Source organism: Carassius carassius, chromosome 24 (assembly GCF_963082965.1).
Source record: "Carassius carassius chromosome 24, fCarCar2.1, whole genome shotgun sequence".
Classification (NCBI taxonomy): Eukaryota; Metazoa; Chordata; class Actinopteri; order Cypriniformes; family Cyprinidae; genus Carassius; species Carassius carassius.
In genome coordinates, this window is record NC_081778.1 from 25,140,131 (window position 1) to 25,212,219 (window position 72,089).

Sequence of the window (72,089 nt, forward strand, 5' to 3'; positions counted from 1 at the left end):
TGGTTGCTGTTGATCTCTTCTTATGGTGACACTTCTGGCAAAAGCAGCACTCCAAAGTAAACACAAAGCATGTGCTACCTTTTTCCTCACTTCCTGTTGACCCAACTATAAATTAATCTGATGCCCGTAAAGAGCTTGTAAGACCTGTGAACATGAGGTGTCTTTTAAAGGAACTGGTCTGACACACAGGTCAGCAGTGGGCCCTTAAAGTTGGAATAAAATGGAAATTCAACCAATCTATTTTCTAAACATATGTTGTTCATCTTATTGTGAACAATTATGTTTGTCTTTTTTTTTTACCTTCATAAAATGTCATAACTGGATTTTCTTGCGACTTCTTCAATCATTCTCCAATCACCCTTCCTACAATCAACTGCAAGCCTAAAGATCAACCAACAAGGGACTGAACCCTACATTTCTTATTTATGATAATGTTTCACTTGATTGTATGCTATAATTTGGTAGAAATATTTTTTTCTATGTATTACAATGTGACTTTAACACACTGCCCTGACAGACAGAGATGTTTTTGTTAACTAAAAACAATGAGAGGTTATGAAAGTCAAACTTGAAAACCTGGCAAATGTATACTAAATATGACAAAAACACCCCCAATTAATATTCAGGGAATCGGACCAGTGAATCATTTTTGTAAATCTGTTCAATGAATCGTCTGAAATAATTGAATAAGTATTAACTTACCTCTTTTGAACAGTAGTGTAAGTTTAGTAGCATTGCCTTTGACTTTATCCTTTAGGAAGCAAGCCTTTGTTACAATGTGTCATGTACAAGTAGACATAAATAGGAATGCCATCATGTTTAGGTTGAGCTACTGTAAACAAGCATGTGCTGAGTCCACTTGGTGAGACACAGCAGAGCAAATCATACGCTGAGCCAGATCCACAGAGACCAACTGATCACACACACACACACACACACACACACACACACACACACACACACACACACACACACAGAGAGAGAGAGAGACATCATATAAAACCACAATGAACTTTTGAAATGCTACAAAGACTTTCTATGGTAACAAAACAGACTAAACCTTATGAATTTGATATACTTGACCCTAAAGATCTTTTATAAATCCACATTATTTAGCTCATAAAATTGAAAACATTAATGATACATTATTGAATTTGTATAATTATTATTTATTTATTATTATTAGATAGCTTTTCAAATTATTAATAATTAAATACTTTTAAATTATTTCATTGCCACTGATCTTTGACTTACATTAGTGATTCCCCCAATATTTGGAGTTTTATGTATTGATTGATTTATTTTTATTAAATATATTCTCAAAATGTTTGAAAACATGGTTGCAGAAAAAAACATTAGATACATGGTTAAAAAATTACTTAAATGCACATTTTTATAAATGAAATTTCAATTTTGTGGTATTGTTAAAAAAAATGTCTTGGATTTTGCCTTTGCCCTTTACCCCTTCTCATTCTCACAGCGTTAACTGAGACGTCACTGTCATCCACCAATCAGCTCACAAGGGGCGGGACTAGGAAAACATGTCGTCTGTATCGGAGCTCTACGATGTCACTTGGGAAGGTAAATTACTTTGTTTTTGTTAACAGCGGTTATTAAGATATTCAGTATCCATATATAGCAATCAAATCGTTACTCTTGTTATTCATATTGTACAGGTTTACGAACTAAGTGCCTTAATCGTCGTGTTTTGTCATTATCAATAACATGCTATCTAGGTAACGTTAGCCAGTTAGCTTATGAAGGCATAACGTTAGCTTAGTAGCAAGACTTGTATTGTAGAAAATATAATTTTATGTAAATTTCATATAAGATGTTGCGCTGAAGATGTTTAGCGTGTATTTAGCAATTATTTTATGCTTAATTTAAAGGATAAAGTTGAAAGGTAGGCGGATCATTAATGCAATTTTTTTTTATGTCTGCCTGGTCTGTTTATGATGAATCCCTTGTGGATTTGGGGATCTGCAAGGATCTGATGTGATATTCATGCTCTTGATGATTCCGTTCACTTGAGATGATCATCATTTGTTTTTATGATGACATTCTTTTATCGCCATAAAGCTGATATCTTAATTCAATGCAATGATCTACAAATTCGGATTAAACGACACTGCTTAACGTTAATTCAGATAAATTCATCACTTATATGATGTATGATTTACTTCACTTATATTTATTATGATTTCAAATACTAAAACTTTATGAGTTTACTTTTTATTTCATTTTTTCCCTCGTAAAAAAATAAATAAATTAATAACTATGTATTAGTGGTCTGGTCTCAGATCTTTGTACCGCTCTGTATGTGCTTTTGTTTAAATATTTACAAATATATAATTGATATTTCGGGGTATTTTATCTGTTTTACAGCATTTTTAGAAAATACTGTCATTATCAGGGTGTTGTACTTTTTCATCTAACCTAGACTGTCCTAAAAAGATTTGATTTGATTAAGTATATAGTCAGGAAGCATGTCAGTCTAATGGAGAACTTAATGTATTAATAACCAAGTAAGAAGATGAATATAGGAAGTTATGTTATATTCAAAATAAATAATTGGTTATCAAAATAAGTTGGTGGTAAAGTTTCAGGACTGATGTGTCTATTTGTTGCATTTCAGAGATGCGTGACAAACTCCGTAAGTGGAGAGAAGAGAATTACAGGAACAGTGAGCAGATTGTGGATGTCGGTGAAGAGCTGATTAATGAGCACGCGTCTAAACTGGGAGATGACAGTAAGTACATTTACAGTACACAAAAGCAAAGTTATAAGTTATAAAACACAAATAACCTTTAGCTTCTGTAACATTAGAGTTAGGTATAAACTTAATGGGTTTTATAATTAGATCTGGTTTAGGGTGATGTCTGCCTGACAACAATCAGACACATCCTTTCAATAGAAGAAGTGACAGATATTTAACAAATAAATAGTCTGAATAACTATAATGTTTTTTTGCATGGAACCATCATAGAACATTGAGGTTATATTCCCATTAGATAAATAATAGGAACATTTCCCACAGCAAGAGATCTGAAGTTTCACAGTAATTGTCTTGAAATATATTAAGGCATCGAGTTTGTTACAAAAGCACTGCTTTGATGGCTGCAGTGGTTGTGATTTAAAGAGGAATTAATTTAAAGTGCAACTTCTCGGAAAGGCTTTACTATTAAAATGTGAGAGGAAAAGTTGTCTCTAAATTCACTTTGTAAACTACTGCCACTAAAAACTTACATTTTTATAAAAATATAAATAAACCTCACTAAATGAGTAGTTAACGCAGTCTTGGCAATAATATTTCAGTGGTGCAAGCCACTAACCTTTATTTTCCTTAAGGCAGTGCATTTCAAAATAATACGTTTTTGGCAAATATTAACATTAAATGCCATTAATTTTATTAAATTTTTTTGGCTGCAGTGTTTGGATCCACTAATGTTCCACTAACTTGTTTCAAAAGCAAATATTTAGTTTTAGATTTGGATCCCAAAACCAGACAAATAAAATAAAATAGAAAAAACATCTATGCGTGTATGCTGACCACTTTTTATTTTTCTCTCTAACAAAAGTATTGTCTGTCGAGTGTATGACCGCTTGTATATTTCTATTGCAGGAAGGGGAAAAGAGCACCGATTCTTTTTTCTTTCCTTAGTGATTTTCTTGATTTGTCCTTAAATATTTGATAGCAAAAAGACTTTTCAGCTTTTCTCTTGACATTGAAATGAGGTTATAGTAGAAACATCTGAAACGCTTCAGATGGCTTAATATTTATTTACTTTGGTTAGTTATAGGTTTTTAAGCCAGACAAGCAGATGAAGTCCTGCAATCGTGTTGTCAAACATAGCTACTAAAGCCAAAACTCTCTTCCGCTAAAATCATTATCTCAGAGGTGATCCAATCCTTAATGCTGGCTCTAAAACATCTATTTTACATTTATTTTCTATTTAACGACAATTTTGGTTTACCAGTTGAAGAAACTGGGCTGTTTTGCAACACAAATCAAATATAGGCCTTTTTCGTCATTCATATTGTTATTTTAAAACCCACATGTAATCTCAAATAACTATTATTAAATGTTTTTTGGCTGTTTCGTCAAAGAACAACACCACTTTTTGAGGAATCTTAGCAAACAACAATGACAGAGCCAAGCTGTAAGTTGACAAACAGCCCTCAATAAGGCATTTATTGCAATACATGTGCTCATACAACCAAACAAAACAATTACGATGTATTTTATGGGTATAGGAGGCTTTTCAAATTTCTACATAGGCCTGTTATCTAATTAAGGAAAAAACGAAGAAAAGATCAGTGAAAGTCTTAGCCATTGTTCTAGTACTTCTCACTTGCCATGTAATGAGTTGTATTTTATTGGTGCATGATTTAGTCTTTTTACAGAAACTTAAAAAAATTTGTTGTTGTGATTATGATTTATACTGTCCTTAAAGACCCTCTGTGAGTGGTAAATACTTTACACAGCTTGTTTTTATTGAAACTAGCTCTTAAATTGGCTGTGAAACTAAATGGTTATTATCAAAGCAAGACTTAGAATCATAAAAACTCAGAAAACTCTAGGCATTTGTTTTGGATTTTTTTTTCTTGTTCAGTGGGATTTTATTGTTCTTTCTCAATTAACACTTTTGTAATCATTCAGCCAATAGACTCGGACATGCTTGTCAAAACACACTTCCCTGTCTGTCATGGAGCATTAAATTCATTAATTGGATCCATTAGCCAAGCCCCCTAATCCGTTTTCTTTATTGTAAATAGAGCAGCTAAAGCCACTAGCTTTGTTATGGTTGCCAGTTGAACATTAAATGTTGCCGTCTTGGAAATTACTTAAACATTTAATTGTAGGAATCTTAAATTCCTGTAATCTGTCAAAGTAACGACCCACTTTTTGGGCCAAGATGACGATAGCTGCGCAGTTTCAGCACATAACGCATGTCATGACGAATAGAGGGTGAAATTCGCTCACCCTTTGTGGTGTTTGACTGAACTGATACATAAAACTGATCGTTTCCATGAAACGTGCCAGCGCGCCCACACCCGGAGATTACGAAGACAAACTATGCCGCTGATGGATGCTAAAGATTGTCTTTTCTAATGATACAGAGAAGAAATGTCACAGTTTGCTCGAGTTCACATGGGCTCGATGTTCATTTGTCATTTCTGCTACCATGGTGAAAAATGGACTTCCTAATATGGTGTCATTTTCTGTTTGTCTCTTGTGTTCAGTTTGGATAATTTACGAGCAGGTGATGATTGCAGCACTGGACTGCAGTCGTGACGATCTTGCCTGGGTGAGTTTCCTTTGAGTAACTTTTGCACTCTCTCATCTGTAGACCTTCAGGTTAGACGCCATATTGAACATAGATGAAAGCAAGGCTGTGAGGGATAGATTTACAGACTTTACCACGGCGCCCACTGCATAAAGGTCCTAGATCATTTAATTTTCAATGGAGTTTGTGTCTAATGAAAGTTTTTTTTTTTTTTAAATGCTTCGTCACCTTAACAATAGGTTTGTTGTTAAACATCAGTACAATCCATTTATCGCAGTGTAATGTTTTCATTCCTAAAATGTAATTAAATAAAAAATAAATGACTATGGTCTCTTCAGCTTGTCGCTCTACTCGTTAAGCTTTAAATTATTTTTGCCCACTGAAAATGCAATGTTTCACTTCTTTCTTTTGAAAAAACTAATGGTTTGAGATTCAAATCAGGGATGTTCCAGATCCTTCTTGTTGACTTGAGACACTTACAGTAGTCAGTTTCTGAGGTTCTTACCAGTGGCTAGGAAAACAGCGGGAATAACCGTCTGTGAGCTTGATGGGTCAGCCGGGCTAAGCCACAGAGCAAACTTTCCATCCTAACCAGGAAAACATTGGATTTGACAGTAACCATTCCTCACCAAGTCATGAGTGTGTGAAAAAAAAAAAAACGGGTAAAAGTAGCATCCTGCTTCTGCTTTTTATAGTAGCCAGTGTGGAATTGTGGGTTCCCGCTGTGCAGTGCTCTGAATTCTCACCCACGTCACTTGCAATTTTTCCTCACTGCTGTATAGCCGACCTGTTTATCATGGGACCCACGGACAGGAAAGTTACGGTTTCATTTTATGGTCAGCAGAAACCTTTGCTGTAATTTTGTCTTGTCAAACTAGTCACATCACACTTTTTAGAGTAGATCTATAAAGTTTTAAATGCTTTGGGCTAAAAATATGCACGAAGCCCACATTTCATCACCCCTGAGAGTTGTTGTATAATTTTCAAGTCCTCTGTAATTCAGCAGGCTTTGCATGATCACTCAAACTGTGGTTCAAAAAATACATGAATTCTTTCTTTGTGAAAAATAATCATGCCTGATGTTTAATTCGTCAGCATTTTTTGATGTTAACTCTGTAACGCCTGACATGAAATCACAAAACAAACTTTTTTTAAAAATTTTAATTATCTATTGATTCTTTAAACAAAATATTACACTTTTTGTATTTTTTTTATGTATCAAGTTTTATATTTCAATATTAATGAATAGTTCACAACACTTGAAAACTGAATCTTTGTAGTATTTCCGTTGATTTTTGTTTATATAAGAACCATTTAATTTCTCTTTCTTCTAGTAAAAAAATTTCAAATGAAACCAGTTTCTATATAAATAATGAACATTACCATTAAAAAACAAACCATTAAATGCTGTTCTTTTGAACTTTCTATTTATCAAATAATTCTGAAAAAAGTTTTCTCAAAAATATTAATCAGCACAACAATGTTTAACATTGATATTAATAAGAAATGTTTATTTAGCATCAAATCAGCATATGAAAATTATTTCTGAAGTGTCAAGCTGGAGTAATGGCTGTTGAAAATTCATCTTTGCCTTCACAGGAATAAAGTCTTTTTAAAATACCTTAAAAAAGTTAATTGTAATAATATTTCACAATATTATTGTTTACTTCAAAGAAATTGTGAGCCTTGTGAGCATAAGTGGCTTATTCCAAAAACATTTTAAAAATCTTACAGACCCCAAGCTTTGAACTGGTGTAAAAAGTATATTAATATTTTGTGTCAATTAAAAAGAAAAAGGAAGCCATTTTTTTGGTCGATTCTCAAATTTTAACCAGTAGTGAAAATTTACAGTGACAGGCCAATGGCACATGTCTGGAAAATGTTAGGAAAACTGTTTATGGAGACTGTCTGGAAAAGTTGCATGTTTGCATGATCAACCCCAACATTGTTGTTGTGTTTTGCGTAGAGTTGCCTACAGGAGCTGAAGAGGCAATTCCCAGACAGTCACCGAGTGAAGCGATTAGCAGGGATGCGGCTGGAGGCTCTGGAGAGGTAAGACACACCGCAGCAACATCTTAACACCATGGCTTGGATAAGCTACAAGGGAGGGTGTGGGGGGATGGGGGGTTCTGGAACGTAAGTGGCAGGATGCGTGGGAAGGGAGGCTGTTTATTTTGCAAGCCACCATTCCTTCTGCTAAGTGGAAAAGCGAGAGAACGGTTTAGCCTTTGGTAATCCAGTGGCTCTTTTGCCCGAATGAGGAATTCAGAAGACGGAAGTGGTCTTTGCCGCTATTACTCTGGGGGTCCCTCTGTGACCTCCCCCCGCCCTGTCTCTATGTTTGAGCAAACAATTAAGAAGGCCATAAATTGATGTCAATGTATAGAATTTCAGCAGGATTTCAGATCTGTTTCAGTCTGCTCACCATATCTTCAACATGTTTATCAGTTATGCCAGAGGTTGTTCCGTAATTGTGAATGATTGTCCCTGCACAGTCAGATTAAATAAACTACAAATTTGGATCTAATTGCCATCAGACGCTTGACTTAAGTGAAACTCTCTGCCTCCACTCCCACATGGTTGAATCCTACATAAATGGAGCAAGTCAGAGCGGCTGGTGCCATGTGAGATGTGCCAGAGAGTGATTGATCTCTAATGTGGATGTGAGAAGAGGAGTGGCGTTGGAGCTCAGTGATAATAAGAACCAGAGCTGCTTCTGTTGTTGGTTGCAGACTGAAACAGGTTTAGCTTTTGATCATAAAAACGGCTGCTTTGGCTGCACCAGGGTTAGCTTTGCAGGTTGTCCCTTGTAAAAAAAAAAAAAAAAAAAAAACACTATTTCATCGTACATTCGACATGACAAGCTTATTGCATTGTCCTCCTATTCTTCAGAAAACAGTGTATGGGATCAGCATTGTACTTCATAATGTATTTTCAAACACTCTGTGCTCTCCAACCCTCAGCTCAGGTTGAAGGGCCCGTCGAGTGTATTTATTTCATTTTCTTTGCATCTGTAACTCATATACGTCTCTTCTCGGAATGCCTGTTAAGCAAAATGCCCTTCAAAACGATGCCTGATTTGTGGTGGAAGTGCAGGCTGATTTGTTTAGAGGTAAATCAAAGTGCAGGCAATCACGTTTGTGGATTACGCTCTTTGTGGAGCTAGTAAACCTCACACAACACTGGCTATTTGAGGAGGTACAATAATGACTGTTTATTTCTGCCGCTTGGATACGTAGTCTCAGTCATTATAGAAACAAGCCACTGTGTATACAAAAAGTTGGTTACTGGGAACTTTTTTTGATAGCCCTACTACTTCATTTCACATGACCCGTGTTCCTGTTGATTATCCTTCAATATGATCTTTCTGTTAAAGGTATGAGGATGCCAATAAGCTGTATGACTCAATACTTCAAGATGACCCGACTAATACGGTAAGAAAAAAAAGAGTTTGAAAGTCGTTTTGCTGTCTAAAAAGTTTTTTTTTGTGAGATTTCAGCCGTATAAGTTATATGCTTTCTCCCTGCAGTGACCTCAGCCGCTAAAATCACACACACGCAAACACAGTACTACAAGTGTGTGATGGTAACAAAGACCATTGATTTATGGACTTCCGTTGCATTAAACACAGCCGTGACAAACTCAGCAAAAATAAATTCCTTGTCTTTTGAAGATGGGGATTTATTGCTTTTCCTGAGACTCCACAGAGAGGTCCCAGGGGTGCTGATTTTTCCCCTTTTGTTTTTTTTTACATTTAACCTTTAGTTAACCTAGAGGAATAGTTCACCCACAATTTTTAATTCATTTTTCATTTAATCACCTGTATGTCATTACAACTGCATTAGGGTTTATTTCCTCACAAAACAAATAGTTTTTAGAGTTTAAGTGAATCGGTTGGTCTGGTTCACAAGATCAGTCTTGAGGATTCTTCCACAGAATTGTTGTTGAGTTCAATCCAGTGAGGTGAGGATCAGTGAATAACAAGTAAAATTTTGATTTTTGATTTTTAAGCTACACTACCATTCAAAACATATCAATGCAAAAAATATATATTTATATAAACACTAATACTGTGAAATATTATTGCAGTTTTAATATTATTATATATTTCAAAATGTAATTTATTCTTGGCAAACTATTTTCAAATTTTAAAAGCATGCTGTAGTCTTCAGTGTCACATGATCCTTAAGAAATAATTCTAATAGGCTGATTTTGTGCTTAAGAAACAAACATGTTATCAATGTTGAAAACAGTTTTGCTGCTTAATATTTTTGTGAAATGTTTTAAGAATTCTTTCAATAGAAAGTTCAAAATAACGGCATTAAGTTTGAATTCAATTCAATTGGGACACAATTTGTCATTGAGATGACTGGGGAAAAATGGCCCAGTTATCTTGAATGAAATCTAATTTGAAATAGAAATCTGCTGCAACATTACTGTCACTTTTGATCAATTTAATGCATCTTTTGTGCATAGATGCATTAATTTCTTAAAAAAAAAAAAACATAAAAAAACGTAACTACTCCAACCCTCTACGGACATGTTGGCAATTGAATCGCCATTGGCTAGTAAATATTTTAGTTTACTCGCCAGACTGATCAGTACACTTTTAACATCAGTCAGTCAAGCTTTATAATAATCAAGTATTGTTTAATATAAGTTAAGTAATAAGAAGTAAATTTGATAACCATGTTTGAATGCATATTAGTCATTTTAACTAACATTTTAACTTGAGAGGTGGTTGTTTTTTCTGTCATTCAATGTTTCTGACAAAAAAAAATACTAGGATAATAATGATACGAATTCTAATAATAAGAACTATAAAACACACTAAGCATTACTAAGGATTGAGCTGCTGGATTCATGAATATTAATCAGGTTTTGTGCGTTCACTTGAACTGATTTGCTGAAATCAAAACAGGGACGATAATAGGTGAGCGCCAGCCAATGAGATTGCCGTTTTCGCATTAACTCTACTCACTACCGGAAAACCCGGCTGTGCTTAAAAGCTGAAGACTTCCATAGGAACGCTGTTATATTGACAGGAAAATACAACAAAGAATATTGTTTAAATGTTGCACATCAATTCTCTCTCTCTGTCTCCTCTCTCTCTCTCTCTCTCTGTCTCTCTCTCTCTCTCTCTCTCTCTCTCTCTCTCTCTCTCTCTCTCTCTCTCTCTCTCTCTCTCTTTCTCTTTCCCTCTCTCTCTCTCTCTCTCTCTCTTTCTCTCTCTTTCCCTCTCTCTCTCTCTCTCTCTGTGTGTGTGTGTGAGAGAAAGCGACGGCGATTTGTGCACCTTCACACTAGAGTTTATGGTACATCAAATACAGGTGCGCTCCGTATCCATTGCGATGAACTGAGAAATATCACAGATCGCTTGACGGACAGTGAAACTCTGAAGCCCTCAGACAGAGAGTGTTCGCGAGTGAAAATATAGCTGTGCTAAACTTATATTTAGCCTCCAACTAACACACTGGCGAGTAAAATCTGAGAATTTATTAGTCATTGGCTAATATCAGACATCTAGACGCCAGAATGAAGATATAGTGGCATATGCGAGTGATTTACTCGCAATGTAGATGGTTGTACTCCAAACTATTGAATGGTAGTGTATTTTATTTTTGGGTGAACTTGTTACTTGGTTCAGTGCTAAATTTTATTATTATTTATAGGTCACTTAGGTATTCAAAGCCCATATGTACCATTAGCTGTTGATTTTTTTTTTCTTGTCTTGGCATAACACGTGAAGCCTGTTTTTTATTCAGTTAATATTTATTGACTTTCAGTGGAGTGGTTTACAATATCCAAGTATCCTCCATGTTTTTCTAGTATCTTTCCACCATCACCTTAAAACATATTTTGTACCTGCCCTTCATTCTTACATAAGGGGTGTGCAGCCATGCAAAAATAAATGCTTTAAAGTGTTTTCATAATCTTATTTGTTTTGGCCCTTCCCTGTAGACGCAAAACACATTTTTTTGCGCTGACTTTACACATGGACTTGCTTAAATGTTTTAAACATTTTCTCTCAGCTGGTAAAATGCGTGTGAATAAGCGGATACTTTTGTTCTTTGGATATCATGCACGGATTCCACACTTCACCGTCCGTCTGATTTGAACACATGGAGGCTTTACTGGCAAAGTCAATAAACCCTCATGTGCGCTCCGGCAGGACCCCCTTCCCCCTGGTGATCTACAACCCGAATTCCGGAAAAGTTGGGACGTTTTTTAAATTTTAATAAAATGAAAACTAAAGGAATTTCAAATCACATGAGCCAATATTTTATTCACAATAGAACATAGATAACGTAGCAAATGTTTAAACGGAGAAATTTTACACTTTTATCCACTTAATTAGCTCATTTAAAATTTAATGCCTGCTACAGGTCTCAAAAAAGTTGGCACGGGGGCAACAAATGGCTAAAAAAGCAAGGAGTTTTGAAAAGATTCAGCTGGGAGAACATCTAGTGATTAAGTTAATTGATATCAGGTCTGTAACATGATTAGCTATAAAAGCTTTGTCTTAGAGAAGCAGAGTCTCTCAGAAGTAAAGATGGGCAGAGGCTCTCCAATCTGTGAAAGACTGCGTAAAAAAATTGTGGAAAACTTTAAAAACAATGTTCCTCAACGTCAAATTGCAAAGGCTTTGCAAATCTCATCATCTACAGTGCATAACATCATCAAAAGATTCAGAGAAACTGGAGAAATCTCTGTGTGTAAGGGACAAGGCCGGAGACCTTTATTGGATGCCCGTGGTCTTCGGGCTCTCAGACGACACTGCATCACTCATCGGCATGATTGTGTCAATGACATTATTAAATGGGCCCAGGAATACTTTCAGAAACCACTGTCGGTAAACACAATCCGCCGTGCCATCAGCAGATGCCAACTAAAGCTCTATCATGCAAAAAGGAAGCCAAATGTGAACATGGTCCAGAAGCACCATCGTGTCCTGTAGGCCAAGGCTCATTTAAAATGGACTATTTCAAAGTGGAATAGTGTTTTATGGTCAGACGAGTCCAAATTTGACATTCTTGTTGGAAATCACGGATGCCGTGTCCTCCGGGCTAAAGAGGAGGGAGACCTTCCAGCATGTTATCAGCGTTCAGTTCAAAAGCCAGCATCTCTGATGGTATGGGGGTGCATAAGTGCATACGGTATGGGCAGCTTGCATGTTTTGGAAGGCTCTGTGAATGCTGAAAGGTATATAAAGGTTTTAGAGCAACATATGCTTCCCTCCAAACAACGTCTATTTCAGGGAAGGCCTTGTTTATTTCAGCAGGACAATGCAAAACCACATACTGCAGCTATAACAACAGCATGGCTTCGTCGTAGAAGAGTCCGGGTGCTAACCTGGCCTGCCTGCAGTCCAGATCTTTCACCTATAGAGAACATTTGGCGCATCATTAAACGAAAAATACGTCAAAGACGACCACGAACTCTTCAGCAGCTGGAAATCTATATAAGGCAAGAATGGGACCAAATTCCAACAGCATATATTACAGCAAATATTGGCTCATGTGATTTGAAAGTCTTTTAGTTTTCATTTTATTAAAATTTAAAAAACGTCCCAACTTTTCTGGAATTCGGGTTGTATCTCTCTCTGCCTGTTTTCTGCCTTAAAGGGATAGTTCACCCATAATTAAGAATCTGTCATCATTTGCTCTCCCTCATATTGAACCAAACCTTAATGATTTTTTTTCTTCCATGATCATTTTTTTATAATGTCACTCTTTTGCATGCAATTATGGGAGCTTTTAAGTTTAAAACAGTAACAGTAAAAATATCATAAAAATAATCCATTTGATTTGTACACTATCTTTTTTAATCTTCTGGAGTCATAATCTTTGAAGTGTTTTTCAGTGATAATCTCCTTCATTGGAATGTTAACCGTTTTGACTAGATAATTGAAAAAGGAAGTTGAATTCAAGAACCAAATCAGTCAGTCAAATTATTAATTGAACAGATCTGACTAGAAAAATAATTCTTTCACACATCAGACATTGCTACTTCTCTCATTAACTTAACCTGTCAAGGTTAAGTTATTTTATGCACTTTTTTTTTTTTTTTTGTCTTTTAAGGTCACTTTTTTTTTTATCATTTGGAAGCATGACAGTCCCAGTCCTTATTCTGTTTTGTTTTGTTGAAAATTGTCCAGGATATATATATATATATATATATATATATATATATAAATAAAAATAACTTATTGTGTTTCACTGAAGAAAGCCAAGCGGGTTTGGAACAAGTGAACAAATAATGACCGAATTTTCATTTTGGGGTTTTCATTTTAAACTATTGCTTTAAGCTATCACCGTCCTCATCTTGTGGGCACAAAAAAAGAAAATCCGCCTGTCCTCCGTCCTTTCGTCCCTGCATTTGTTCTATCATTAACATTGATATTTATTTATCTGTTACCGTTGGACCGAACTGCTTCTATCCGTCTTTCTCCCTCTGAAAACGAGAGGCCTGCTCTGTTTGTTTTTTGTGCATTTCAACCGAGGCACTCTCCCTATTCCCATGATCAAGGTTAAATTGCAAGCACATTTAACGGTGTGTAAATGGGAAGTTGAGATGATCGGTGTAAAATGGATATCATCAAATCAGTGCGGTTACATTATTTTTCACAATCTAGTAATCATATCGCTTTGCCCCTCTGTTAACATCCAAAAGATATCTAACAAATTTCCCCTTGGGGAAAAATGTTTCCCAGTGTCCGAGTGTTATCCAAGCCAAACATGCCTTGGGAAAGAATGCGGCAATACCATGATTTTTGCAAATGTCCCCATCAAAGTCTTGCTATTTACATGAACTTTGTCTTCTGTAGTAATAAAAACCATGAGGAGAATGATATTCGATTACTGAACACCTGCAGGTAGAAATATAATATTTAAACACATACCTTTTGTGAAATCTGGGTAAACTAAAAAAAAAAAAAAAGGTTAAACATGGCTTTTTATTTATGAATTCCACATTTTAACCCAAATTTGAATCGTTGTCATCAGTATAATGAAATGGTCCTTTTACACACAGTTCAGCAGAAAAATCTCTGGAAAATACTGTCCAACCATGTCTCATTACTTCATCAGTCTCTCGCAGAAACCGGCTGCAACCATCATCTCCTAAAACGAAATGTGCATTTGTGAATGATCACTCAGACAGCTGTCATTTTTTTGAACCAGGAAGTCTGGGAAATTAAGTGAAATGGGCTGACAGATTCTTAAAGCTTTGCTTGATCGCTCTGTGAAATGTCATGAAGTAGGACTTTACTCTTTCAGGATTTATAGAGTTGATTCGGTGGCTCTCTAAGTCAATAGACCAAAACAGGCCATCAGTTAAGCTATCAGGGGCACGTTTTCACTGTGAAAAGCTTAAAAATCTCTTGTCTTATCATCACACTGAATGCACATTGACAGGACATGGTAGGCTAGGCTTGGTAGGATTCACCCACTTCTGGAAATGGTGTTGGCGAGAACCATGTGAACCACCCTGACACAATTAGGTTTAACCCTGATTTTTTTCTGATGGCCCTGAAAGAGATGTGCCTGTTTTCTGATACTTCCCAACAAGTCACCTCCCGTCAAATGCTGTGCGTTTTTAGGACAGGAATGGAAGAAAACCATGGAGTCTTTGTGCAGTGGCAACTACATTTACATTTACATTTAGCTGACGCTTTTATCCAAAGCGACTTACAATTGCTATATATGTCAGAGGTCGCACGCCTCTGGAGCAACTAGGGGTTAAGTGTCTTGCTCAGGGACACATTGGTGTCTCACAGTGGATTCGAACCCGGGTCTCTCACGCCAATGGCATGTGTCTTATCCACTGCGCCAACACCACCCAACTAGACTGTACTTTCCCACCATTCAATCTCAGGCAGGGTGACAAGAGGTTGTGGTATGGGAGGGATGACATCATCTAGGTCACCTGTCTGTAAATGCAAGGCTTATCTAAATGCGGTGTTGTTCAGTGGAATGGGATGAGGGCATGATCCAAGAAAATGGCGGAAAATTGGCGACTACTGTGAGGACTTGTGAGGCATCCCAGCATGCAGAGCTGAGATTGGAAACCGAACTGTTGTAATTATAGGCTGTGGAATAGATGTGGTACCCATTAACCAAAATTGTTGAATCAACAAAAATTGCCAAAGATTTCTCTGCCATGGCGGTGTCCAAAAAATGTTCGAACTCCTAGCCCTTCCATCGCTCATTATTGTCCAATACCTACAGCAATGATTTGGAGAAGTTCTTCCTTGCTTCTACCAATCTGTCTACCAATCTCTTTATCTATCTCACTGTCTGTCTATCTATCTACAGTATCTATCTATTTGTCTATCATTTGTTCTATCTATCGTTCTGTCATTCTATCGTTCTATCTATCATTTTATCTGTCAGTATACCTGTCTATGCATCTGTCTGTTTTGCTCTATCTGTCATTCATTCCATCTATCCATCTGTTGTTTCTTCCGTCTTACCATCTATTGCTCATCTATCTTTGAAGTGGTCTACCTTTACTCACCTAAAACAGTGCCCATTGCTGAACCCTTAAATGTAATGTTACCATGCTGTTTATTTTAACACTGATTGATATAGCAGGCTTACTGCATTCACTGAATTTCAGCACTCTCACTCTGTCTGTAATTCAGCAGAATAAATATAGTTGTGCTCGTGAAAGCAATTGAGGTCAATGAGAATCCTCCTGAGGTTGACCCCTAGAATTACACGCAATTACAGCGAAGAACAAGATGAAGTTTGGAAAGGTCAAACTGATTTTTTTTCTGAACTGACACTGTTTTGTTCCATTTTTTTCTTTTTCTTTTTTCATACAGTTCTTAGAAAACTGTCTGACATTCGTTTTTCGGTACAACACTAAAAGAAGCTTCTTTTTCTGTCCATTAAGTCAGTGGGGACTAACGTTGCTTTGAACCCTTTTGACTACCATTTATATAGGTAATCACAGTTGAAACATTCTTCAAAATAAAATATGACATGAGGATAAGTAAATGATGACAAAATGTCATTTCTGATTGAACGTTCTTTTAATATTGCTTCAGGAGATTTGAATGTTCTCATGAATTTGAACTTTCATATATTTAGTATAAGCTTCTTCTTTGAAATGACAATGTGTGAGACTGTTATTCTAAGCCTTTTGAACAGTTCGATATAACTTGTTGACTGCTACTGATCATTAGATTTGGTCTGGATATGTTGAAACCAGTAGCAGGTAATTCTCTTATTTAAGGTTGATTTTCAAGTCAGGTCGTGTCGGTACACCACAGCACTGAGAGTCAACTCCTCTTCTCCCTGTGAGAATGACGTTTGCCTTTGAAATCCCTGGAGGTGGGCTCTCAACGGCAGTCTGAAAGTGGAGCCAGGGGTTGATAGAAGCAGCCAGGTCCTCCACGGTGAGAGCCACTCAGAAATGTTTAAGAAGAAAGAATCGTGCAGAGAATGAAAATGAAATGCTGGCCTTTCCTATATCACGTCGAAAGAAGCGAGAGGGAGGAAAAGATATAAAGAGACTGAAATGGTTTGGAATAGCTCATGGTTTAATAAAGTTTCGTAAGACTCTGGTCTACCAGCCTCTGTATTTTTCTGTCGGTGCCAAGTGCGCTAAGAGGAAACCAAAGACAGATATGGGGCCCGAGTAAATAACCTGAGGTCACAAATAGCCTTCCGCCTTGTTCAGTACAGAGTACAAAGAAATCATTTCTTTGGCAGAAACTGAACATTAACAATACAATTTGATAGCTTAAACTATTTGGAATTGCCGTTTGATTCCTTTCCACAGTTTCTTTAAATACTTTTGTTAGGATAAAGTTATAAAGCGATACAGAACTCGTACAGTAATCCAAACAGCTTGAGGTTGTAGCTCTAGCCTTATTTCACCTGTCATCTCCAGCCTGGTAATGTGAAACCATGTCTTCCTCTGATCCAGTAAGTACTATCAGACTTGCGTACAGTAGGGGTTTGGCAGTTCATCAACTCTTTAGCTTGAGCAGCCAGTGAAGCAGGTTTGTCTGGCCGCCTGGTTGATGGATAAGTGGATTTGGAGTGGCAGTGGTATCATAGCAGTTCCAGATTTATGGCTTTTCAGACGTGACTCATGCCCGGCTTGATGGAGTTTGGTCCGTGCTGTGGTAGTAGAGAAGACCCACTCTATCAAGTGCCAGTTCATAAATAATATCTTGGGCACTTTTAACGGTAAAGCTTCTGCTCTTTGCTCTCCTTTCACCAGTGAAGGGAAAAAAGAGCCGCTGCTGGAAAAGTTGTCGAACCTGGCGCTGGCGTAATACTTTCTGATTCAGATTGATGAGATTCTAATCCGCCTGAAGGTCACTTCTGCGTCGGAACAAGGCGGACGTTATTTGTGGCTGATACAAGCTAGGCTTTGTAAGTTTATGTGAATGCATATGGCCCATGGCTCTTTGGCAATGTGTTATTTTCACCACTTGAAATGGGTCTTTACTTGCGCTTCCTTATGTAAGCAGCATCTTGCTGATGCTCATGCGCCAGAATCCACAGGCTTTCTAATCTGATAAAGACATTACTTTTCGGTATCTGCTGGTATATTACTTATGACTTGAATGCAGTAATAATATGCTTTCAAGGAAATGTCATCTGGGACAATTTGATGGTGCAAGGCTGTTTATTATAACACTGCCTCAGGGGAGGAAAATAAATAACTGCACATACATGCACTTCTGCCCAATGACTGACAGCATTTAATTCTCCTGTGATGTCCTATTTCGGAATTCATGAAAAAAGTATTGATGCTTTTAGGGTGTTGTAAGACGCAGTGTTTCCCACAGACTTACACTCTATTTGTGATGGCACTTCCACCAATGGAGGGAGGGATTGTTATGTATTGTGTTGTAATACAAAAAAAAAGCTCCAATGCAAATATTTCTAATTACATCTACGGGGCTTTCTGAAAAAAAATTTTTTTGGAAAATGTTTTTCAATATTCATCTGTATTGAAGGAGCAGACATTGAGCGGTAGAGTTAAAGAATGTAACATTACAGTCAGTATCATTTAGCCAATGTCAGGTTATCTGCAGGCTTTTTTATTTTACATTTTTTATTACATTTTAGCACCTTTTTAAAGACCTGCTCAAATACTATTAATACCATATGAGAAATGTAAGTGCTAGCAAATTAAACCGAAATATGACCAAAAACAAAACGTGATTTATAGTTACTTGACAATTAAGAAAAAGGATCAGTCAAAAGTATTATTAAATTTATTTAAAACATTAATATATCTTACTGTCTTAAGATTTTTATATTAGGGCATATTAGCTATCCACTGGCTCACATTAACAGATGTGTTTTTGCTGCTTACAAATATGCTTACATTTTCACACTGATCTTAACAAAAACAGCGGACAGGCTGATTGAAAATACAATTTCATTCTCTGACAGCAGGTGGCGCTTTTGGAACAGCAGAAATACTTTGGTTTCCCCAGTAAAGCAGTGCTCGTAAACATAGATATGTTATGTATAGGTAGATGCCACATTCGAGTGCTCCAGCCACGTTGACACGTCCGCCATCTTGGAATGCTTAATGTGTTGTCACTCACTCAACAACAACAACAAAAAAAGCTGAAATTAAATTCCTGAAGAAATTGGATAAACTTTCACGGATAAAAAAAAGAAAAATAATTTGTGTTTTTAATATGTATTAACTGAATATAATATAGTTTTTTACGTATAGTACCTTTCAAATGTTGTGTTTGCTAAAGACTCTTGTTACATGCGTATGACTAGGGTTGCAGACATACAGGCAACTTGCTCTTGTCTGTTCACAGACCTGCTTTGATCATTCCAGTATAGCAGATGGCTCACGTATAGTGATCCATCGAATAAGCTGCTAATAGAGCATCTATCTATACCTATACAGTTTTACATGAGTTTTGGACAAACTTGTGCAAAACTGTTTGTGGCGGTCAATGTTGATATTGTGATGGAATCCGCCACAAATAAATCAATATATGTGAAGCACTAAAGAGTGCCTTAAAATATACTGTGCAACATTTACAATCATTCACAATCAAACAATAGTCATGAATGAATTTTTTTTTTTTAAATATTACTTTTAGATTCTACATTTAACAAAATCTAATTTTGTGGTCTATAATATAGTTTTGAGTTTGACATTTTTATTTGTATTTGTTTTATATTATGTGGTGTGGAAAATTATTTTTTTTTAGCATAATGTTTTTTAATTTTATTTATTTTTTAACGAGGAAACATGAGGCCAGTTTGGCATAAGCCAGAAGTCTGGATATGCAAGACTCTGTCACAAATTGCTGAAACTAAAATAGGAAGTTTTATGTAGATTTGCTGTCCCTGTTGTTTTGAGAGTTTGAACAGCAGAACCCCAGGGATTCTGGAGATTTTTTTCAGCTCTCACAATACTATGATCATTTACACTTGCCTATTTATTTCACTCTTTGCTCTTTCTGTTGGTAACAAACACTTGAAACTCTAAAGCCCTAATCCTCTGTTGATGTCAAACAGGCAGCAAGGAAGCGCAAGATCTCCATCCTGCGAGCACAGGGCAAAAGCAGTGAGGCCATCCGCGAGCTCAACGAGTATCTGGAGCAGTGAGTGTTTTACAAGAGGATTTAGAACACCCCCCCCCCTCCATTTTTTTAATTAAAGGGGGTTTTGCATTTGACTGAGTTGGCCCCCAAGCCTTTCCATGACCCCCCTTTTGTCCACTGTGGCCTTTCTGATGTGATAACTTCCACTACTCTGTCCTGCAGGTTTGTGGGAGACCAGGAAGCTTGGCATGAGCTGTCAGAACTCTACATCAATGAGCATGAGTAATGATTTCTTTCCTAATTTCTTTTGTCGATTCTTTTTTTTTTATTATTATACAAGAAGTTGATAGAACATGAGGGTTAATTAAATTGTCAAACTGACATACAGAAACAATGTAACTAGACCGTGTACATATTTCTGAGAAAAAAATAAATAAATAAAAAAGTAAATAAATAAATATATATATATATATATATATATATATATATATATTATGGCAAAAACGAGGTAAAGGTAATAATAATGTCTGCCTACTGGGTTTCAATCTAAAGGAAAATTCAAGATTAATTTTAACACGTGTTTAAACAGTAAGTTAAAAAAACAGAAACATTTGTTAATTCAATCAGAATGTCAGTATTAATGGTCTTTTTTCACCATTTCAGTTGTTGGATGTTTTTTATAGATTTTCTTTTAAGTTATTAGTATCAGTCAGTATTGGATATTTAATTGCCTGCTATTTTTCCTGTGTTTTACACTTCGATTGCTCACTTGAAGTTAATCTTCTTTAAAACACTAATAATTTAATAATACTGTTGAATGTTATCTTTAGCAAATCTTAATTTCATACTCTACATTATATTGTTTGATGTCTTGAATTCACTTGTAACTTTTAAAATAATTGCTTAGATTTTTCTAATGCTTTACTTTTAATTAATTTAGACAAAATTGTATTGAATGGTTTATATCTGCCGTCTATCAGTTATGATATCAGTTATCAGAAATGCAAAAATAATTGTCAACTTGTTGGGTGTTGAGTTTTTCCTATCTAAACTATAAATGTAAAATATATAATTTTGTCTCATCAAAATAATTTAATCGGTTAACAATCAGTAAAATATCCAGAAGTTGGAATGTGATGTTTAAAAGGGTTACGAGGTTGCATTCACCAGCATCTTGCAGGTCATTCTCAGGACCTTCGACTGACATGCGACGGTTGCTGTAGAGCTGTGGGACCCTCTGGAGTAAAAGACAGTGAAATGCCAGTCTCAGCCAGGGGCCTTGCTTAAAGCTCCGTGTCTGTTTGTCCTATGGAGTAGGGCCATAATAGGATTTGTTTCTTGAGCTCCCTCTCCAACTCCTGGGATAAGACTGCGCTCCCCTGCTGATAGCTCTTTTGCCAGGGGTTACTTTCTGCCAGGCATCCGGATTTTAGGAAACTTACTTTATATCTCCTCTCCGCCATCCTTCTTGAATTGTTTTGGTCTTATTGTCCACGAGGGGGGCTACAGGGTTTTAGTATGTGTGTGTGAGAGAGAAAAAAGTTGGTTGTCCCGGTCGGAGGGTGCTGGCTATAGGAATGCAGTCGCTCTATGAGAGCACCGCTTGTTAGATACCTCACGGTTTTCTGTAAAGGGCTTTATTGCTGTAATTGACAGAGGAAATCCAGGGGTGAGAGGATTATCTGCCTGCTTAGCCCAACATTCTAATATCACACCATTCTCTGACAACCCCCTGTCTATAGGTCTTGTCCATGTCACTCTCTTTCTTTCTTCCCCTTTGTTTTTCTGTTCTTTATTTCAGGTCACAGACTCGCTTTTTCCCTTCCCCTCCTCTTCCGGCAAAGCCTGCATTATCACATCTCTCTGCCACGCGGTGAAAGAACAGGAGAAAGGGGAAAAAGAGAAATTCCCAAGAGAATGAGGTGGCACCCATTCTCCCAACCAGTCAAAGAAGATGAAGACATACAAACGCTGATTACACCGCTATCTACACGAAGACCTTAGTACAAATAGGCCACTAGTGGATCATGCTTTTTAATGACGATTAAACCAGTTATCCCTTTGGTAAAGATATATATTAAAGTGGTTTCTTTGGTGAATTATGTGCTAGGTTGTAGGTTGTGATCTGTAGAACTAGCTGGTTTTAAGTGAGCTCTGCATAGTTACACTGGCTGGTCATGTGAACCAAACAGATTAGATGTTATTCTGTCAAGCGTGAGCATACTAGAAAAGAAAGTCTTGATAAACTCATTAGTTTACATCACTAATCAACCGGCTGGTTGTTGGACAATTTGTCGGTCATTAGGTTTCCAGGTTAATCAGGAGATGAGCATGTTTAGGCCTTTGAAAAAGAAAGTAATTGCATCTTAATTTCTCAGAATTGACACTTACTTACATTTACATTACATTTATTCATTTAGCAGACGCTTTTATCCAAAGCGACTTACAGATGAGGACAGTGGAAGCAATCAAACACAACAAAAAGAAAAAAACGATAAAAAAAAGAATAGAGCAAGCTAGTGTTAGAGATCTTTTCACATACACACACACACACACACAGACACACACACACACACATACAATTGCATAATAAATGAAAAGAAAATAGAATACAAAAAGATTAGAAAGGTAGATTTTTTTTAAAGAATAGAATTAGAATAGTGAGTGTTAAAGTTAGAGGGTCAAATAAAGATGGAAGAGATGGGTTTTAAGCCGATTCTTGAAGATGGCTAAGGACTCAGCTGCTCGGATTGAGTTGGGGAGGTCATTCCACCAGGAGGGAACATTTAATGTAAAAGTCCGGAAAAGTGACTTTGTGCTTCTTTGGGATGGCACAATCAAGCGATGTTCACTTGCAGAACGCAAGCTTCTAGAGGGCACATAAGTCTGAAGTAATACATTTAGGTAAATGGGTGCCGAGCCAGTGGTAGTTTTGTAGGCAAACATCAATGCCTTGAATTTTATGCGAGCAGCTATTGGAAGCCAGTGCAAATGGATAAACAGGTGTGACGTGTATTCTTTTTGGCTCATTAAAAATTAATCTTGCTGCCGCGTTCTGAATTAATTGTAAAGGTTTGATAGAATTGGCTGAGACAATTACTTAAGACGTGCTTGAGACGTGTTTTTTATTATTATTATTGTTATTATGGCTATTTAATATGTATGTTTGTTTTTTGTTTTTTTTGTATGTCTGCATACTTTTTATTAAGTTTATATATATATATATATATATATATATATATATATATATATATATATATATATATATATATATATATATAGTGACTTAAATGTGACTTAATATCTTACAGTGATGTTTTAAACATTATCTACAAATTAAAATCACATTATGAAACATAAAGTTAGCATTTTGGGATATAAAGTCAAAATCCTGTGATTTTTGACCAATTCAAATAAAAAATCTATGTATATATATATATATATATATACATATATATTTTTTTTTATTTTTTTTTTGACTTAGACAGTAACGTGCTTTCATATTTCAAATGGAGGACTGGTAGAGTTGATGATGGATATTGAATGCTCCGATATTGGGCGTTGAGTTCAGAAGTGATGTGGATTGATGCCTCCCTTGCTTTCTGTGTATGTGTGTGTCTCTCTCTCACTCTTTGCATTGCACCGCCACAGTTTAGGCAATGGCAGAAGCACATCTGAAAGTCTTTACGAAGAGGAAATGGTAATTGCAAGCAGCCTTCAAACTTTTGAGTGGCCTGATCTCACTGGCTCACTCCTCCAACCTCTTTGACTGTCTGTGATGTTCTCTTACTCTCACTCTCATTCTCCTCTCTTTGTATTCATAGTCCCTTGAACATTTCCTAAAAGGCTAGATAGACTCATCATCTTGTGCGAGTCAGCAACGCCTACAGTCTTTTTCCACCAGAAAAAAAATCGTGTTTACACGTTTTTTCCTGCCAGTCGTAAGATTAGCATCTATAACTCAATTGGACATGCTCCAGCTCTGTTATACAATTTGATGTGTTGTGATAAGTTGATATGTGTGCGTGAGCACGTACAGTGTGTGCCTCGATGTGTGGACCTCGCACGGAATGAGACAGAAAGTTTGCTAACAGTAGCTAAAAAAGCCATGCGGTTTTGGGGACTTGAGGCGGTAACGAGCCTTTCAACCCCGTCCACAGCTTTTGGACACATTTGTCTCATTTTTGTGTCTTGCGGCTTTGTCGTAATAGTCCTGAAGTTCTTTTTGAAATTGTTTGGGATTTTTGGTGGGAGCATTGGGGAAATGTGCAGGCCCATGTTGTGTACTTACAAGGGCAAGAGTGCCTGAGACATGAAATTGTAAATTTGTTTAAGCATTGATCTCATTTGGGAACTGCTCTTGAGAATGACCTCAGGACAGTCTTGAGATGTCAATGAAGAACCCAGGGACAGATTGGTAGACCAGATTCATCTTTGGCCTTCTAGAAAAGAGGCCATGGTGAATATTGGGCAGAATTGCCACCTCTTGTTGCAAAGCTTCATTCATCATTTGATCATATGGGTGTTTATACAGATTTCCATTAACCCTCATAAAAGCTGATGAAAGGGAAACCTCAGACAGTCACGTCTCCGACTGTCAACGAGACTGAGCTTTGCTTTGCTTCATCAGCCACAAAGCTACTGGGAGATGTTTTCTATGTTCTCCATTTTTTTTCTCTCTCTTTCTTGTTTCATTCCCACAGTTATGCAAAAGCTGCTTTTTGTCTTGAAGAGCTGATGATGACAAATCCACACAATCACCTGTACTGCGAACAGTACGGCGAGGTATAGTAGCTTTCTCTCTTCCTTCCTGAAATAAATGTTCCACTTCATTTAAGGTGATTTCTTTTAAGAAAATTTGAAACAATACTCCGGGCTTAAAGTTAAAGATCCCCGCCGAGCAGCGTTTGGCTGCAGAAAAAATTATGCTACGTTAAAAAAAAAAAAAAAAACACTTGTTGATTATCACTTTCGAGTCAACGAGTTCGCCTACCAGTGGTATGGGAGGGAGCAGCTTTCACTCTCAACCAAACTAACTAGCCAATCAGAATGTTTTGCTCTTATAAACACGAGATGTGCATAATAGTATCGAATTGCAGAGTCACAGCCCTGATGAATGGAGAAGCGCAATGGTCAAAAGATGTCCATCTAGCGCATATTTACATAGAAAAGACAATTATAAAGCAGTGGAGCTTTGTAAAGAGATCAGAGTGATCATGTCATCTCCATAAAAATGATATGATTGCCAGAACATATTTACCGAGATTTTTGAAAAGGTCCTGTTCACACATGATCTATTAATGTTAACTTACTGGTAATTTACCAGTAAAGAATGTATGTGTGAAAGGAGCTAAACTCCTCCCCTGCATATGCCGTGAATTTGAGTTACATTCAAAAAACTTTAATCTGGGAAAACAGTGTATCTCACTAGATTTGTAACATAAATCATTAAAAACCGCTGCCAACACAGGAGAATACATCAACCTGTCATGTATTGTACATTGCGATTTCAGAATTAAAGTTTCTGCATGTTGCCAAATATAAAAATTTTATGGATTTAAACATCGCTTAATAACGTTGTAAAGTGAAACATCACCAGGGTGTTGGCACCCTTTGCAGGTATTTGTTTTAATACATAATGTTGGTTAGTTCATATTATGTATAGGCATATTGCCTCGTTGTTAGTTTATATATAAATAGTCACACTAAAGCCTGAAATTCACTTAGGTCTGTTTGTGTTACTAAAAAAAATATCAGATTACTCAGTTGTCAAAATAATCATTAGATTACTTGATTACCAAAATAATCATTAGTTACAGACCTAGATTAGTTAAAATATGTCTAAATACAACGGCATTGTATTACTTTTTGTAATTAAAAGGCAAATATTTTGTCATTGAAAATGTATTAAAAATAGTTTTAAAATATTGACACGTATTAGTGAACCAAGTATCTGTATTTTTCATCTTGTGAGCTAAGTGTATTTTCACACCCCTAGTGTCGGTAAGTGGTGATATAGCTCATAATTTTCTGAGAGTATGATACAGCTTTCATTTTTCAGGTCAACCATATATTCATGAAAAAGAAAATCAGTTTGAATAAAGAAAGCAATAACTTTGCCATAGTATCCTTTCAAATATTAACGCTGCCACAGTCATTGCATGCTTTACATGTGCTGCCCCTCTCCACGCCTGGAAAAAAGTTCAGGCTCAGGATTTCTTTTTTGCTTTAACGCCTGAATTCTTTTTCAATTGTTGAGATGTAATTATGCCTTCGCCAAAGATAAGAAAATACATAAAAAATACAGAAACTTAGGAGTAGGCGATCATCCCAAAATATCATATCACCGTTTTATAACTAATCCATGATCAGAATCACGATCTTCCCAATTTTGAGATGTACTTTTGAGAAAATCCAGACTGGAACAAGCCTATGACTTTTCTATTTTTATTTTTTTTTTTGTATATGATCTTATGTTTGAATATGTTTTTATATTTTGATCACAAAATGTACTGTTAAAATAGATCAAGAGTTGCAGCATTTTTGTTTATGGATTTAGAAAGAAGTCTATACACAGACATAAATGTTGGCATCGGTTACTCTTATCATAGTTATATAATTTTATATCTGCTATGTTAATTCAACCCCTACCCCCAACCAACCTTAACCATGACCACATTTTTTCTTCCATTTAAATGGCTTTTCCATCCCACTGTAAAATCTCATTGGTTCAACATCTTTATCCACGTTATTAAACATCCAGTATATTCTAGGGTTTGATTTTTGTCGCTTTGCATCATTACACTTGTAATGTGGACAGAAAATTCATCGTCCTATAAACCAAAACTTTGGCCCTTTTGCACTCTATGACTAGCTGCATCCATCATGTTGTATGCTTGTATAGGAATTTTCCTGTGTATTTAGATCATGTTCTGTTTATTTAGATCTCATGTCAGTAATAAGTGTGCATATAACACAACATTACCTTTCGGTTTCCTCTGCAATCTACCTCAGGTAAAGTACACCCAGGGAGGTCTGGAAAACCTTGAGCTGGCCAGGAAGTATTTTGCGCAGGCATTGAAGCTTAACAACAGAAACATGAGGGCCTTGTTTGGCCTTTACATGGTGAGTTGTTCAGAAAACAGACACCTTTTTTTTTTTTTTTTTTTTTTTTTTGTGCATGTGAATGGATCCAGAGGCTGATTGGTTGGTTGATTGGTTCACACAGGGGCAGTTGAAGTTGATGTTTCCAGTCCCTGTGATGAAAAAAAACTCTGACTTGCAATATTTTTTGCTGTAATGTAACCCACCGGACCTTTGTAGGGCATTTCTCTCTTTATTCTAGAGATAAACAAACTTTGACAATAGAAGAATGGTAGAGAAATGGCAACCACACCATCACACGTGGCTCTGCTGGATAGGTTCAGGCAATATGTGCACTGAATAAGCCTTTCATCTGTATTTATTTAAACAGGAAGTTGTCCATTAACAACAATGCATCATTTGTAAGTGACTCCTGACATATGAACACAAACAGCCAGCCAGGGGCAGAAGGCCGACAGAGGGTGCACAGGGAGCCACACACAGGCCCTCTGTTCAAACATACATGCACACACGCAAGCTTCAGTAGTTCAAACACAGAACCATGACAGTCATCAGTGCTCTTTGATGTGAAATTTGCATGTGAAACAAGGCTGGCAGTAGCAGGATGTCGGTCAGTACAACAAAACCAAGAGCCTGCTACCTGGTCATGTAGCAAAAAAACAATGTTTTAAAACAAAATTTTTATTTTAAAATAAGGCTAATATAGCTGAAGTAAAATAAGTTTAGGTTGAAGTATTAAAATTAGAAAAAGTAAAATAAAAATAAAGCTAAATAGAAATATATATATTAAAAAAATCACACAAAAAATGACAGAAAAATCTTATATGTATACGTATTTATGCATTATAGTTAATTTTTCAAGATTGAAGTATTTGATTCTTAGGTTGATGAGTTTTCAGATTTTTAAAAAATAAAAAAACAGTAAAAAATTCTTCCCTTCTTTTTTATTTTATTTTATTTTTTACATTTTGTCTATTTAAATTCTATTTACAAGCTCACCACACACAGTAATGTACTATAACTGTGATTTATTGATGGCCAGTAATTTTCTGGAGAAAACAAAAATGGCCCATTGCACTTGAAGATAGCACATTGTGTTATAATATTTTAGCTTCAGGTTCTAGCGAGTTAAACTAATTTTTTTTTTAAACTGAGAAGTAAAAAAAAAAAAATACTATAGTAGTATATAAATAAAATAATAGCATATGAAATGTTTGAATATTTGCTTTAATTTTTCCACTTTTTTTTTCTTTTCAGGTAAAATATTGTTTTCATCGACAGTAAAACTGATGAATAAAATACCATATTGACTAAATTCGAAGGACATTTTTGTCAAAAAATTGTATAAAAAGGAATACATATTGTGACTCAAGTGGCCAAAAATGTTCCTTAACAGCCACATCTCACCAACCTTACACACCCCAAGCTTCAGAAGCTGAGGGATTTGCTGCCAGAAACAGAGATGAGGTTGATTGGTGTGCAGTTAAAGTTTCAGCACATCCATGGGGAAGGGCTTTCATGCTAGCCGACAGAGTCCTGCGAGCTCTGCTGAGCGGGTCTAATAGCAATAACGAGGGAAAGATGGAGGATTTGTGGTTGTGGAATGGAGATCTTGTGGTGGCTGGAGAGCATGATTCACGTTGTGCTATGCCATTCACACGCCACCTCCCTGACACTCCCAGGCCTGTCAGCACTGCCTATCCTATCTCTGATGCGAGACATATCAAGCTGCGTTAACCGAGCGCCCTGGCTTTTTTCACTACTCAACCAGGCTCAAAACCATCACATTTTCCACCCTTTAAAAAATACCCTTCATTGCCATCAGGGTTTAGCCATCCTTCCATTATGTGGCCTTTAAAAGGGAGTCGATGGGTATTTATCTCATGAATCTTTTTTTTTTTTGACGCTTTGCAGAAATGGTGATAGTTTAATCTTTATGTGTTTCCCCCAACATTGTGGTCCATCTCACCTTTGTTTTTTTTTTCCTCTTCTTCCGCAGTCGGCCAGTCACGTGGCTGCCAGCCCAAAAGTTAGCGCAAAGGTGAAGAAAGACAATGTGAAGTACGCCGCATGGGCCGCTTTTCAGATTAGCAGAGCCTATCAGGTAAGAGGAGTGCTTGAGTTACTAGTATGGGTGGTACAACTGAAATCTTTCCACAAAATGTTTTGTATTTAACATAACTGGAAATGTTGATTTAGTTGATCTGAATAATTTATCAACTGATATTGAATTTTTTTTTCTTTTCTGAAACACTTTAGATATATTTTATGTGTGTGTGTGTGTGTGTGTGTGTATTTATATACACAAACACATATGTATATGTATTATATTTAAAATTACACATTATACGATGTATTATACACTTCCATTTAAGTCAATTTAGAGTCAGCAAGATGTTTTTCTATTTTTATTTTAAGACTTTTCAATATCTTAAAAAAAAAAAAAATTTATTCAGCATGGACATATCAAAGCAATAATAAAAAATGTTACTTGAGCACCAAATCAACATATTAAAATCCTTTCTGTTACACTGAAGACTGGAGTATTAGCTGCGGAAAATTCAGTTTTGTGATCCCTGGAATTTTAATATATAGTTTTAATATATATGAAAATAGAAAACAGTATTTCATAGTATTACTGTTCTGATAGTAACTAAATGTATCCTCTGTGTGCTTAAGAGACGTCTTTCAAAAACAAAAACAAAATTAAAATTAAAAAAACTTTTGAATGTTAGTGTATTTTAGTCTTTTTTTTTTTTTTTTTTTTTTTTTTTTTTTTACATCAAGTAGAAGCCATTGGGGGGAAAATGCATGGCATGACGTGTCAAAATGCTAATTACAGTGTTCTGGTTGAAGTTTTGATTCTTTAAATCATGCCACAGATATATCGTGGTAAAGCAAAATCTCCTCCTAGTCATACTGCCCAGCGCTAGTTACTGGCAGTGCCGTTTGGCTGCCTGGGTTCTTTCTTTTTCTGTGTTGCAGGCGCAGTCTGATATACAGACAGTGGAGAACATCCTCAGACAGTGAGCGTATGCCATGCCTTCACGCTGGGTCTTTGCTGAACACGCGTGCCTGGGCAGAGCGCAGCTAATGTGTTGACTTAAGCCCACAGGGCCTGGCATTGTGTTACGCAGCTGTTTTCTATGTCTGCATGTTAAAGCGCCACTATCCCTATGAAGCAGAACAGCTGGTGCCAAACACAGGCCTCGGGAGTTAGCAAGGGGAAAATATACAGCGTGCACACCACGACTGCAAAGGGAGGCAATAATGATAGCAGAAGAGAGGAAAATGTGAAGTGCAGCTCTCATGGTATCACTAAAGTGGTTTATACTGTTGCCATGGTACACAGAACGTAAATACTATATAAGAAATCTTAACTGCCGTCAGGGTGATATACATTGCTTTTTAAGGATTGACAGTTAAAAGTGTAATAAAGGGGACCTTAGTCAGCAAGTAGGGTCGTCAGAGGCCACACACAAGTATACCCTTGGAGAGTTTCCTGTGCGGTTGGAGGGCTCCTGTTGATGAAGCCCCCTTCCTTTGACAAGTTGGTGGGCATCTCCGTTCCAAAGAGGGGTTACCACAAGACCAGTCTGATCAGAATAAACTAGATCTTGCCATTAAAGGCATAGTTCATCCAAAAATGAAAACTGTCATCATTTACACTCCCTTGTGATTTTTCACTCATTTATAGAACACACAATTTATTTTTATTTTTTTAATGTTGTCCATACAATAGAAGCAAATGAGGTCCATAACAACTTTGGATTAATTTTACTTTTATAATACTGATACCTTATTCAGAAAATCTTTTGTGTTCTACAGAAGAAAGTACGTCATACAGGTTTGGACGTGAGTAAATATTGACAATTTTTGTTTTTGGGTCAGCTATGCCATTAATGCTAAAGGGACTTATAAAATGTGCATTGTTTCTTTTTAAAATTTCTTTCATAGAATTAAAAATCCAAGGACTGTTTTCCACTTTCAAAAGTAACATATTGACTTTGTGGTCTCCTAGCCTCAGGGTGGTTTAAAACTTGGCCGGGTTTCTGCTGGAATTTCCAGACCACCCAATAACGGATATTAATGTTCCTTTAGTTCCTTCTGTCTTGCTTCACACAATCATCAGTATCTTTCTAGATTCCTGCCATTTACTGATCTGTATGCCTCAGGAGAGACTTTAGTCACAAGAACGTCATTGCTTATGGATTGCAGTCATTCTGACGCTGTGTCCTAACCATAGTATCAGCACCATTATGCGTCAAGACTTTGTGACGGTGCTAAGTTCCTATTTTTGTCCCATTGTGCCTGCAAGTCCCTCCCACAGTGAAATCTCATTGAAAAGAAATCATGCTCCACGTGGTTTTATTTTAAACATAGAATACATTTTGATTGATTGGCTGATTGATAGTTACTTCGTGCAACTTTAAGACAAGGTGTTATGCACAGTGTTTTGTCAAAACAAGATATCTGCTTACAGTGTTGGTGCTTGGGAGGTACTGCATATGATACACTTATTTTTTTTGACATACAAGATGAGTCAGAGACTTTGATGTTACTTATAAGAGAAGGCTGAAACCTTGAAAAGCTGTGCTAGAATCATGTGTGTTCTCTAGTGACGCAAATTTGCCGAAACCGCTTTGAATATGCACGAAGGAATTAACCCAAGGCTGTTCAGAATAAGCCATTTTTTCATGAACCTTGTTCACTGTACCTGAAAGCTCCTTGGTTGTATTGGGAGGTCAGCATAACCTGTTGTATTCCTTTCTTTGAAAAACATCTGAGGTCTTCAAAGAGAAGTTGAGTCACCCTTTAGCAGAGTAGCTTTGATTGATGAGGTCTTCTGCAGGTTAACGGTGCCGCCACACTTTGTTGGTTTGCATGCTTTAATTTGACGGTACTGGCAAGTCACTTTCTGGCCATGGTGGACATCTTCGGAAAATTATTTGAATTAAATTTGATAGCACATTTTCTACTCAACTCACTCCTTTTTCCTCTTAGTGCTTTCTGTATATGACTTTGAGCATAAATACATTAACTTCATCCTTCTCTCTCAATATAGGGCTAATAATTCACTGCTGATATCACTCACTGATGTCAAAGCCTGAGTCAGTCCACGTTCCATAATAGTCATATAGACAGATGACTCACTTCACTGATGAATTAGGGTGCAACAGAGGACTTCTGATGCGTAATGCTGTAGCCCTCAGTCACAGCAGATTGAGTGATACGACAGGGTCGCACCATCATAGAACACACATAAAACAAAAGGCACACGCATATTACTTAATTTCATGAGTGAGTAATCGCAATTACCCAGTCACTGCGTGTTTGCCACAATCAGTGCAAACATGAAAACACTGGCATCGAGTCAGCATGTTAAACTTCTTTGAAATGCATGATATGCATCGAGTAGTCCTCTGTGGCCTTTGTAGATGCCCTTGACTTTTGCACTCGTCTAAAATGTGATGGAATCCATCAGCTCACTTGCACAACGTGGGGATTTTGTGAGAATGTTGGGAATGGCAGCCTGGCACAGACCACATATCAGCTCTGTTAATCTAGTGATGTTTCCCAGTAAGAAAATAACATTTGTCTAGCGGGACCCATCAATTACTTGGACTGCAAACCTAAGAAACGACACTGCCATGTTCTCTGCCATGAGTATTTTCTTTCTGTTTGCCCAATGAGTTCATTGGGATGACTGGCTACTTCCTTCTACAAGCGCACCCACAGCCCATTACGATGCAGATGTTTCCTCAAAGGAGGTCTAGAATACCTGGAGAAAGTTGTCTGTTAGTATTCCCAGATGTCAATGCCAGTTTTTCAGTTGGCACAATTTGACATCTTTGCGTGGGGCGTATATGCTATAGGTTTTTACTGGATTTTGCAGACTGAATTGAGCATGAAAGAGAAAAAAATTTTCTTCATTCTGAAAAATTTTAATTTTATATATATATATATATATATATATATATATATATATATATATATATATATATAAATTAACTTGCAAATTGCTTCAGTTTACTGGTTCCACAGTTTTTTTTTTTTTCACAAGATATTGATCTCATTTATCTTTAAAAAAAATAAAAAATAAAAAAACATTGTTTCCTATGTTGTTAATTTTTTTTTTTGATCAATCATCATGTTGCTCATTTTTGGTGTAGTTACAACATCTACGAGCAGGGGTAAATGGGTTTATGCTAGGCAGCCAAACCTTGACCTCTTAATTTTCCTCCAAAACACCTAGCACAACTTCTGCTTCAGCTGTAGTTGCTGTGGTGATCGGGACATGCCGCAGACGTCAGACGAGACTAATAAGGAGAAACCGATAGCACAGACTTTAATGGATAGTGGATTGGCTTATTATATCAGTTGCTGGAGGGGAGGATAGAGAAGTCAGCATTGGGCCAATATGCTCAATTTGTCCAGTTTGAGCAAGGCACACGGACTCTTAGCAGATGAGTCACAAGTGGATGTGGCAAGAGCGTGTAAGTAAGTATGCTTGGCCATGGGGGCTGTCGGAAAATGGGTCTTCGTGAGTGAGCTTGTAAGTTGGTCACTCATTAGGCCGTAGTATCCCTCCAATCCTTTTACTTTCACAGGGCAAACAAGGAAAGACGAAGAGAGATCTGAGGCGGCATCTCATTTACTCTACTAGTGCAGACAAAGGCGTCATTACCATTTTAACTATTTTTGATCCGGTGAGTTTGTTTTCAGTGGATTTATAATTGAAAAGTGAAGTTGTAGATTGATTTGTGTGAATTTAATTAAAATATAAAACACTTATAGCTAATAAGCTTTAGTTAGAGCCAAGAATTGTGATTTAATTTGAAATTGCTGAGACTCAATCCTGTGTCCTTTGGGCTACAAGTTCGACTCACTAACCATTAGGCCATGACTGCCTAATGGGAAAAGTACTTGCTAGGTACAGAGTAGCACAATTCATCAGTTTTTGCTTGGGTTTCCTGAAAGAGACAGAACATGTTTAAATGCACAGAATTAATTTTGTCAAAGTTTATGAGTACTCTAGCACATTAACACCACCCTAAGTTGCTTCAAGAGTGTACTAGGCAGTCTCCAGGAAATAAAATATTAAAATATCCCATGCATTAGGTGTAATAGGTGCATTCTCTAATTTAGGCACCCCAGGATAGGGCTTTAAATATCAAATATTTGTAATGATGGTCATTGCGTACTCTTCACCCTCTTAGAACAAGTCTGAAGTGTTTTATAAGGACAGCTCCTGCAAGGAGATTTGAAAATTGTGTGCAAATACTGGTCTCTTAGCATTAGTATGTCATTGAGTCTGACGCGCCACAGTGTTTGTTAAAACGTAATGTGTCCAAAAACATTGAAAATGGAATGATGTCCTTTCATTAACCCCTCTCTCTCTCTCTCTCTCTCACTCTCTTTCTTTCTCTCTCTCTCTCTCTCTCTCTCCTAGATGGCGGGCCGTGGGAAGAAAGAGAACAAATGCTCGGTGAAGGCAGTGGAGGAAATGTTGGAGTCCATGCAGATCACCATGTCTTAAACCTCAGCTCTGTCCCCCCTTCCCGCAATCTCTGTCACCACAACACCATGGCAGCTCTCCCTGCTCACTAGAGTACACCACCACCACCACCCACAGACCAGACCACCCATCACAACCACCTCTATATCAGCTCACCCATCTTTGTTTTGTTTTGAGGTCTCTGGGTAGGCATCAGTCAGCCAGAACCAATTCACACATTTTCACGATTCAACCTTTAGCACTCCTTTATTTATTATTAAGAGCTTATCGTTGGGTCGATTGGTGGAATCAAATGCGTCTGCGATGGAAGTGAGCATGAAAAGGAAAAACTACGTTTTGTTCTAGTTCGGTCAGTTCTTGTAGTTTATAAGGCTTCGATTAGAGAGTAAACTGAGAAGATGGAAATGTACTTACTGTATGTGCAAGAAACTGATGTCATGACTGATCTTAGCGAAATAAAGAAACCAGCTGGAAGATCAGCTAAAAATCAGTTTCTTAAAATAAAAGAATGCATCTTTTCACTAACCATACCAATGTTTTGGTGGGTCTTCATTGATCAGTTGTCTGTTTCATGCATTGAAATCCAAGGAGTATTTCTTCTGTCTTGCCTGGTTTTATTGGAATGTTTTGACGAGTCGGTTTAAATCGCACAACTGGAAAATCAGCTACGGTCAGCATTTTTTTCTTCAGCAAAATAAAGGATTGCATTTTTATGACTAACTCTAATTACTATGATGGGTCTTCGTTGATCAATTTTCTGTTTCATGCATAGATTTCAAAGGATAATTTGTCCTGTTTTCTAGGAATGTTTTGCTTGTTTTCAGTCACTCAGCTCAAAGATCAGCTCTTCTCCGTGCTGCTGTAAGCTAATGAGCCGTTAGAAGCCTGTACAGACCACCCTTGGACCACTGAATAATAATATCAATAAAGAGGATAATAATCGCCATTGCTATGGTCATATAATGTAACCTCAGAAGACTTCAAGAAGCGATAGATCCCCAGCTTCACACTACCCCATTGGGCAGCTGTGGGATCTGTTGAAATACTTTCACTCCTGACGATACGACTGGGACTCGTGCCCTTCAATTACAGCAAGACTGTCAGAAAAGTTTAGCCGGTAATTAAAACAAAAGCATTTTGAATGCATAAATTTGAGTTTTTCTCAAGTGGTAGAAAGGGAAAGATTGAAAGAGGTTGTGAAAAGGAGGTCTGGTTTCCTTCTGCACTCATTTGTAACGGTCACATCGCTTTCGGGACTAAATGAGCATTAGTTTCTCACTCACCCATGCCAGGTCAGCTGCTACTTCCATCTCTTTTGTTTATTAAGTCGTGGCAATTGTCTCATAATTTCACATGCAGCCCGGTGGAAAAATTGAGCGTTGACTTTATTGCCTTTTTTTTTTTTTTCGTGGACCAACTGACTTGTTAAGGGGCTTGAAAGCCTGAAGTGGGAGCAGTGAAAGTCATTTACTCATCAGTTTTAATACTTTGGTCAGTGGATGTGTCTGCGTTTGATTTCGCATTCCAAAGCCGACGAAAGCCTGGGGACCACAGAGGGAGACTGACAGAGCAGTTATTTTTACAGGAACCGCTGCATTGAAGTGTAGCTTTTTGAGGAACCATCAAGGATGGTTCATTTGAGAGAGCATATCATTTACATGTGGATCCTTGTCTCCAAGGCAACTAGGAATGGAAGAAGTCAGTGCCCTCTCTTGTAAAGGTCATTAAAGGCTTGTAAGTGGTCTTTAAAAGAACATGTCAATCACTTTGATGTGTGAGTGATGTGCAAGACCCACAAAGCTGGTCTTCAACTTAACACAATAGTGCCATCTGTAGTCAGGAGGGTGTTTTCTTTTCCTCCTCTTTACCAACTTTTCCAAGTTTAGGATTATTTTCATGAAAAGTAAAAAGTTTTTAGAAAGAGGAAGTGCAGTTCACATTTGAAAAGAATTTGCCAAGATCCTCTGGTGTAAAATGACACATGCTATATACAGGTAACTATTGCAATTTATAGGAATGTGTTGTTGTACATCATCAACAACACAGGAACAGAGTGAAAACGGCTGCATCTGATTTAGTGTTCCAGTAATCACAGCTCTAATTTTTGCGGTGCTTTCTTAGGAAGATGGAAAGTCAGCTAAACCAGACTCTCCTTCATGCCAAAAAGGTCCAACAGCTGGAGCATTTAAATGCTATGCCATTGAGGTCAAAGACAAAGCACTGTGGATTAGTTGTTCGTGTTATTTCTAATTCCTTTAGATTATGTCACAGCTCAAACTTAGATCTACGCCTGAACAGCAAGCTTGTGAATCGGTCCGCTGATCTGTTATGTATGACCATAGTTTCCACCTCAGAGTAAAAATTTAAAAGGTGCTTACATCCATAATTGACATAATTGAATTTATATTTCACAACATCTCTTTATATCTCACAATGACATTGTTTCTTGCACTTACAATTTTTTCTTGTAAATTGCAGCTATAAATATCCATAATGTGACTTTGCAATATGACTTTAAATATTGTCATTATTTACTATCCCATATCTCATAAACCTCATATTCTCAAAATTTTTATTTTTTTTGCAGACTTTTCTCTCCATTTTTTTTTTTACTTAATATCTCCCAGTTTTGACATGCTCAGCTTCTCATACCGGTAATTGTGATTCTACATTTCGCAATGTGACTTCTAAAAATATGAATCACATTTGCAACTTTCCTTGTAATTGTCACTATATTGTGACCTTTAAATCTCACAGTGCGACTTGGTATCCTGCTTGTATAACATTATATATCATAATTTGGACTTTGCTTTTCCAAATTATTTAATATCTCACATTTAAACAATTTCTAGTTTTATGCCTGCTCAAAATTCAGTCTAACGAAGTAATGCTGCATTGATTTCAGACAATTTTGCCTTTTTTCAGCCCCTAGTATAAAAGTATACAGTTGCAGTTGCTTTGTAAGTGCATGTATGCCACCTCTAAGCAGCATTAAACAGTCATGTGTAAAAACACCTATCTGCCACTATAGAAGCCCTTCTGCAGCCTAAATGTGTCATATATCTTGCAAATTATTGGATACAAAATCAATTATGATAAACCTAGAAGAGAGCTCTGTTCATTCACTCCCCCCAAATACTATTCCTGCTAGTACAGAAACTCAAACCCGCAACCTTTGGGTGACAAATCCGACTTTCTAACCATTAGGCCACAAGTGCCTAAACATTTTGTATTTTTTTATTCTGAGGCGAAACGAGGCTTCCATAGTCCTGCATGGGAAATGAGGGCGGGTCAAGGCGGATAAGAGACACTTGGATGTCTGCTGTGCATTACACACTTAAGCCCCTGTGAATACTCCCCAGGTGATGAGTCAGTGAAGGTATTAATCATCTGTAATCCATACACTCAGCACCGCAGCCGGCAAATGGAGATAAATCTCCTTGTGTAGAAAGTGACTTCTCTCTGTGCTATTTTTCGAAGAGAAAAGCAATGATCAGAGGGAGCCTAAGAAGGCGAGGATAGAGGGAGTCTCCCCATGGTTCCCCCATCGAATTCCCAGGGTGGCTGTGTAGTACCTCTGAAGAAGAAATACAAAAAGGTTAAAGAAGAATAAAGAATAAAATAAAAGAGAGCGCTCCAGTGATTGCTTCTTTAACAGTTTATTGAATCTGACTGGTAATAATAAAACATACATGTATAACAGATGCTCAGTACATTACATTATCAGTGCATATTAACACTTTTCTTACAAAGTAATGACTAGCTGTAAACATAAGTAACTGCATGTCTCATCACACTAGAGACACAACTGACATAGTGACACTTGTTATAAAGAGAAAGAGAAAACACATTTTCAGAAATGACAGTATGATATTGATGACAATAATGCAGCTGAGATATATTACATGCTCATGTCTGACCAATGTTCACTCCATTGTCCAATGTATTTTCTGCAATAACGTCACTTACAAGATTGATGAAAAAACTATTGAAATGCATAGCCTAACTCAATTCACAGACATGAAGGAGTTAATTACCCAAATGCAAGTTTCAGATAACTCATAAAACAAACAACTTAATAAACTCTTATATTCAAACAATGTTGACATAAATGACTCTCTCTCTCTCGTATATAGCGGGCTAACGCGCTAATCGCGAGGCATCCTTGATAACCATGTGCTCAGAAATGCTAACACATGACAGACTATCACTACACTAAAATAACCTGCTTTCAATCCGTACAACTCATCAGTATTGCATTAAACAGTGTTACTACTCAAGATCGAAGTGTTTAAGTTACCTGAAGAAGAAGTACAAAAAGGTTAAAGAAGGATAAAGAATAAAATAAAAGAGAGCGCTGCAGTGATTGCTTCTTTAACAGTTTATTGAATCTGACTGGAGCGTATCACGGGCGCGCGCCACATACCGAAGTGTGCGATGACGTCATCACGCTGGTATGCCAAATGAAAATAATTAAATGGATTAATGCACATAACGCTCTTACTCGTTTCGTTTACCTAAAGCACAAATAACCATTCAAAAAAACATTAGCAATATCAAGAAAATAACAATGAACAATTTTATAATGCATTTGAAGAAATTAATAAACATAAAAATCACCATATCACACACTCTCCCACAGGATAAGATGTCGTCCCGACATCTACCAATGCCCTAATAAATTCCTATTTCTATTCATACCAATCACATATAACATCTTTTTTTTCACATCACGTTTCCTCTATAATGACACTTTTAGTACACATTTGTAAATAATCCTTGTCAACCGAAGTCTTTTTGTACTCAAATGTAATAGATCGTACCCCATCTCAAAATAATTTCAAGTTCAGGGATTTCATCCAGTGTCCATAAGGAAAACAAAACACAAAAGTCAATTTCAGTGCACAAAAACACTTTGAAGTCCCAGGCCGAATGCCATGTAGAAAATTGCAAAAATTATGATTCAAAGTCTGTGCAAAAATGTTTCAAAAAATTTTTTTCCAAAGTGTTCACTCAATGTTTTTATAGGCCTTGCAAAACAGTCCATGTCCCTTTGGCCTAGAAACAGTCCTGTTTATGTGTATGTGCATATGTGTGCTACAGTTCTTTGTTTTTTTTAAAGGTTCTTTCACAGTCCATATGAACAATTAGTGTGTGTACTAGTTGATAAGAACAATTAGTGTGTGCTCTCAATCTCTGTTTCAGTTTCAGTTCACGTTTAATACACAGATGGTCTTGGGTAGGGAAACACCGTTGGCACCCAAGGCGTAAATGTAGGTGTCCACATGTTAGGAAAGTGTGGATCATATCCAGAACCAGTATTTGCACTTTGTAACAGGTAGGAGTCCGTAAACTATCATAGGTGAACTTCTTTGGTGGACATCGTTGCCTCCCTAAGTACTGGTATTCTCTTTGCACCTAAACAGGTCTGTCACTTGACTCAATTTCCTCTGGTTCTTTCGCAGGTAAGTTTTCATGTGCACTCGCTGACTCATTTTCAATTTGTCTTCCACGCAGTTCAAATCTGTTCTCTTTCACAGGTACATGAGCAGGTGTGGGAACATCTTGTTCCACTTCAGCTGTAGGTAACGGTTCTAGTTCAAGCCGATTCAGTGGAGAACTATGTGATTCACTCTGATGAGCAGGTAACTCAGGAGGTGAAACTGTATTAGTGCTTCCTCTCGTCTCTGATCATAACCACTAGGTTGCTTTCTCACTTGGCAAGGCTCAACTGGTATATAATACTCAGAGTCACTTTCACTTTCCAACTCACTTTCTTCCATTCGGTTTACAGGTATGCTGGAGTTTCCCTGTGGCTGTCATTTGGGTTTGGCCGTTGGATCGACTTCAAGAGGTAAGTAATCGCATGGCATCAACAAATTTCGGTGTAATACTCGTGACCTCCCCTTTCCTCGCTCAGGCTTTATCTCATAAATCGGCACATCCTCAGCAACTCGGCGTACAACAACATGAATTTGCTCTTCCCAATAGTTCCGAAGTTTTTCTGGTCCTCCCCTCGGAGTCAGATTTCTTACAAGGACTCGACTTCCTGAGTCAAGGTCTGTGTATCTCACTTTTTGATCATAATTTCTTTTATTACGCTCGCTTGCCTTTTTTGCATGTTTTCTAGCGATCTCTTGTGCTTCTTGCATCCCTTGTTTCCAAGTCTCCAGGTACTCACTTTTGTTTGTGGGCAGGCTGTCTGCATTAAGCCCGAAGAGAACATCAATGGGCAGTCTCGGGGAACGACCAAACAAGAGGTGAAACGGGGAGAAACCAGTCACTTCACTTTTTGTGCAATTGTAGGCATAGATCAACTTGTTCAATGAGTCTTTCCAACTTGATTTCTGTTTTTCAGTGAGAGTTTTCAACATTTGCAACAACGTCCGATTAAATCTCTCAACTTGCCCATTTCCTTGGGGGTGATAGGGAGTAGTTCTTGAACCAGTGATCCCACTATACTTTTGCAATTGTCCAAACAGCTGATTTTCAAATTCTCCCCCCTGATCATGGTGTATTCTCAACGGAAATCCAAACTTGAGGGCGAAATCGTTAAAGAGTCTGTCTGCCACAGTCTTGCCAGATTTTGACGTTGTCGCATATGCCTGTGCGAATCGTGTGAAATGATCGACGATGACAAGTATATATTCATATCCTCCTCTGCATTTTTCTAAGTGAAGGAAGTCCACTGACACAAGTTCGAATGGGCAAGTCGTCGTGATGGGTTTCAGGGGTGCTCTTATTTCTCTGCACGGTTTCTTTTGCTTAATGCAGGAGCAGGTCCTCAACACATAATGCTCAATGTCACGCTGCATGTGGGGCCAAAAGAAGCGGTCTCTCATTAAACTTGTGTACCGATCGACGCCTTGGTGTCCCATTTTGTCATGCAATTCCTCCAGTGCAATTTTCCTGAATCCCGTTGCCAATACAAGCTGAGTTCTCTGTGCTGTTTTTCTTTGCAGAATGCCATCCTCATCCAGCATCAACTTATCCCACCCTCTCATCAAACTTTTCGCTGCTGAACCCGCAGACCTCCACTGCTTAGAAGAAGACTTTACTCCTGACTGTAAGTGGCGAATTACCAACTCTATGTCGTTGTCTTCCCTCGGAGCTCTTCTGATCTCTTCTTTTGATAGGGGTCCTGCTGATGTTGTACTGGTCTCTGCAAATGTTGGTGAACTCTGGCAAGCTATAGCAAAGGACCATGGTATCCGTGATTCAGACTGGACTTCCACCGCCTGTATCATGGCTCCTATTGAATCAGATGAAAGCTCCTCTGTGTATTCGGGGACATTTTTTTCTGAGAGTGTTGTCAACCTGGATAATGCGTCAGCATCAATGTTTTCCTTTCCAGGCCGATACCGGATAGTGAAGTGGAAATCAGCAAGCTCTGCGACCCATCGGCATCCCGTTGCGTTCAACTTGGCAGAGGTCAAAACATAGGTGAGGGGATTATTGTCTCTGTACGCTGTAAATGTGGGCGCATAGTAAAGATAATCTCTGAATTTTTCAGTGATTGCCCATTTGAGAGCCAAGAACTCCAATTTACCACTGTGCAAACGGTAATTCTGTTCTGCTGTCGTTAATGTCCTCGATCCATAAGCAATCACTCTTAATTTCTCTTCCTGGTGTTGATACAGGACAGCTCCCAGTCCCTGATTTGACGCATCGGTGTGCAGTACAAACGGCTTTGTAAAGTCTGGGAACCCCAGCACAGGCGGCTTAACTAGACAATCAATCAGTTTTTCGAGTGTTTCCTGATGTTCCTCCGTCCATTCAACCAACTGACTTGATGGAACCACATGACTTTTGAGGTAAGTCCCTCTTTTCCCTTTACCTTTCATTTGTACCTTGTTATTATCACTTTTCAGCAGGTCATACAGGGGGCAAGCAATCCTCGAGAAGTCTTTAATGTAAGGCCGGTAGTAACTTAACAAGCCTAAAATCTTCCTCAATTCTCCAACTGTGGTGGGTCTCTTTTCCTTCAGGGCTGTCACTGCTACAGTATCTGCTGGATCCATCCTGCTCCCTTCTTTTGAAACTATCCTTCCCAAGTAGCGGACCCCATCTTTGAACAACTCACATTTTTTTGGCTTCAATTTCACCCCATGCGACCGCAGCCGCTGTAAGACTTTTCTTACCGCCTCAACGTGCTCGTCAAAGGATTTAGTGAAGACTAAGATGTCGTCGAGGTAAGGTACACAAATGTCATCTCGTAGCCCTTCCAGACATCCTTCCATGAACTGCTGGAATGCAGCCGGAGCATTCATGAGCCCGAAGGGAATACGGACCCATTCATATAACCCCCACGGTGTACAAAAGGCCGTCAACGGCCTACTTGCAGGTGTCATAAAACCTTGATGGTACGCCTTTCCTTGGTCCAGTAAAGAGAAACACCTATTTCCTCCCAAGCCATCCAGTATGTCCTGTACTCTGGGAATCGGTTGTTGGTCAGGCACTGTTTTCCGGTTGAGGTCCCTGTAATCAATACACAACCTCAGGCTGCCATCTTTTTTCCTGACACATACAATTGGAGATGAATAAGGCGAATGAGATTTTTCAATCCACCCCTGGGCGATCAAATCATGAAGATAGTCTTTCATTTCTTGGTACAGTGGTTTTGGAACAGATGTATACATTCGCACAACAGGTGTCTGATCCGTTACACTGATGCTCAATTGTAGGTCTTTGACACACCCGATGTCCTCATCTGATTTTGAGAAGGAATGACACTCCTCTCGCAGCATTTGCCTGACTTTCTGTTGCTGCTCCAGAGACAAATAACTGACGTCCACAGGTGGGTCCCACACACCTTCACCATTATTCTCACACTCACTTGTTGGCTTCGCACTTTCATTAACACTGGCTGTTATTACACCAGATGACACTGTCGCTGGTAACACTGACTTTATTGTTTGTACCGTCCCAAGTTCAGTCTTTCCTACCAGAAGGATATCGTGTTCCGTCACATTCTGGACACTGATTTGGATCACAGGTCGGCTCCCCTTTTTCAGAGTCAAGAGTGTTTCAATGGGTTCCAGTCCATCAGGGTACTGTAGATTGACAGATGGTTCAAACAACATGACACTATCCTGCTTCATACATGGCGCTTTTACTTGACACTTGACCTGCATGATAGCATGTTTTGGTACAGTCATATGGTCTCTTGTCGTCTTCACTAAATACTCACTTGACCTTTCAGCTGTCACAAGGTTAATGAATGTTTGGACTTTACTTCTCCTCAAACTTGGAAAGGCACATCTAACGGTCTTATTCAACAGTCCTTTGCTCACATCACATTGCCCACTCGCTTCACTCTGTTTCATGACCTGCTCAATTACATTGTAACCAATGATTAGCTTGGACAACTGCTGGCCTCTTAAGACGAGTACAGGGATGACTAATTCTTTCAGTTTGTTTGCAGGGGGAGCCAAGTTGAACGTAATTTCTACCCATCCTTCATAGGGCATGATGGAACCATTGGCTGCGACAAGATGCAAGTTGTCTGTGGCCTCTGTCGCTTCGGAAACTCCCTGTCCCGGGGTGGTAACCCGTCCTCGTTTAACTGAACCCTACGCTGTGTTTGGGTACCTCTCTCTTTGCAACCCGCCAGGAAATGTTCATTGCTGCCACAGCGGTAACAATGGGTGCACAGATCCATCGATCTCGCTTGCTGACAATGAAAACACTGCCTTGGCCTCGGAGGGCGTGACTGTCGGTATGGCTGGAAAGACTGTGATTGTGGCGTTGCGACATATGAATGTGACTCTGCGTGAAACTGCTGCGGATTGAACCCTTGAGCTGCATACTGAGATGAATGAGTTGGCTGGAAATACTGCACTGGCATCGGTCTCATCCGCCGTTGATATGGTTGTGGTGTGAAATGAGAAACTTGAAATAGGTACTGTTGTTGTTGCTCACCTCCATTTTGACTCTGCCTCCAGGCCTGGCTCTGCGGCACCTGATTCTCCTCTGCGATGGATTGATGGGCTGTTCTTAAAGTTGAGACATCATTGTTGACAGTGCAGCAATGTTGCGGCAGAGGTGAGGGTTGCTGCATCGATTCCTTGATCTGCTTAACTTCTTCACTTAAACTTTTCAACTGTGACATCAAATCAGATTTTGGCTGTTTTTGTTTGCTTTTTAAATGCAGAGTTGGTTCACTTAACTGAGTAACATTCACAGTGGCGCTGCGTTCACTTTTCCGTTTACTCTGTCTCTCAGCCTTGTGGGAGCATGCCACATTCAACTTTTCCAGAAGTGTCTCATATGTGACTGTGGTGTCTGTCAGGTACGATTGGAGATCACTCTGGATACGGTCGTTTTGTAGACCTGTTAACACAGTGTGAAGAAACATATTCTGCACGAGTGCTGGGTCATATTTCAACCCCGACTCGTCTTCTTGTGACGCAAAGAGAATTTTCTGCCTCAAGTCAAGCACACGTATGAGGAAACTTTGGGGTGTTTCTTTTGCATGTTGTGATTCTGCAGTAAGTTGCTTGTACAATTCGGTGGCATTTTTCTCTTGGTAATGGGACCGAAGAATTCGTCTCAACATTGGTAAGTTCAAGTCAGTTTTCCCTTCTAAGTAGCTACGTAAATGAAGGCCTGGTGTAATGGCTCGAATCACTGAATCAACTATCTCTTGTTCTGGGTAACCTTTGTTCAGTCCACTTTCAATTTGGCTTGCCAGACTCGAAAAGGTTAATCTGTCTCTTTGGCCAGGTTCTCCAATAAAACCTGAGATTTTAAACTCCCTGTGCCATACAGTCGGTATCATTTGTCCCTGTGGAGGCAGCGAAGAGTTAACTGCTACCCTGTCTGCTGATGCTGGCCTCAGCCTCATGCTCTGTGAAACGGTTGGATGTGTTTGCACAGCAGGAAGCAGATCAGTTGTGTGCTTAATTTCTCCTGGTTGTCTTTGTACTACATTTTCTCTTTCCTCTACCTGTCCCGGCTCTGGGCTTGGTTCACTCACGTTTACATCAGTTAGCATTATTTCACTCAATTTATCATTTATGCTTAATAGTTCAGCCATACCTCCATCCTCAAGTTCCTCCAACTCACTTCGTAGCAGATGATTACTGAGACGACAAACTAGAGAAAGGCGTGTGACATTTGCTTCTAAGTGAATATCAAGGAACTGACTCAGTTCAATTAATTTTCCTCTGGGCAATGTACACAGTCTCTCACCGATTTCTTCCTGGATACTTTGCAAGTCATCCATTGCTGCAGTTTTTCGCAGTGTTTCAGTGTTGTATGTGAACTTTGACTTATCTGATTTAACTCAGCTGCCTCTGTACCTCAAGTGCACGCTCTGTTCAATCAGTTCTGCCTTGTCACATTACTCAACTGATAAACATCTGGGTAGTTAAGGGATGAATGTCGCTAGACGGTTCCCTGCCGATCAAGGTGGATAAACCGTCTGACATCTATCCCAGCGGTGCCTCCAAAATTGTAGTACCTCTGAAGAAGAAGTACAAAAAGGTTAAAGAAGAATAAAGAATAAAATAAAAGAGAGCGCTGCAGTGATTGCTTCTTTAACAGTTTATTGAATCTGACTGGTAATAATAAAACATACATGTATAACAGATGCTCAGTACATTACATTATCAGTGCATATTAACACTTTTCTTACAAAGTAATGACTAGCTGTAAACATAAGTAACTGCATGTCTCATCACATTAGAGACACAACTGACATAGTGACACTTGTTATAAAGAGAAAGAGAAAACACATTTTCAGAAATGACAGTATGAAATTGATGACAATAATGCAGCTGAGATATATTACATGCTCATGTCTGACCAATGTTCACTCCATTGTCCAATGTATTTTCTACAATAACGTCACTTACAAAATTGATGAAAAAACTATTGAAATGCATAGCCTAACTCAATTCACAGACATGAAGGAGTTAATTACCCAAATGCAAGTTTCAGATAACTCATAAAACAAACAACTTAATAAACTCTTATATTCAAACAATGTTGACATAAATGACTCTCTCTCTCTCTCTCTCGTATATAGCGGGCTAACGCGCTAATCGCGAGGTATCCATGATAACCATGTGCTCAGAAATGCTAACACATGACACACTATCACTACACTAAAATAACCTGCTTTCAATCCGTACAACTCATCAGTATTGCATTAAACAGTGTTACTACTCAAGATCGAAGTGTTTAAGTTACCTGAAGAAGAAGTACAAAAAGGTTAAAGAAGAATAAAGAATAAAATAAAAGAGAGCGCTGCAGTGATTGCTTCTTTAACAGTTTATTGAATCTGACTGGAGCGTATCACGGGCGCGCGCCACATACCGAAGTGTGCGATGACGTCATCACGCTGGTATGCCAAATGAAAATAATTAAATGGATTAATGCACATAACGCTCTTACTCGTTTTGTTTACTTAAAGCACAAATAACCATTCAAAAAAACATTAGCAATATCAAGAAAATAACAATGAACAATTTTATAATGCATTTGAAGAAATTAATAAACATAAAAATCACCATATCACAGCTGGAATTAGCAAGAGAATTGAATTAGAGCAGGGGGCTTCCCCCGCGGCACATCTGTCTCTCTCTGGTTTAGGGTTGAGGCTGGGAGGACTAAAGATAAATGAGACATGTTAACCCTGCCTAGTCATGTCACAGTGCACCATGCAGTGAAGGAACAATGTTTTACCTCATGTGGTGTGTCTTGTTTAATTTTATTTCTGGAGTAGAATTAAGAATGGAGAAACTAGGTGTTTGGGCACTACAGGATTGGGAGTCATTTCAGTTCTAATTCCTAATGATCCTTTTGTAACTGATTCTGTAATAATTTTCCGTTCCTCATGTTCCAAACCCATATTAATTACTACAGTGTAAATCACAACAGAATTAATATTTTGGGGTGAACTATTCTTTAAAGTGAAAATAACACATTAACTTAATTCTTCGTTTATTTTGAATCAGATGTAATAAATGAACATAGTTCAGAAAGTCAAATTAATTCAGTAACTGCTCCAACTGATTATTTTCGAATCTAATAAACCAAACCAGTGTTGTGCAAGATTCTGTTACCTCACATAATCATGTAATCTTTAATTGTTTAATCTTCTTTATTATTGGTTGAAAAAATAAAAAATAAATAAATTGTTACTTTATTCAGAGACTGATTATCTCTTTATGTTTGTAAAGCTAGTAGCCGATTTTCTGAAATATTGCTTAGCATATTGCTCACTGATTAGGCTATTTTCTTTGCATGTCTCTAACTAACTAGCTACCATTGTTACAAAATGACTGGAACATAAGTTTAGGGTTGTCAAAAAAATTTGCACAACATTCAAGAATCGGACTATATTGGTTGTGCTGTGCATTGTGCCATTGTGTCTGACTATTTCAGTAAAATCTGTAGTCCATGTGGGTGGATGTCTACACATTCAATCATTTAATAATTGTTTATTGCACTTTTATGTTAATTAGTAGAGAATGTAAAGGATGCTCTGAATCTCAGAGATAAAATACGATGAACACCAAAACCGTAATTAAATGTTGGATCTGTAAAATGTTTTGTAAATATTTGTGTCCACTATATCAACTGGGTGGTCTCTTTGCAGAAATTATCTGTCTGTTGGTTTTAAAGGGTTAGTTCACCGAAAAATGAAAATGATGTCATTAATAACTCACCCTCATGTCTTTCCAAACCCGTGAGATCTCCGTTCATCTTCAGAACACAATTTAAGATATTTTAGATTTAGTCCGAGAGCTCTTAGTCCCTCCATTGAAACTTTGTGTACGGTCTAATGTCCATGTCCAGAAAGATAATAAAAACATCTTCAAAGTAGTCCATGTGGCATCAGATGGTCAGTTAGAATTTGTTGAAGCATCAAAAATACATTTTGGTCCAAAAATAGCAAAAACTACGACTTTATTCAGCATTGTCTTCTCTTCCGTGTCTCACAACACATCAGTTCAATGAAATTCGGTTCGCGAACGAATCACTCGATGTAACCGGATCTTCTTGAACCAGTTCACCAAATCGAACTGAATCGTTTGAAACGGTTCGCGTCTCCAATAAGCATTAATCCACAAATGACTTAAGCTGTTAACTTTTTTTAATGTGGCTGACACTCCCTCTGAGTTAAAACAAACCAATATCCCGGAGTAATTCATTAGCTCAAACAGTACACTGTTTGAAGAAAGAGAAGAGAGAACTGAAGATGAACACAGAGACGAGCCAGATAATGAACAAAATATTGAGTCGTTCTCGAGTCAAGAACCGGTTGCATCGGTTTTCGGATCACCAGTAGTCCTCTCGGACACTTCGATTCAATAAACCGATTGAAGAAAACGGTTCACCGGTTCTTTTGCGCTCGACGTAATGACGTCATTGGCAATGATTGCCCTTTATTCCAGGCTTCGGTTTACCCGCGCTCATAACATTAGCACAGAATAAGATAAAAATCAATCACCAAAAGAACCAGTTCAGTTCAGACGCAACCAGTTCAGTTCAGACGCTGTGTGTCAGTCTGCTTCACGATGAATCACACATGCACAGTATCATCAGCTCCTTGGTTCTCGAATCAGACGCGTCCGACAGAAACGGTTCTTGACTCGAGAATGCGCATGCGTGATTCAGTGTGAAGCAGACTGACACACAGCGCGTCTGAACCAAACTGATTCTTTTGATGATTGATTCTGAACTGATTCTATGCTAATGTTATGAGCGTGGGTAAACCGAAGGCTTGAATCAAGGGCAATCATCGCCAATGATCCATTACGTCGAGCGCAAAAGAACCAGTGAACCGTTTTCTTCAACCGGTTTATTGAATTGAAATGTCCGGAAGAATTGGTTTGTGGAAAAGAACCGAACTTCCCATAACTACTGGTGATCTGAAAACCGATGCAACCGGATCTTTACTAGAGAATGAGTCAATCGTTTGTTCGTTATCTGGCTTGGCCTGGTGTTCATCTTCAGTTCTCTCTTCACAGCAGTTCAGTCAGTGTACTGTTTGAGTACATGAATTACTCAATTCATTACTCAACTGGGATATTGGTTTGTTTTAACTCAGAGGGAGTCTCAGCCACATTAAAAAAGTTAACAGCTTAAGTCATTTGTGGATTAATGCTTATTGGAGATGCGAACCGTTTCAAATGATTCAGTTCGATTTGGTGAACTGGTTCAAGAAGATCCGGTTACATCACTAAACTGCAGTGTTTTGAACTCGCTCACAACAGACCCGGAAGAGAAGACAATGCTGAATAAAGTCGTAGATTTTGCTATTTTTGGACCAAAATGTATTTTCGATGCTTCAACAAATTCTAACTGACCTGACCCTCTGATGTCACATGGACTACTTTGATGATGTTTTTCTTACCTTTCTGGACATGGACAGTATACCATACACACAGTTTCAATGGAGGAACAGAAAGCTCTCGGACTAAATCTAAAATATTTTAAACTGTGTTCCAAAGATGAAGGGAGGTCTTACGGGTTTGATACGACATGAGGGTCATTAATGACATAATTTAAATTTTTCGATGAACTGAACTAAGTTCTTAGACATCCAACATGAAACTCTCCACATAGTCCAATTGACATCAGCATCCATGAGAAGACTTTCATGAGCTTTATAAAGTTGCGGATGAAAAGCATGTTTCCATCTGAAAAAGTATTGATGACAAAAAAATCGTTTTTTTTCTAAGCCCAGCTTTACATTCCATATGCTAATATAACACAGTATGCTTTGCTATCTGGCCAATTTCTTAATGCATAAGAACCTATAGTATGTGGACTCACTCAACATCTCTGATATCTATCTTTTGGACACTTGTGTTGTTTAAAGTGAAATGCTCGATTTCCAGGAACAATGTGTTTTTTTATTTAATGATCCTTCAAGTACAGGGCTAGCCATGAAAAACAGGTCCAAGTGTTAGATTTGTTCAGCAGAAGGTTGTTCTATGAATTTACCCTCCCTTTACTGAACTGTCCATGCATTTATGCAATACCAGAGCATATTGACTACTGGGTAAAATAGTTATTTTCAGACATTATTGATTTAGAATGGCTATCACAATTAGCAGTTTTCTGCTCTGGTGAAATCAGACAATGCATGTTGCTTTTATAAAGTTATATAAACACCATCTAATTTGTCAAAATGCAAGTCTCTTGAATCCATTTTCTTTAAAGGTTATTTGCTTTTGTCGTTTTAGTCTATCTAGAAGACATGATGCATTGCTAAATCAAGTTTCAATGATACATTTTTCAGTTAGTATCGGCTGTTCATATTGTAGTATTTCAATGTAAGAACACATTTGGAACAGGGAACTGCATTTTGATAAAAATGTGCCGTTTAGCAGAGCCAATGCTAATCTTATTGTTTATATTCATGAAACATGTATTAGCCCAAAGTGGAATGCTCTCTCGGACGAATGGCAGATTATACACAGTGGTTTTGCACAGGACAGCCATTTCATTATAGCTCTATTATATAAAAGGAATAATATAGTTATATTGAGTTGGAAATAAAAATTCTACGATGTGTTCTACAAGCCGGAGTCTACCACAGACATATGCGGCGAAATCAAACTGCTTTGCAATATTTACTTTCGACATTCAATAACATGAGGTTTAATCCTTCACCTTGTGTACAAAGTCCATCCTATGTGTTCTGCCAAATCTGTCAGGTTTTGTTCCCGTTTTTTTTTTTTTTTTTTTTTCAGTTACGACCTCAGAACTTGTAAATTACACGATACCTTTTTTTTTCACTGTACTTCAGATTCAAGTTGTTTGCATTCAGTTGGTGGAGAGGGTTGCCTGTTCTTTTCCTATCTGGGCTATCATGTCAAGTCCAGCAGTATGTCAGAGCACATGGCATGTGTCAAATTATGAGAGTTAAACAGAAAGGCTTTCTGTCAGCCCTGGGCCTTTGAGACATCAGCCCTTAGTAAATTATCTTTTGGGCCATTTATTCAAATTTTAATTGTATTTATTACACAGATCTATGGAACATACCTCCTTGATTTTGATCACAATCACAGCATTCAGCAGTCAAATATAAATGTTAACATGATCCATGGCAACCTTTGCCAGTTATCGATTGTGGTGAAAGCCTGTGTGAGTGAAAGCGTTCCAGTAGAGTTTGTTTCCTTAGCAGAAGCTTAAAAGTGATATATATATACTTTATGGCATAATGCCATAATGACATTTGTTGTTGGTATGATTGTAATAGTGAGTACACGGAGTAAATCCTCTATACAGTATGTATATTTCTAAGTATAGCACACAAAAAAAGGTGAATTTTATTTGTATTTTTTTTTTATTTATTTATTTTTTTTACTATTTTTGTATTAAATCTTCTCACATTAAATGGTAAGGAGGACTGCCATCAAGCCGTAGTGCTACTGGACTATGGACATCTTCTGTTACTTATATGGGTCATATGATGTTGCTAAAAAGAACATTATTTTGTGTATTTGGCATAATGAAATGTGTTTATGCGGTTTAAGTTTCAAAAACACTATTTTCCACATACTGTACATTATTGTTTTCTTCTCTATGCCCTGCTTTTCTGAAATGTGTTGATTTTTACAAAGCTCATCGGTCTGAGAAGTGAGGTGCGCTCTGATTGGCCAGCTATCCAGATCTTTATGATTAGCCGATTGCCTCAAGCATGTGACAGAAAAGTTATGCCCCTTGTTATACTATGATGCGTCTCCTGGTCAGAACACCAGCGTGACAAGGCAATTCAAATAACACCCATTACAAACAAGCCATTTTTTGCATCCAGTGGGGACATAATTACAGATTTTAATATCTTATACTTGATTATGTTGCGTTGCATCCATAGACTGTTTAAAAACATGGACATAGTGTCCGTGACGTCACCCGTAGACTCCTGAAGAGCGTTTTTGAAGATCAAAGTGTGCAGAGCAGGCCGTCGCCATCTTGGCAGCGCATCACCGCACGACTCTCCCAGACATTCGAAAATGGGCAAAAAGGCGGTAGCTGGCTGCTGAAGCCACGCCCACCTAGCTTGACCGGAGTGTCAGCAGCGGCAAACCACCTGTCACTCACGTGGCCACACCCTTAATTATGCAGAACTTTAAGGCTTAATGTAATTTAAACGGATGAGTTATAAAAAAAATTCACCCCCCTCACAAGTTGTCATGAACGGCAAAATTAGCTATATAGACCAAAAGCATTTTTTGAACCAGGCTGTAAACGTGTTTTTTTTCTGCTGTAAAATTGGGCATTTTAACATGGGGAGTCTAAGGGATTGACTCCCTTTTGCAGCCAGCCTCAAGCGGCCAGTCGATGAATTGTAGTTTTAGTCACTTCCTTGTTGGATTCACGAAAGAGAGTGGGAGGTTGCCGCTCAGTTGCATTGCACCGCGTAAACATAAAACCATGTCTGCATTTGTGATCGGAGAAATGACAAACAACAAGCGCTACTCTACACTGCTTAAAACTTGTGTTTGAATTCAAATCCTTTGAATTTGTAAACATACTTACAGACTGTGAGTCAGAACAGCTGGCATTGTAGTTTTCTCTCCCAGGATCAGGAAACAGTCCTCTGTAAAATGTGCTGCACACATCTGAATATTTGGGTTGTTGAGTTGAACTGTTCTGGAACAGTGTTGTAAATACAACTTAACCACTGATTTCTAGTTGTGTTCTCTTTTGGAAGACCAAACAAAGTATTTTTGCTTTCACAATGAAACATCATCTCCACAACATTGCGCTGGTTCCCAAAACTTGGTCCCCGCCCTAAGTGCCCAACATGTCCAATATTGAGCTCTTCCCATTCAATGAATGGTCTTTTGTACTTGGACAATCTCTGCCGGACTATTCCCAGACTATACAGATGATTCTTCACCGCTGATTGCATTGCTTCACAGGCAATGCCCCCTCCTCCCACATAGAAACGAGCCTTCTTCCAGCGTCAGGCCACAGCAGTGTGCCCCCAGCAAGCCAGGGCTGCACCTCAGATTTTATCCCTGCCAGCTAGCACTCTCAAACCCACCGAGCCTCACTCTATTCCGACCCAGTGAGTTGCCAAATAGACTGCAGCCATTTTTCAGTCACCCCCAAGTGCAAATTAAATGATTTTATTGTTTTGTGAAGCCAAAAAAGGCTGTAATACTAATGTTATCCATTAGAGGTGGTCACAGGATCTGTAATCTGATGTTCACCCTTTACTGTCTGTTTTAGTGATGTGTCGTTCTTGAACGATTCGTTCATTTTGAACGAATCTTTAATGTGACTCGGGAAGAACGAGTCGTCTCGGGGAGCGATTCGTTCAGTCGCGCATGCGCATTATTCTATAGGTTCTGTTCTAGTAGTAGTGATTCACCTGTCAGTCAATGCAGTCTTGAGCCGGAAAGAGAATTGATTAGTTCATAGTTCGGGTCTATCGGGTTTTTGACTCGTTCCTTAATCACGTGACAGCCCCATACGCTTACCCAATGCAGTCTGAGCCGGAAAGAGAATTGATTAGTTCATAGTTCGGGTCTATCGGGTTTTTGACTCGTTCCTTAATCACGTGACAGCCACATACGCTAAAACCAATGCAATATGAACCGGAAAGAGAATTGATAAGTTCATAGGTCGGGTCTATCGGGTTTTTGACTCGTTCCTTAATCACGTGACAGCCCCATACGCTTACCCAATGCAGTCTGAGCCGGAAAGAGAATTGATTAGTTCATAGGCTTGTTCGACTTCATGGAGCTCTGCGCAAACCGATTGTCGGCTGACTTGAAGCAGTGCATGCCGGTTAGAAATTTTGTCCGACTTGATACAGCGCTGACGCCACGTGACTGTGACGTGTGCCATCAAAGTACCGCGAGAGCGATTCTAGAGTAGCCTGAGAACTCAGCCAGCGCAGCTTCTGAAGAGCGGCTGCACAGGTTCTGATGACGACACAACTGATCCACGATTGGCTGGATTCACTGATGACACCGATGACGTGCGTTTCAAGTTTATTGGAGTCGACTTCAGTTTCAGAAATTCTCATATGGACTTTTAAAACAGTTCAATACGTTTTTATGTCGTCTTTATCTTATAAATCATATTTATTAAATATTGTTTTACTGTATTTACTTTATTGTTAATATAAAGTTTGTGTATGTTTATTTTGCATGACTTTCTTTTTTATACAGACCTTTTACAGTATTCAGCAGCATAACCTATTCAAATGAGCATTTTTAATAACTAAAATGTTAATCTTAAAAACATACAATCTAATGTGGTCATAAATGTATGCTCCTATACAAATGATACATAATACATTATGTTCCTCCATTTGTTTGGTTTCTTCATATTCTCTAGTTTATTTTGCTGTGTTTATACTTCACCAACTGCTAACAACCTGCTGTAACTTCAACTTAACAACTTGACAACATTCTGTTCACTTTCAAATAGTTGGTCTAAATCACAATATAAATCCAACAGAATTGTGCTTTTCTGTATATGAAAATCAGTGGTGTTATGTTTAAAATGTTAAAAAGAGCTCAGCAGGAGGGTACTGTAAATTTTGTTGCTGAAACCTTCTTAAAAAACACATACCCACCAGGGAATTTTTTTTAGGTTACTTTTATCATTTTGTATTAGCAGAAACACCCATGTCATACTGCTAAAGTTTATATCCAATATGTTATCTTGTCTTGGAAGACACCCTTCCAAAACCACTTATACACACATCTTAAACGCGATCAAGTAAGCAAAAACCACGTGATCTGCCATGACTGACGTAATTGCAGCAAACTACGGGAGCCACAACGTGTCCGGCTTCATATCTCCATTTGCAGCTCCTCCCCACCTGCACGCGGCTACTCTCGCCGATCGGTTGCATCCAGCCGCAGCCGATGTCGAACACACCTCATAGATCGGGTCTATCGGGTTTTTGACTCGTTCCTTAATCACGTGACAGCCGCATACGCTAAAACCAATGCAATATGAGCCGGAAAGAGAATTGATTAGTTCATCTCATGAGTCTTCGGGTCGGGTCGAGTCATTCCTTAATCACGTGACAGCCCCACACGCTAAAACCATAGACAGTAAAAGAATGCAGTATTGAGCCGGAGAGAGAATTGATTAGTTCATCTCTCGGTTCTTCGGGTTGTTCGTTCTTTTGTCCCGTGATGTGACAACATTGGCTAGAGTAATTATTAAATCAGATTGTCTGTATAAACCATACTTTTGTAACATATGACACTTTATAAACATTAAAAAACACTGTGTACATACTTTTGAATTGTTGTTTATTGTTTATTTTTGTGCCAGAAAAGCTTTGTAACAAAGAGGACAACTATTCCAAAATAAATCAAAATAATAAAAAAGTAAATAATTAAAAATAAAATTAAAAGATAATAAAGCCACAGGGTCTAATAACCTTAACAAATTAACTTTAAAAGTACAATATAAAAAAAGAAAAACTAAATATTGCACAACAAGCTTTGCTTTTTTTATATAATAATTTAAAATGAATACATTTTAAAATAAATAACACTTTTGTGCCAAAATAAAAACTTTATATCAAAGAGGATAACTATTCCCCAAATAATTTTAAACCATTTAAATAAAAATAAATGAAAATTAAGAGATACTAAAGCTACGGAGCCTTATAACAATAACAAATTACCTTTAAAATCACAACAACAACAAAAATATTGCACAACAAGCTGGTCTTTTTCTAAATAAATAAAAATAAATAAGCTTTAAAATAAATAACACACTGTGGCTATATTTTTAGGACTTGCTTTAAGGCATGTTTGCATTAAAAAAAAAAACAAGCTCCCTGACCTTGGATGGGCTGAGTCTGTTTCTTCTCTCTGAGATAATCTGCCCAGTTTTAGAAAAAATTATTTCAGATGGCACAGATGTAAAGTCTTGTCTTTGTGACTTCAGAAAGCCTTTTGTATACTGGTGAACATCTCCTCCACCAGGCTAGAGGGTCTGATGTGCGGGGTAAGAGTGGCTCTGCAAGGTAGGCCTGCACCTTTATAGCATCTGAGGTCTTAGAAGAGGTAGCAGAAGGCCTCAAGCTTGCTACCCTCTCGTCAAAGTCTTCCCAAAACATGGCCCCTGCACTGGCAGTAGCACCAGGATCTGAAGTATCCTCCTCACTCTGAGCTGGGTTAAAACTGTTAAAGCTGAAGTTATCATAACCTTAATGTTTTAAACTAACATTAATAATTCAAATTCAAAATTTTATTTGCTTTTAATGTATATGTCATTATGTCCTTTTTTGAGTAATCTTCTTATACATATATTACACCAATATGTAAAGTCTGCCTAGGAAAAGCAATTATTATACCAGCAAACTCAAAATTGGAGTAAAAATGAACAAACTAGTATAAATAATTTTTATTGTAAGCTTGAATTATTATATTATTATATAGCCTAGTGTTTATTTACCGATAGACAGTCAAAAAGACAAATTAATCAATATTTTATTTATAACAGGGTTTTATTTATTTATAAAATAATAACAAACCACAACAAACAAATCCTCAACAAACAGTAACAAAAACACAGTGACAGAAAATGTCAGAAATAGCGTATGGGTCTGTCACGTGATTAAGGGACGAGTCAAACTCGACCCGAGACCCGAAAGACTCATGAGATGAACTAATCAATTCTCTTTCCGGCTCAAGACTGCGTTAGTTTTGTGTATGGGGCTGTCACGTGATTAAGGAACCAGTCAAACTCGACCCGAGACCCGAAAGACTCATGAGATAAACGAATCAATTCTCTTTCCGGCTCAAGACTGCGTTAGTTTTGCGTATGGGGCTGTCACGTGATTAAGGAATGACTTAAACCCGAGGACTTCTTGTCAGATAAGAGGTGAGGTGAGCTAATCACAGACTGAAGACCCAGGTAAAGAATGATTTTTTTTTTCTGTATCTTATAGCATTTTAGTTTTGTATTGTTTTTAGTGTGATCAACGTTTGCGTAAGTACTAGGTGTGTTGGGGAAGTAACACATAACATTTTCATTACATTTTGCTAAAATGAACGAAATGACTCGAAAAAAGATTTGGTCATTTTGCTGAACGAGACTCAAAAGTCCGAGTCGGTAAAATGATCCGAACTTCCCATCACTAGTCTGTTTCCATCAGTTCAAATGACAAATAAATGCATATAAGTACACCACTATCGCTCTATCACAAGCCCAGTTTATGCCATCTGGACACTCAATACTGATGGGGATGAATACACATTTCAAAATATATATATATATTTTTTTTTATGTGCATGTAACTGAATCACCATTCTTAAAGAATGCACTACTTCCTTGTAGCTCAAGCATACACATACAGTAGCTCACACATCGTGTGCAGATTGTGCGCACACAGAAACATGTGTAGTCAGAACTTGTGCATAGTGCAGAAACTTGTTGTCAATGCTTCCCTTGTGATTTATCAATAAAACCGTGTTGAAGACGTTAAACCTTATATTTCTTTCAATTTTGAAGTTATTTAACCCTACAGCTTCACTGTTAGAGAGATGTTGCACAGCAATGGCATAGGCAGAATTTTGGTCAGGCCTGGGCAAAGTGAATGGGCACTTGTAACAAACAGACAGAGTCTGAATAAATTTTCAGGTTATTTCAATCTTCTTTTATTTTCTTGTCAACATAGCCAAAAATCCTTCACAATAGCCCCAATCCCAAAATACTGCATGATTAAAAAACAATTATTTAACAAATATTATATTTGTATAATAATCTCATGGAGGGTTCATCATAGTGGACGGGCCTGTCTGCTGGCTCCGCCCTTGCTGCACAGTCAGGTATCACATTTAAGTCAATGTATCCTTACTCACACATACCACAAGCTGTTTCAACAAAATGCACTTTCAATAATGATTCCCAGGCTGCCGTAACATCTCTTATACAGTCTATAGATTGGTAGATCACTCCACCACATCTAGTTCCAAATCAGGTTAAATCTACAACCTATTCAGTTAATTTACTTATAAGCAGCACCTTTGAATTCACTTCATCTTTCTTCTCCAGCTTGTATTGTGCACATCCAAATCAACCCTCATAAGCACTGCAGTCTCACAGCTCTTGAAGCATTCAATTCCAAAGCAACCAATTCTCCAAAGTATTGCATTATTAAAATCAGGATCTCCTGTTTGAATGCTGTGCAAGTCCATCTGCATCTAAATTGCTACTGGACCAGGTCCGGCTCAAGAATCAAATTCCAGAATCATTGCATTTAGGCCATTCACACTTCCCCGCACTAATGCCATTTCTAAGATGCCTCATTTGGATTTCCGCTTGCAATCAATTTATTATAACTGCCAAACATGATCCAGGGTTCTCTCCCCTCTCTCCTTCCAGAAATTCAGGGTACTATCCTGCTCTGTATTGCTTATACCACCCTAGACTCTACAGTATACACGACCATCCCCGTTCAACTGCCGATCCGATACTTGACACTGTACATTGCTACACTATTGAAAATAGAAATCAACTTTTGTTGCTAATGTGATTGCATATTTAATCATACATACATTTGAACAGATGATCGTTAAAAAACATTGCATAATCATGGAGTCACAACATAGCAACAATCAGGATTAGAATCTGATTATACGCTGTTTAAATGTTTTGCAGAGAAAGTCGTGAAAACTACCCATACAAATTAATTTTTTCACATTTGACCCCCCTGAAAGTCAATATATAAATCTCACACTGTGAATGTAATCAACAAACTGGAACTAGATATCCGCATTTGCGAGAAAAACTTTTTTTTACCGAGACCCTCTTAGTTTTTTTATGAATAGCGTTCAGGTTGAGGCATGTTAAATTGATATGAAAAGATGTTCGTGTTGAGTTTCAGAAAACACCAGCTCTGTTATCGCACAAACTTCTTCACAGGCATTTCACTCTGCTTCTCATTTCTTCTTTCAAAACAATGATGCCTTTCAGCTTAAGGACAAAGGAGTCTTAGACATCTGTCAGGTAGAATTCATAATGGCAGCTATTGGAGGTGAAATTAATTTCACTACATTTCCCTCCTTTTATGCTGACACTTCCTATTCTTGGTTTATCAAGTCAGAGGCTATGTGTCTCTGTGTATGACACATGTACACACACTCATGCCCCCACACATCTAGCTGTGACTCAGCAATATGATTTTGCTCATTAAAGCATTGGATCTTACCCCATTTGAAGGCATGTTGACCACTACTTATGGTGACTAACTTAGATTACTTAGTTACTTAAAGTCGTCATTTTTGTTATTTTTGGATCAAAATGTATTTTTGATGCTTCAACAAATTCTAACTGACCCTCTGATGTCACATGGATTACTTTGAAGATGTTTTTATTACATTTCTGGACATGGACAGTATACCGTACACACTCTTTCAATGGAGGGACAGAAAGCTCTCAGACTAAATCTAAAATATCTTAAACTGTGTTCCGAAGATGAACGGCGGTCTTACGGGTTTGGAACGACATGAAGGTGAGTCATTAATGACATAATTTTTGGGTGAACTAGCCCTTTAAGGCTCTACAATTGGCAGCCCAGTAGTAGTGCTGAAAATTTGGTAGACATAAAGCACCCAGTGACCTTGGCTTGCACACATGTAATTTGGATATTCTATATGTTTTAACCTCATACAAACAGTGGAGCTGCCGGGCAGCATAAGGAGTGAAAAAAAAAACTGTCTATCAAATAAACTTCAATAAAGAAAAACAGGGGACTCCCTCGCAGCCTTCATACAAATTCAATGATGATTAACAAAATAACTGCTCTATATACTGTACCTGAACTACCGGGAGTTTAGCACAAAACCCTTGTAACAAAGATATAAAAATTTACTATTTATACAAATATTTGACAGGCTCATCTTTTACATACAAATAAGGCTCAAGCAGTTACAGTTATATAACTACATTCATAATTTCCCGAAGAGAGCCCTCAAGATCAGAAATGCGGTTTTCTTTCTCGGCACTAACACCCTTGGGGTCAGTGATATGTGAAGTGATTTAATAAAGTACTGATTGCAACTGGGTTAGAGTCACTTCCAGGTTGTTAAATCCGCGTTCATACTGTTATTCATAGTTTGAATGGCCGACAGATTAGCAGTTGAGTCTGGGGCCGTGCAAACATCACCTTCAGCCTCGCAATCATTAGATGATGATTTCTCTGCCATTTGTTCACCTGTGCTGGTTGGTAAATCACCTTTCTTGGACTTAGCCTTCTTCATTTCACTAGTAGGTATTGTTGAGCAAACGTTTGCTATGGAAATAGTCAGAAATATATAAATTTAAAGAGGCTTTGAAGGAGCTACGTTACGTCCACATCATATGGTGCTCTCTAGCGCCCCCCAATAAACTATTTGGAACAAATTCTCCTGCCCTTTGTGGTGAAGAGAGCATGTTTTTGAGGACTGTAACATCTTGGTTGAAAATAGCCTCATACATCTTAAAGTGGTTGTTAACTTTCCAACAAATCAAAGAAGCCACTGGTATAATTTTATTATGGTTCAACACCATAATGGTGAGAAGTCGTGGCCTAGTTGTTAGAGAGTTTGACTCCCAATCCTAAGGTTGTTGGTTTGAGTCTTGGGCTGGCAATACCACGACTGAGGTGCCCTTGAGCAAGTTCTCCCTGGGTGCTGTAGCATAAAAATGGCTGCCCACTGCTCTGGGTGTGTGTGTGTGCACTTTGGATGGGTTAAATGTGAGCATGAATCCTGAGTATGGGTCACCATACTTGGCTGTATGTCAGGTCACCGCAACGCTCCATTTTTTTTTTTTTTTTTTTGCAGTGAAGTGTCTCCTCTGCACTCAACCCTGCACCAGAATTATTTATGACATCCACATGTGCCGAAATGATTTGTGGACACGCATGGTTTGATTTACCAGTAGGCTGTTTACTTTTCCTCTTGGAGGACTTTCAGATTCTTCACACAACTGAGGTAATTGGCCACTGCTAATTTAAAAAATAATAATCAGGAGACATGGAAGTCTTCAAAAACCCCAGAGATATAATATGAACTGCCTCTGCAACATTTGATTGATTCCATTCAGAGAGACGGCAAGATTCTCATGCACATCTGTAAGGCATACAAGGATCAGGGTGACAGCTGAACCATGAAAGCTTTTACATACAACTGTTCACGGTCAGCTCATGTTGACAAACACGTTCTTTAAGAGTGAGCCAGGTCAGAGATTTAACTGTTTAATGTGGGCTGTTCTGATATTGTGGATATCTCAGTTTTGTCACATAATCTTGTCCCTGTCATGAAATCTGATCTAAACAGCTGCTTCTCTGCCAGCTATTAGGCTTATGTTTGAAATGCATGCCATTGGATTTTTCTCAGTTTTTTATAAGAACATGTCTTGAATGTGCTATTCTTGTAGTAAATCTCTCTCCCTCTCACTACCCTTCTTTCATACCAATGATTAAAAAAGAGGAAAGAAACCTACATCCATATGGATCAGTTGTTTTGCTTTGTTACCTCCACTTTTCTTTCATCAGAACCCTCTCTCATTCCACACTAAAATAAATAGTGCTTTAATAGATACATTTATTTTATTTTGTTTCGATTAAGCAGCTATTATACGATTCATAGCTTTTAAACAATTTGGATAATTATATTTTATATTTATTTCTAATTATTTACAATATTTGTAAGCTTTTTTATGTTTCCTATTTAATGCTGTTTAGTTGCTCTGTTACAATCTGTATTATTAAAAGCGCTATATAAATAAAGGTGACTTGACTTTAAAACATGTGTAACATACTCAAAATTTAGGAAAATTCATATATTGAGATGTTTCATTGTTTGTGTGTATTTTGTTTTTCATACACATTTAATGTAAAATGCCCTGCATCCCAATGTTCATACTATCCATCCTAAATATTTTGAAGTGTTGATCCGTGTACACTCTAATGGCTAATATTACCCACAATCCGTTGCTCTTTGACGAATGATTCGGTTGAAAACTGCAAACATAAAATAAAAAGCATTAAAAAACTACAAACGTATTAATCATTTTGGTTTGAAATCAGATGGCTGAATGGATCGTTGTGGAACAGCAGGCCTGGAAAGTTCGGGACAAGGCTGCCACATGAATATATATATATATATATATATATATATATATATATATATATATATATATATATATATATATAAGCATACATTTATTTTTTCAGTTGTAACAATATTTAATTATATAACTGTTTTGCTCTATTGTTGATCAAATAAAAGTAGCAATGGTGAACATTAAAGACAGTTAGACCATGATATGAAAATCATTCAGTATGACCATACCATGTGATATCACAGTACCGTCACAGTAGGGGCAGTCCACAATGATGCCGAAGATGATGGTGGTGTTTGTACAAGAGATTGATGCTAAAATATTGGTGAAGGGAGCATATTCTGGCTCCTCCTCTCACTAAATAGTTGGCAGACGGGAGAGATTACCATCTGTTTGTGGGAAAGAGAGATGCCAGAGGGACCACCACAAACAGTCAAGATAATAGTGAAGGGTTCCACTCAGTCTCTGTCTTTGTCTGCAGTCATCAGCAGCACGTGGCCAGCAGCAGGATTCACTAATTGCCCGACACAATTTTTGGGGCTAAATACTCTCTCAAATGCTGCGGAGCACTCCATCTCTCCTGCTTTTTTCTTTCCTGTTTAACTGTAGTAATTGATACACTGTGCTCTTTGTTGTAAGTTTTACAAAGCAATAATTTTTTGGCAAGAATCTGCCAGACAAAAAAGAAAAAAGCCTTTTTTTTATGTTTGAAAAGAAAGAAAATTTTTATGTTTGGAAACCAGAATAATCAAGTTGAGAATTGCCAAACATAATAAAAAGCTTGCTGCTGTTGTTATCGAGAATCCATAGAAGGCGGCAAAAGGCAAAGTTATGCATCGTTTGGAAATGAGGATTACTTCTATTTGATCAATAAATGCTGTAGCCTCTCACTGCAGAACGCTAGATCCAGGGGGCGTGGTTGGATCTACTTCTAGGGGGTGGAGATTGGTAAATTTATGGGTGGGTTTAGGGATCAGGGGGTGGAGACATGTAGGTTTAGGTATATGTAAGGTGGGAGGAGTTGGATCTGGATCCAACCGTGCCCCCTGGACTTGTGTTCTGCAATGAGGGCCATCTCAATAAATGTGTATTCTTTGGATTTTTTCCTTTCTAAGCACAGACTTTATCAAGTGTACATATTAAATCTTTGGATTTATGTATTCTTCACCTTCAGAATACTCCCCCCCCCCACATATTCTATCGACCATGACTTATTTATCACGACTAAAGCGATTGTTTTTGATGAAAGGATAACACAAGACGTAATTAGAGATACTTAAGTTCTGCGCAAATGAAGGCATCCAACGACATTAACTGCCTTTGCAATGAAAACTGAAAAGAATAAAGAGCTATTCAGGAGTTGGACAACAAACCAAACAGTTTAAGTGGCTGAATGTTTACAGAAATGATGGTTGAATGAAAACAATGGTAAATATAGCTGCAAGCAGCAATTACGGGGCCAAGCACTCCATTGGCAAATGTAGGAGCTAAGCATGGCATGGAGCATCACACCAAATGCATTAATGAGCGATAACAGCAATTTTAGGATTATTGTAATTGAAATGGCTAAAAAAATGATAAATACAACCTCTAGTAGCATGATTATTTGGCTTATCAAGTTTGACCAATAGGTGGCGCTGTTATCAAATCAATTTGGTGTACTCTGTGTGACTTGTCAATGACACACACAAAGTTTGCTGTCAATATGCCAAAGCATTGAAGAGATACAGCCTCAAGTGTCATTTTGGCATTGTGCCTCAAATTCGTTGCTGTGGAATGCAAAAACGGTTTTGTCTATCGACACAAAATCCATAACTTTGTGTCAAGCACAGTCTGAAGATCATCTGATGCGAATTTGGTGAAAATCGTACCAACAGTTGTCGGCATAAGCCAGGGAATATTTTAAGTCCAGTTTCATTCCAATAGACTAATGCATTAAAAAGTTATTAGCATTTATAAAACTGTAATTATTCATGGTTAATGAATGGTTTATTACTCTTGACCAATAGGTGGCACTGTTACCAAATTTATGTGGCATGGTCAGTGTGAGGTGACGATGACACATACAAAGTTTGGTGCAAATATGTCAAAGCATTGCAGAGATACAGCCTCAAATGCATTTTAGCACCCTTCCAGCAAATTCGTTGATGCGCTAAATGAGAACCGTTTTGTATATAGAGATGAAATCCATAACTTTTTGCCAACATGGTCTGAAGATGATCCACGTCAAATTTGGTGAAAATATGACTAACGGTCTAGGAGGAGTTCGAAAAAGTAGGTTTTCAACATTAATCAAAATGGCGGACAGGAAGTATGCTCAATTTTCGCATAATTGGTATCGATGCTCTCGGCATGACCCACAGAATATAGTGAGACCATTTTCATTTCAATAGTCTAATTTATTCAAAAGTTATTAGCATTTTTGTGATATTTCATTATAACTCTTGACCACAAGGTGGCGCTGCCACCAAACTTTTTGAGTACCTTCAGGGCATGGAGCAGAATATTTTTGCAATTATTTTCGTAACGATACGATGCTGCGTTCAAAAAATACAACATTTTAAAACATAATTCAAAATGGCCAAAGCCTAAAATGGCTGACACGGGAAAATTGGATATCATTCGACTCGACATGACTCACTGAATCGAAAGAGACCAGTTGTGTGATTTTTGGCCAAAGCACTCAGAAGTTATAAGCCAAAATATGCATTTTTCATATCTACTGCCGAAATACTGCAGGTAGTCTCAGGTCATGCTTATTATAACACACCCCAAGTTTGGTCTCAATATGCCAAAGCGTTGCCGAGATATAGCCTCACGTGCATTTTTGCATGCTTTTTGTCAAATTTGTTCACGTGTCATTCGAGAATGGTTGGACAATCAACTTGAATTCCATAACTTTTTGCCAACATGGTGTGAAGATGATCTGAGCCAATTTTCGTGAAAATCATACTAACCCTCTAGGACGAGTTCGAAAAAGTAGGGTTTTTCGAAAAATTGAAGATAGCGAAAAAACTAAACCTAGCGATTTTGGAATTTTGGGGTTCATTCGACTTGGCTTGAGCCAAGGATTCAGAGGAAAAAATAATTTTCATTTTCTGGCTTACGGTTCAAAAGTTATTAGCATAAAAATATTGAAACTTTGGACAAGTGGTGGCGCTAGAGAGTTGGAGTTAGAGACTTAAAATTTGCTATAGTTAATGTTGGGACTGTCCTCTATCAGTGTGCCAAATTATACAACTTTACCGCAATCGGTTCTATGGGCTGCTATAGACTTGCGGCGGAAGAAACGGAAGAAGAATAATAATAACACCAACGATTTCAATAGGTGCCTACACACCTTCGGTGCTTGGCCCCTAATGAAAGGCTGCTGGAAGATAACTGTCTAAATAGCCCACCTACTACAGTATGTTTGCCAACCTTTGCCATTATGTAATACAAATTTTGGAAAAAAGAAATGGAAATCACAATAAATAAAACAGCAAAAGAGTATTTGTATGAAGAGTGAACTGTATAAGGTACATTTTCCGTTTTATTTTGCAATTTAAAAATGACTTCACGGTATGTTTAAATATAAGAACTAATTATAATTGTGTGTGTTCAGCACAGTGTGTGGAACATTTATAAATATGCATTTAATTCATGGGAATGATTCATTCTGGTAATGATATCAAGTATTGCCTCTAAATATCAAGAATGAATATCTGTGAGTTCTTAGTCACATGTCAGGCAAACATTAAACGTTGATGTTTACTCAAAAGAACAACAACAAAGCAGTTCAGTGTATGACATCTGACCCCTAACCAAATGTCATTACTAAATCTAGTGATTTTATACCAAAGTGAACCTTCACCCACAAATGGAAAGCACTTTCAGGGACAAACCACAACCAGTGGAAGGATGAGGCTGCTTCCTCAAAACCCAAATTGAGCTAATTTTTCAAGAAGGACGGATTAAAAACGTCTCAAGGTTACGAATGTAACCCTGGTTCCTTGGTTCCCTGCCTAGTGTGTATCCGGGTTCCCTGCCTAGTGTGTATCCGAAGAGCACAGCTAAGGTGAGAGAACAGAAGAGCCCGGAGTGGCTCGCATGTCAAGGTCATAAAATCTGACAAATGTAGAGGGCGTGGACCACCCCGCAGCGTTACCGATGTCCAAGAGGGACACACATGCTGAGAAGGCCTTAGAGGCCGCCATACCCCAAGTGGAGTGAGCCTTGGCTCCCAAAGGATGGGGAAGACCAGAGGACTCATAGGAGACGTTGATAGCCTCGACTATCCAACGACTTAGGGTCTGCTTGGAGGCAGGAGAACCCTTTTTAGGAGGACCGTGGCAAACAAGCAATTGGTCGGATTTTCTTCACAGGGCAGCTCTGTGGACGAATGCGTCCAGTGCTTGCACTGGACACATACAATTTAGCTTTTCCTGGTCTGACTCCCGAAAGGGAGGAGGACAGAAGGCCTGCAGTACGATAGGTTGTGGTGTAACAGAGGGAACCTTCGGAACATAACCCGCTCGAGGGTATAAGAATGCTTTTGCCATACCAGGGGCAAAGTTTAGATAAGTAAGGGCCACCGAAAGGGCCTGAAGATCTCCAACTCTCTTTAGTGAGGTGATTGCCAGTAACAGGGCAGTTTTAAGTGTCAGATGTCTATCTGAGATATCTTGTATTGGCTCGAATGAAGCTTTACAAAGAGCCTCTAAAACCACAACCAAATCCCAGGGGGGAACATGAGATCGTACTGGAGGTCTCAGCCTCAGCGTACCGTGGAGAAAACGTGTAACTAGTTGGTGTCTACCCACTGACTGATCATTGAAAGGGACATGGTAAGCAGCTATGGCCGCCACGTACACCTTTAAGGTGGAGTGGGTTAACCCCGCAGAGAGCCTAGCTTGTAGAAACTCCAGAACTGTACCAACTGGGCAGTTAACAGGGTCAAGCTGGCGGTCTCTGCACCATGAAGTGAAGAGTTTCCACTTCAGGGCGTACAGTTTCCTCGTAGAGGGAGCTCTGGATTGGAGGAGGGTCTCAACAACCTCAGCTGAGAGACCGGATTCTATGAGCTGTGCCCCCTCAGGGGCCACACCCACAGTTTCCACAGCTCTGGGCGAGGGTGAATTATCGTGCCCTGCGCCTGTGAGAGTAGGTCTGTCCTGATCGGTATCTCCCATGGAGAGCCGTCGAGGAGCGAGACTAGATCTGCGAACCATACTCGGCCCGGCCAGAACGGGGCTACTAATAACAGACGGACCCCGTCCTGGCGTACTCTCGCCAGAACTCCCGGGAGCAGAGCGATAGGGGAAAATGCGTACAGACGAAGCCTCGGCCAGGTCTGTACCATAGCGTCCAGTCCCAGAGGAGCTGGATGAACTAGAGAGAACCAGAGGGGACATTGCGATTTCTCCTGAGTCTCAAAGAGGTCCACCTGGGCTGTGCCAAACACTCTCCATATCTGTTTCACCACCTCGGGGTGAAGTTTCCATTCCCCGGGCCTCGGCCCCTGCCTCGACAGTATGTCTGCTCCAACATTCAATCTCCCAGGAATATACACTACTCTGAGCGAGAGGAGTTTGCCCTGGGACCACAGAAGGATCTGGTGTGCCAGCTTGTACAAGGGGCATGAACGCAGACCCCCTGGTGATTGATATAAGAGACCACTGATGTGTTGTCGGTGCGCACCAACACATGGTGACCTCTCAGGTCTGGGAGGAAATGTTTCAATGCTCGATAGACTGCTAGCATCTCTAGGCAATTGATGTGCCATGTCAGATGGCGACCACTCCACAGACCGCGGGCAGGGTGGCCACTCATGACCGCACCCCAACCGGTGAGGGATGCGTCTGTCGCTAGCTTTACACGCCGACAAGGAGCTCCCAGCACCGGGCCCTGATTCAAGAACCAAGGTTTCTTCCACATGTCTTTAATGCACGTAGGCATCGCCGCGTGACCTTGATAACTCGAAGTGGATTTCCCCTCGGGGAAAAGCCCTTGGACATGAGCCACCAATGTAGGGGTCTTATGTACAGCAGGCCAAAAGGTATCACATTGGACGCAGTTGCCATCAGACCAAACAATCTCTGAAATTGTTTGACAGTGAGTGACTGGCCCTCTTTGACTCTCTCGACTGATGTGAGGATCAACTCGATCCGAGCAGGAGACAGACGTGCCTGCATCGTGTTCGAATTCCACACTACGCCTAGATAGGTGGTTCTCTGAACTGGAGAAAGTACACTCTTCTTAGCGTTTAGTCTCAAACCCAGCTCCCCCATATGTGCGAGAACGACATCTCGATGTCGAACCGCCATCTGCACTGATTGAGCTAGAATCAACCAATCGTCGATATAATTTAGAATGCGGATGCCCTGCATATGGAGGGATACCAGAGCCGCATCTACACATTTCGTGAACGTGAAACTATGAAATACCGGTTGTAAAACCCGGATTCCCTGTCTAGAAGAGGGACCACCTCGATGGCCTTCTTTCCTTAATAGGGTATTCACTTCTTGTTCCATAACCAGAGCCTGCCGGGGGCCGACCACTGTCGGTGTAACCACGTTGAATTTCGGCGGTGGATGACCGAAATGAATGCAGTAGCCTTTTTCTATTGTACGCAGGACCCACTGAGATACATTTGGCAGTAGTTTCCACACTGCTAAATAATCTACTAAGGGAATCTGTCTCGAGACTGACCTCTGGTGTAAGAGGCCCCCGGAGGGGTGGCGAGCATCCCAGCTCCGCTACACTCACGGCTCGCGTCATCTCCCGTCCAGATGCACCACGAGAGCGACGAGGGAGGAAATTCTGGAACGCCGCTGCCTGCTTTCGTGCCTCCTGGAACCTGTCGACGACAGTATTGACTGTGTCGCCGAACAGGCCAGAAGGCTGAAGCGGGGCGTCCAGGAGGCAGACCCTGTCTCTTTCTCTGATTTCTGACAGGGTCAGCCATAAATGCCTCTCCGCGGCCACTAAGGCTGCCATAGACTGCCCAATCACGCGAGCGGTCTCTTTAGTGGCGCGGAGGGAGAGATCAGCAATCTTTCTAAATTCTTCGATATCTTCAGACTTAATCCCCTCCCCCTCTTCGATATCTCCCAGCAGGTCGGCCTGATAAGCTTGTAGGACTGCCATAGTGTGAAGGCAAGCCCCAGCCTGACCTGCTGCCACATAACCTTTGCCCACCAGCGATGATGTAACTCTAAGAGGCTTGGTGGGCAACGTCAGAGCCTTTAGAGACGATGCCGATCCGGGCGACAGATAGCCCGCGAGCGTCTGTTCGACCCGTGGCATCGCTCTATAACCCCGCTCTCCCAGCCCCATCACGTTGCCATAATATAGTGAATCGGGGCCAAAGAGGCGGGTCGAATAAGGATGATTCCACGATCTCGATATCTCGTCGTGGAGATCGGGAAAATAAGGTAGGCTCCGACGTGGAGGTGGTTGCCTCGGCCACAGAAAGCGTTCATCTAATTTGCTTCTCTGCGGCTCAGAATGTTTCTCAGCAGGCCATTCGATTTTTTATTTATCTACTGTGCGTGTAACCACCTCCAAAAGCTCCTCATACTGGGGCGACAGGGTTGGCGAATCCCCAGCAACAGTCTCCACATTGACCTCCTCGGAGGAAGAGAGGTGAAGAGCTGATCCCTCACCCTGGGGGGAAGAAACCGACGAGCGTGCCTCCGAACCCAGGGTTTGGGCGCCGGATCTGGCAGATGAGGAAGGAGATAAGGACTGGCCCGTCTCCATTCCCTCTGACAGATCCACCTGCGAACCCCACGAGTGCAGCAGCCGTTCTGCCTCGGCAGAAGCGGGGCCAGCACCGCGGGGAACGCTGGTGAAGGCTCCCTCCTCGAATAGAGCCCTCCGGGATCGAAGCGTCCGCATTGGCAATCGTTCACAATGCGGACAGTCGGCCCCCTCGAGAGCCGACTCAGCGTGCTTCGATCCCAGGCAAGCCACACATAAATTGTGTGTATCCCCACTCGTAATGTAGCGAGGGCAGGGAGGAACACACAACCTATAACGTGGCTTGGAATCGCCCTTAATATGTTTGGTCTTTGCTTTTACTTTAGGCATATTGAGCTGTTTTAGCGATCTTTTAATGGCTAAGAGACAGACAACAATAAATAGGACCAACGGGACAGACTTTTGACATGCACACACAGAGCGCTTGCTGACAGACGCGAAGCTGAAGCCAGCTGCACGGCACATGCTTTTATAGCTTCCTGGTCGCTACGTCACCCCGCCCGTGACGTCACGCCCTTCTGTTGGACAGATTGCACACGATATTCAGAGTCGGTCTCGTCAGGGACGTTCCCCAAAGCGCTTGACGCAGCTCGAGATCCTGAAAAGGAACCAAAGTTATTATGTCATTAAAAACATTAATGCCTTTGAGCACTGCTGGTTTTATTGCACTAGGTTGGAACCTAAAGCAACCAACTACAGAAGGTACATTTTTTGTTAACTACACAAATCTTATATATATACTAAAAATACTAAATATAAACAATAAAAAAAATTATTTTGAACTTTATTGGTGTTTTAATGTGAACAGTTAAGCTTATGATAAAATGTATATTTTATCAGTACATGCAGATGGAATATACAGTATCATTTAAAAATGACTACAAATAAAATTGAAAAACAAATTAAGACCAAAAAAAAATGTAACTATAATAACCCTGATGCATTCTAGCATATGATTTATAAGAACATCTCTTTACTGCTCACATTGCAATACAAGGGCCAAAGGAGATTGGACTTGGACTGTGCAGTTAGTTCCAGTTGCCAGAGCATTTTTTGGGCTGGGGGAGCAGGATGTTTTGGGGTCGGCTAGTATGGGAATGTAGAGAAGGGATAAGGACTCGCTGCAACAGTGAAGCCCAACCCTGCTGCATGTGTGCTGGGGTAAGATCACACACTGTCCCTGGCTCAGTGCACGAAGCAGTCAGACGAGATTAATGAGCCTGGCTCCATAACCCACAATGTCCTGTAGACAGCCCTGCCATTCTTCACCTCTGACAGATCAAGTGCTGGCATATTTCACTCTGCTTGTTGATGCTGCATGGCAGCATACATCACCCTACAATGGCTAAGTCGTGGTTTCTAAAGCAAATTCAGACTTGAGTTGATGTGACCAGCCAAGTATCTTTGGTGCACAGTGACTTTTTCACTTTATCACTGTGACATGATGTAAAGCTGACGCAGTCCAGCTTTACTGGCATTTGAGCTTAAAAATCAATCTAACAAGTTCTTCTGTCTTTATAGCAATGGGTGAGTAGTTAAAAAATATATATTTAATTTAATTTTCATTATTGCATTTAGAATTTTTATCCAAAAAAGGATAATGCATAATGTACATAAAAAAATTTATATATTATTTAATATGTTTGGGAAAGTCTCTTATGCTTACAAAGGCTGCATTATATATATAAAAAAATAAAAATAAAATAAAAACAAAGTGAAATATTATTACAATTAAAAAAATAAATAAAAAATCTAATTAAATATGTTTTAAAATGCAATACTGATAAAATACTGATTTGGTGATCAAGAAACATTTATTACTGTT

General features: G+C 38.7%; 1 protein-coding gene across 1 annotated transcript; it reads left to right on the plus strand.

Annotated features, from left to right (window-relative positions):
* The first annotated feature begins 1,474 nt into the window (after positions 1 to 1,474).
* Positions 1,475 to 34,941, plus strand: LOC132103274 (ER membrane protein complex subunit 2). Its single transcript, XM_059508239.1, has 11 exons — positions 1,475 to 1,581; positions 2,636 to 2,749; positions 5,245 to 5,309; positions 7,255 to 7,340; positions 8,665 to 8,722; positions 19,811 to 19,896; positions 20,059 to 20,118; positions 24,540 to 24,621; positions 26,851 to 26,961; positions 28,940 to 29,044; positions 34,394 to 34,941. Exons 1-11 carry the CDS (start codon positions 1,542 to 1,544, stop codon positions 34,478 to 34,480), a joined length of 894 nt encoding a protein of 297 aa, XP_059364222.1. The 5' UTR covers positions 1,475 to 1,541; the 3' UTR covers positions 34,481 to 34,941.
* The last annotated feature ends 37,148 nt before the right edge of the window (positions 34,942 to 72,089 follow it).

Excerpts from the sequence above, each read along its gene's own strand:
- LOC132103274 (XM_059508239.1), top strand. The coding sequence starts at position 1,542 with ATGTCGTCTGTATCGGAGCTCTACGATGTCACTTGGGAAG. Across the intron at positions 8,723-19,810 it reads AAGATGACCCGACTAATACG|GCAGCAAGGAAGCGCAAGAT; the intron begins GTAAGAAAAAAA and ends GATGTCAAACAG. Across the intron at positions 26,962-28,939 it reads CCTTGTTTGGCCTTTACATG|TCGGCCAGTCACGTGGCTGC; the intron begins GTGAGTTGTTCA and ends CTTCTTCCGCAG.